Source organism: Hypanus sabinus, chromosome 18, assembly GCF_030144855.1.
Source record: "Hypanus sabinus isolate sHypSab1 chromosome 18, sHypSab1.hap1, whole genome shotgun sequence".
Classification (NCBI taxonomy): domain Eukaryota; kingdom Metazoa; phylum Chordata; class Chondrichthyes; order Myliobatiformes; family Dasyatidae; genus Hypanus; species Hypanus sabinus.
Genome location: NC_082723.1, coordinates 63147473 through 63203036, shown reverse-complemented (window position 1 = coordinate 63203036; position 55564 = coordinate 63147473). Strand labels below are relative to the sequence as shown.

Sequence of the window (55564 nt, the reverse complement as noted above, 5' to 3'; positions counted from 1 at the left end):
GAAAGAAAATCATGGACCATAGACCATAGATATAACATGCAAAAAATATCAAGTGAGCGACAACACGGAATATAAAACACCAAACCTCAAATCATCGAACCAGTCCAGACTTTTCCACTCAGTTCAGTTCAATCTAGCTCTGTGTCGGTCATTCGCTTCAGGCCACAGGGCTAGTCCTCCCCGATCAAAATCGCACAAAATAGCCACAAAAAGGAGTGACCAGAAACCAGAAACACATCAAAACATGAACTGCAGAGTCCAATCCACAAACTGTGTCAATTAGACCAATTAGACAAGACCCAGGACTTGTGCAGGATGCAGAAGAGGTTTACCAGGACACTGTGAGGTGTAAGACGAAGTTGGACAAACTTGATTTGTTTTCTCTGGATCGGCAGAGGGCGAATGGAAACTTGACGGCGATTTATCCCAGGGTGGAAACTTCAAATACTGGGAGAGATAGTTTTAATACTGAGAGGGGGAAGTTTAAAGGAGATATTTGAAGTAAAGTTTTCTTTATTGAAAAGGGCTGCCAGAGTAATGGTGGGAACATATTGCTGTTCAAGAGTCATTTAGACAGGTATTATACAGACTGTATACAGGTAGGGAATGGATGGATACGGATCATGTGCAGGCTGATGGGATTAGTTTAATTTGGCATCAATATTAATGTTCCAGCATGTTTTACGTTGCACACATACAGTGCCTATAAAAAGTATTCATTCTCCTGCCCCCCCCCCCACTTAGAAGTTTTCATGTTTTATTGTTTTACAACATTGCATCACAGTGGATTTAATTTGGCTTTTTTGACCCTGATCAACAGAAAGAGACTCTTTTGTGTCAGAGTGAAAACAGATCTCGATAAAGTGATATAAATTACTTACAGTATAAAACACAAAATAATTGATTGCGTAAGTATTCACTCCCTTTAATGTGACACACCAAACCATCGCTGGTGCAGCCAATTGATTTTAGAAGTCACATAATAGTTAAATGCCACATAATAGGCCTCAGAGCTGTGGCCTCCATCACACCACTCCCACAGAACAATGACTGAAACTGTGAGCACACACAAGGACTCAAATACTTGCACCAACGGCACTTTGTGCATTACTGTGATATTCTGGTGCTGCTGTAACTTATTTTCTACTTATCTATTTAATACCGGTTTTCTATTACCGTCTTGTTTTTATCTACCGCTTTGTCTGATTGCCTGAGAGGAAGACAGAGTTTCATTGTAATGACAATAAAGATCATCCCATTCCAAATGGAGATCACCGTGTGCAGTCCAGGTGTTTCCATTGATTGTAGTAAAAATATACCTGTATCTGGAAGGTCTGACTGCTGGCGAGTCAGTATCCTGGCAAAAGCTACACCATGAAGACAAAAGAACACTCCAAACAACTCTGCGAAAAGGTTATTGGAAAGCACAAGTCAAGAAATGGACACAAGACAATTTCCAAGTCACTGACTATCCCTTGGCATATGGAGTTAAGTCAATCATCAAGAAATGGAAAGAATATGGCACAGTTGTAAATCTGCCTAGGGCAGGCCATCCTCAAAAACTGAGTGACTGTGCAAGAAGGGGACTAGTGAGGGAGGCCACCAAGAGACCTATGACAACTCTGGAGGAGCTACAAGCTTTAGTGGCCAATCTGGGAGAGCCTGTGCATACAATTGCTGCCTGGGTGCTTCACCAGTCACAGCTTTGTGGGAGAGTGGCAAAGAGGAAGTCAGTGTTGAAAATATCTCACATGAAATCTCGGCTAGAGTTTGCCAGAAGGCCCGGGGAGACTCTGAAGTCAGCTGGAAGAAGGTTCTATGGTCTAATGAAAACAAATTAAGATTTTTGGCCATCAGGCTCAACGCTATGTTTGGCATGAGCCAAACACTGCACATCATCAAAAACATATTATTCCTATCATGAAGTATGGTAGTGGCTGCATCATGCTGTGGGGATGATGCAGCAGGCCCTGGAAGGCTTGTAAAATAAATGCAGCAAATCCTGGAAGAATACCTGATGCAGTCTGCAAGAGGATTGTGACTCAGGAGAAGATTTGTTTTCCAGCAAGACGATGACCCCAAGCATAAAGCCAAAGCTACACAGGAATGCCTTTAAAAAATTGTAGTGTCCAGGTGTACAAAGTTGATAGAGACCTATCCACATAGGCTCAAGGCTGTAATTGCTGCCAAAGGTACATCTACTAAATACTGACTTAAAAGGAGTGAATACTTATGCAATCAATTATTTTGTTTTTTATATTTGTAAGTAATTTAGATCACTTTGTAGAGAACTGTTTTCACTTTGAAAGAGTCTGTTTCTGTTGATCAGTGTCAACAAGTCAAATTAAATCCACTGTGATTCAATGTTGTAAAACAATAAAACATGAAAACTACTTTTTATTTTTTATAGGCACTATATTTTTTATAGGCACTATACCTTCCTGGCCCCTGTGTTGACTGATGTTAGGAGGTTGTCTCACACAACGACATTAATCCCTGCTCACAGTTTGTGAGGTCTCTAACATTGAGAAACAGGAATACTTGATGTGGTAACAAATTAATTTATACATATAAAGTTAATCAAAATTGTTTTAAGACTATTTATTGTCACTTTTTGTACAAGAGTGTAAAGGAGAACAAAACAATTTTTATTCCAGATCTGACTTAGCACAAAAAACATAATAAATACAATAAAGAACACAATAAAAAACACAATAAACTTAAATAAATGAGATTGCTGATATACATAGGTTGATTGTATGTCCATAAAATGACGCAGAAACATTGCAACTTGAAGCCATGGATTTGAAGTCCATGTTTCACCTGGAGAGGCACAAGTCAAGTCAAGTCACTTTTATTGTCATTTCGACCATAACTGCTGGTACAGTACATAGTAAAAATGAGACAACGTTTTTCAGGACCGTGGTGTTACATGACACAGTACAAAAACTAGACTGAACGATGTAAAAAACAACACAGAGAGAAAAAAAACCAACTACACTAGACTACAGACCTACCCAGGACTGCATAAAGTGCACAAAGCAGAGCAGGCATTACAATAAATAATAAACAGGACAATAGGGCCTAAGAGTGGTTTGTGATGATGTTGGGATCTGTGGTGGATCTCAGAGGCGGAGACGAGGCAGAGAAGACCACCAGCATTCGGATGTTACTGGTGCAGGAAGGGTGACTTGTCAGATTTCTGCAAAGAATCCCAGGTCCCAACTGGTGGATGCACTGATGCTGGGGACCCCCTTCCTGAATGAACTCACTGCCCCACTCTCATCAGAATTAGCACCCCACGCTGTATCCCCAATACCTCTTTCCAGTCTGAAGCCTTTCCCTAAGCATAAATCTCTGCCTTCTCATCTTAATCCTGTGCCCTCTTGTTCTTGATTCCCCAATTTTGGATAAAGACTGTTCATTCACCCTATCTATGCCCCTCATGATCTTAATCACCTCTATAAGGTCACCCTGAGACTCCTGCTCACCAAGGAATAAGGTCTCAGCATGTTCAACCTCTCCTGATAACTCAGACATCTTTGCTCTCCTAGTTTAACGAGGCTGCCCTTGGTGTATTGTGTACACTCCAGGGTAACCACAACTGCATGTCCATCTGCACGTCCTGACTGCTGTTTCTGAATGGCCACCTGCTTGTCCGATGTCTGGAAAGGGTTGAGCTGAACACTCTCTCCAGGGACTGGGAACACTGATACCATTGTTACTGGACCACGTAATTGTCTCCATTCGTCAGACACCAGTTCCATTCCCTTTCAGGGTGGAGGAGGTGCTGATACTCCACACCCAGTTTATGCTTTGGACCTCACAGAAATCAGGGAGCTGCTTCCAGCATCTGCTCATGGAGTTACTGAGCAGTGAAACAGGACCAGACCTACTGGACCATCGAAACTGTGCCAACCCTCAACCACAATTTACATTCATCTACCCGAATCTCGCTTGATCATTATTTATTTATTTATTTATAACAGAGTAGTCCCTCCTGGCCCTTCGAGCTGTGACACCAAGAAATCGCCCTGTTTAATCCTCGCCTAATCACAGCACAAAATTACGTAACCAATCAACCTGCCAATCGGTACACTTTTGCACTGTGGGGGGGTGGGGAATCCAGAGCACCCAGACAAAACTCACGTGGTCACAGGGAGAACGTACTGGCAGCAGTGGGAATTGAACCCTGTACCTGCTGGTACGGTGAAGTGTTGTGCTGGCCACAACAGACGATGTCCAAGAGAAACGTCCCTTTATTCAAGAAGGAAGATAGGGAGAATCCAGGTAATTATAGGACAGCGAGTGGTAGGGAAGGTTTTGGAGAGGGTATTGTGGATTAGGATTCGCGCACATTTGAAAAGCTATGGCCTGCTTATAGACGGTCAGCATGCCATTATGCAGGATAAGTTATGCCTTACAAACTTGATCGAGTTCTTGAGGAGCTTGATGAGAGAAAGACTGCATGTTGTCTACATGAACTTTAATAAGATATTTGATAAGGTCCCTCATGGTAGGTTGATTCAACTACATGGGATCTAGGTTGAATTACACATTTGGATTCTGAACTAGCTTTCCTATAGAAGGCAGAGAGAGGCTGCTAGTCTGACCAGAGTTCTGTGGCCAGTGGTGTTTCCGTAACGGGTAGTGCTGGGACCTCTGCGGTTTGTGATATACGTCAATGATTTGGATGAAAATGTAGATGGTGGGTTCGGAAGTTTGTGGATGAGACCAAGATTATGGGAGTTGTGAACGGTATAAAGGTCCTTCAAAGAATACAGCAGGGGACAGATGAGTTACAGATGTGGGCAGAGAAGCGGCAGATGGAGTTTAATCTGGGCAAGTGTGAGATGCTACTCTTTAGGAGGTGCCCTTTGGAAGGAAATGAATGAAGTTAATTGTAGATTCTTAAAGTTCAAAGTAAAATTTATTATTGGAGTACATACATGTCACCACATACAACCCTGAGATTATTTTTCTGTGGGTATACTTAACAAATCTATGGAACGGTAACTGTAAACTGTTGAGTCTGCACTACCATTTAATCATGGCCAATCCATTTCCATCTCAAACCCATTTCTCTGCTTTGTCCTCATAACCTTTCGCACCCTGTCTTATCAAGAATATATCAACCTCCACCTTAAATACATACAACGACCTGACCTCCTCAGCCATCTGTGGCAACGAATTGTGCGGATTTGGACATGAAGAGAATGGAGGGATACGGATGATTCACAGGAGGAAGACATTTAGTACAAATTGGCATGAAGATTGACATGGTGCTGTGGGATGTACTGTTGTGAGTGGTACTGTTCTATGTACTTTGTTCTCACTTGCCTCCATCAACTCCTTTGTCAAACCTGAAGACTTTTAAGTTGAACTGTGACACTGTCAAACTCAGAGTAAAATTCTCTCATGTTCTATTAAACTAGAGTTGCAGGGGGATGGGAACCAGAACACCAGAACAGATAGTGAAGAGGTTGTAGAGACACATGTTCTTAAGACCTCAAAGTCAGGAACCAAAAGGTTGAGCATGATGTAACTACTCTCCTGAGATGCAGATACTTCAATGCAAGAAATATCGTAGGAAAGGCTTGGGATTATGATATTGTGGCCTTTAGTGAGACAGTTGCAAGACAGGCAGCTCAATATTATGGGGTTCCTTTGTTTTAGACGCGACAGAGCAAGAGGATTAAAGGAGCAGGGGTGTCGTTACTAGCCAGGGAGATGCCACGGCAGTGCTCAGTCAGGAGAACTCGCCTAGTGTGGCATTATGGGTGGAATTGAAGAATAAGAAAGGTAAGACCACATTAATATTACAGACCACCTAACAGTCCTAGGAATTTGGAGGAACATGTTTTTAGAGATCACAGATGGCTGCAATAAACATAAGGTTCTAGGTGATTTTTTCCCCCACATATTGACTGGGACTCCCATACTGAAAAAGGACTAGATAGATTAAAGTTTGTTAAATGTGTTCAGGAAAGTTTCCTTCATCAATAAATAGCTTCAAGTTCCTTGGCATCCACATCACCAAGGACCTCAGATGGTCTGTACACACCAGCTGTGTGGTGAAAAAGGCCCTGCAGCGCCTCTTTCACCTCAGACGGTTGAGGAGGTTTGGTATGGGCCTCCAAATCCTAATAACTTTCTGCAGGGGCACAGTTGAGAGCATCCTGACTGGCTGCATCACTGCCCGGTATGGGAACTGTACCTCCCTCAATCGCAGGACTCTGCAGAGAGTGGTGCGGACAGCCCAGCACATCTGTAGTTGTGAACTTCCCATGATTCAGGACATTTACAAGGACAAGTGTGTAAAAAGGGCCCGTAGGATAACTGGGGACCCGAGTCACCCCAACCACAATCTATTCCAGCTGCTACCATCTGGGAAACGGTACCGCAGCATAAAAGCCAGAACCAACAGGCTCCGGGACAGCTTCTTCCACCAGGACATCAGACTGATTATCTCACGCTGACTTTAGTGTACTCTATATTACACTGACTGTTCTATTTATTATAAATTACTATGATTGGATATTGCACATTTAGATGGAGATGTAACATAAAGAATTTTACTCCTCATGTATGTGAAGGATGTAAGAAATAAAGTTAATTCAATTCATAAAGTCCAAATGAGAGCATACATGATATTTGATCTGCTATTAGGGAATGAGACAGGGCCGGTGACAGAAGTTTGTGTAGGGGAACACGTAGCATCTAGTGATGCCAATAGTTTCAAAGTAAATGTGCAAAAAGATAGGTCTGGTCCACGGGTTGAGTTTCTAGATTGGAGAAAGGCCAATTTTGATTGTATCAGATAGGATCTGACAAGTGTGGATAGGGACAGGCTGTTTTTCCGGCAAAAGTGTACTTGGTAAGTGGGAGGCCTTCCAAAGTGAAATTTTGAGAGTATAAAGCTTGTATGTGCCTTTCAGAATAAAAAGGTAAAGATAATAGGTTTAGGGAACCTTGGTTTTCAAGAGATATTGAAGCCCTGGTTAAGAAAAAATAGGAGGTGCATAGCAGGTATAGGCAGGTAGGAACAAATGAGGTGCTTATGGAGTTTAAGAAATGCACGAGAATACTTAAGAAAGAAATCAAGAAGTCTAAAATAGGGGCATGAAGTTGCCTTAGCAAACAAGGTGAAGGAGAATCCTAAAGGATATGTTAAGAGCAAAAGGATTGCAAGGGACAAAACTGATCATCTGGAAGATCAAAATAGTAATCCATGTGTGGAGCCAAAAGAGATGGGGGAGATCTTAACGTTAATTTCTTGCATCTGTATTTACTTAGGAGATGGATGCAGAGCCTACAGAAGTGAGGCAAAGAAGCACTGACTTCATGGAACCTATACAAATTACAGAGGAGGAAGTGTTTGATATTTTGAGGCAAATTAGGGTGGATCAATCCCCACGGGCTGTTCCCTCAGACCCTGTGGGAGGCAAGTGCAGAAATTGCAGGGGCCCTAGCAGAGATATTTAAATCATCCTTAGTGTCAGGTGAGGTACTGGAGGATTCGAGCGCAGCCAATGTTGTTACACATTTTAAGAAAGGCTTGACAAATAAACCAGGATATCATAGGCCGGTGATCCTGTCATCAGTAATGGGAAAGTTATTGGAAGCTATTCTAAGGGCCTGTGTATGTGAGTATTTGGATAGACAGGGACTGACTAGGGATAGTGGCTTAATGCATAAGTCCTGTCTGACCAATCTTATAGCTTTTTTTGAGGAAATTACCAGGAAAGTTGACGAAGGTAAGGCAGTGGACGGTGTCTACATAGACTTCAGCAAGGCACTTGACAAAGTCCTGCACGGGAGGATGGTCAAGAAAGTCCAGCCACTTGGCATTCCAGATGAGGTGGTAAATTGGATTAGGCACTGGCTTTGCGGAGGAAGTGGAGAGCGGTAGTAGATGGTTGCCTCTCTGACTGGAGGCCTGTGGCTAGTGATCGGCGCTGGGTCATTGTCATCTATATATCAATGATCTGGATGATAACGCGGTTAATTGGATCAGCGAATTTGCAGATGACACCAAGATTGGGGGTATAGTGGACAGCGAGGAAGGCTATCAGATCTTGCAGTGGGATTAGGACCAGCTAGAAAAATGGCAGATGGAATTTAATGCAGACAAGTGTGAGGTTTTGTAGTTCAGTAGGACCAACCAGGGTTTTGTCTCACATAGTGAACAGTTGTGTTATGTAAAAAATGCATTTGAAAATATTTTTTTCAATAAGCCTTACATGTTACATGTCATTTCTGTTAAGTGATGGACATGAGTAGTGCGTGGGTGCACGTACGTTCTCAAAATAAAAAATGTGCTCCAGATCAAGTAACGCACTCCGCATACTGGCGCGCTGTCACTGTTCTGTCCTTGTGCTGGTCGTTGTTGAGTTTTGGCACAGGGGACAATTGAATAAGAAGGAGCAGGACAAGTAGACCTGCATCTCCTACCATTTTTGAAATAAAGACAGTCAGGAGGAGAGTGATGATGATAATATCTTGAAGGATAACAGAATTTTCAGTGCTTTAAAATAATAACTGTTACTATTGAAAAAATGCTGTATTTTATTCATTTAATTTTCAGTGTTTTAAAAGTCATTTCAATAAATAGCTAAATACCATGGGACTTCAAAGACAGATATTTTGTTGTAATGCATTTGTTCATTTTCAATTGAAATTAAAGCACATGTTTTCTACATATCCCATGATATTTTATTTTCTCTTATGAGGTGTATTACCAAAACACTCCGTCCATCTGCTCCTGGTCTGGCCCCCCTGTCAAATTTTAGAACCCTTTGTGGCCCACAAGTCAAAAAGTTTGCCCACCCCTGGGTTAGAACTTTATTCCTTGGAATGTAGAAGATTGAAGGGAGATTTGATAGAGGTATACAAAATTCTGACGGGCAGAGATAGGTTAAGTGCAAATAGGCTTTTTCACTGATGGATGGGACTACAACTGGAGGTCATGGGTTAAGGGTGAAAGGTGAAAAGTTTAAGGGAAACGTGAGGGGAAATTTCTTCACTCAGAGGGTTAGTTTGATTTCAATGTTTAAGAGAAGTTTGGATAGGTACATGGATGGGAGGGGTATGGAGGGTGCTGATCAAAGGGAGTTGGCAGTTTAAATGGTTTGACGATGGGCCAAAGGGCCTGTTTTTGTGCTGTACTTTTCTATGACTCTATGTGGTGTCAGCCTTCCTTAAGGACCAGGAGTTCATTAATTAATTAGACTACTGTGCGAAAGGATGTTAATGAACCCTTTCTCGCATCACAAAACACGTTTTGCATGGTTAGTTTGTCAACATGTTGATCAATGAAACCATTTCTTAGATGTTCTGTGAATTAATCTGTGATATTTTGCTGTTAATTAGACTCCACCAGACAGTATGGAAGATCCTCCCCACGGTGACTGCACCACCCCACTTCTAATCGCCACATTTGAATTGTGGCCAAAGTCACCATCACCGTTGATGATCCATAAACAACATGTACTGTTGATTTCTCTCTGCAGTTTCTTCTAGAAATAGAGCAGAAACGGGGAGGGGAAAATGTGCTGCTGGTTAGTATGAACGAAGGACTGAAGGAGGTCAGTGATATTGAAGGAAGATTGTGGAGCTGGAGGGCTAATAACCCTTCTGTATCTCAGATTTTTGGGAAGAGGCAGGGATAGAGATCATGGATTCAAGATTCAAGATTCAAGATTGTTTAATGTAATTTCCAGTACACAACTGTAAAGGAAAACAAAATACTTGTTACTCCAGCACAAAAAACACAATAAGATAAAGACCACAGTAATAATAAAAAACACAAAAATATATATACATAAGATAGCTTATATACATAGATTGATTGTATGTCCATAAAGTGACACTCAGCATAAGAATGTCTGTACATAAGGTGACTCTGACAAGGTGGTTGGGGGTGTGGAGTGGTGGGATAATGGGGGGAGATGTTGATCATCTTTATTGGTTTTGACTATGGCGGTCCTGTTGTGGATGGTACTGTCAGCCAGAATGGACTACCATCTACAGATCAATGGATTCGGGTGAATCAAGAACAAGGGGAGTAGACAAACCAACTGTCTTTGTTTCCCCCTTTTTATGAACACTGAGCTGATTCTTGCTCTGGGGTGCTCTAATCCGAGAAATTGAATGTGGACACGGGAGCTTTAGCTAATGATCTGCTAAACCTGAGATCGTTGCAGCCAAGTATCCACTTATTATCCGAAGTGGCAGATTTACCAGAGAAGTGATCTGTGATGTCATTAGATTCAATGTCTGCGTTAGCTAGTTTTGACAGGTTTGAACCAGTCAGAGTTGAAAGTCGAAAGGGCAGAAACTGTAGAACAACGTTGGATGTAGCTCTGAACTAGAGCCAGTAAGAAGGTGACCCAGGTAGATCAGGTGATCTTGAACCAATGGGATAGAGTCAGAGGCTCCAAATACGTAAGATCAATGACTCTTTAGCAACCAGAGAACCACCATCGCGGATGAGGACGACCTCAAGCACACGTGGAGACTGTGCCACGAGGAACACCAGGCCAGCAAAGCCGCTTTTCCTGGGTAATACCTTTTCTCTTTATTGACTGTTCATGAAGGGTCAGGAAATTCTAGTGGGTGTGCACACAGGGAGTTAGTTTGTGAAGCCACGTGCCTTTTAGTTGAGACAATAAAGGTTACTTGTTGGTTAATAGAGATAGTCTCTGTGTCTCTCTGACCATTGCAACAAAGGGGTAGATCCCTATAGCACCAAGTAGCCTTGTCCCTGGTGAGAGTGGGAGTGGGTGCCATGGTTATGTAGCAGCTAGTGCGATGCTATTACAGCTTGAGGTATTCTGGATTTTGGAGTTCAATTCCAGCACCATTCTGTAGGGACTCATTGTGCGCACTCCTCGGGGAACGCGTGGAGATTTCCACAGGTGCTTCGGTGGCTCTGTATCGGTAAAATAAAATAAACAACAGCCCACGAGCAGGTTCATCAAAGTCCAAAATAAGTTCATTGTTAAAGTACATACATATAGGTCACCAGATACAATCCTGAGATTCATTTTCTTGCAGGCATTCATAATAAAAACAGGAAACAAAATAGAATCAGTGAAAGACGTGCCTCAAGCAAACAACCAATGTGCAAAAAACAATGAACTATGGAAAAAAAAATAATAATAATACAATAACTGAAAAACACCAGAAATATGCTGAATTAAAAGAGGAAATTGAAAGACTTTGGAACATGAACAAGGTATCCATTGTCCCGATAGTAACATCTACAATTGCTGTCATCCTAAAGGCACTCCACAATAGAACATAGAACAACACAGCACAGTACAGGCCCTTTGGCCCACAATGTTGTGCCGACCCTTAAACCCTGCACCCCCATATAACCCCCACCTTAAATTTCTCCATATACCTGTCTAGAAGTCTCTTAAATATCACTAGTGTATCTGCCTCCACCACTGACTCAGGCAGTGCATTCCACACACCAACCATTCTCTGAGTATAAAACCTTCCTCTAATATCCCCCTTAAACTTTCCACCCCTTACCTTAAAGCCATGTCCTCTTGTACTGAGCAGTGGTGCCCTGGGGAAGAGGCCCTGGCTGTCCACTTTATCTATTCCTCTTAATATCTGGTACACCTCTATCATGTCTCCTCTCATCCTTCTTCTCTCCAAAGAGTAAAGCCCTAGCTCCCTTAATCTCTGATCATAATCCATACTCTCTAAACCAGGCAGCATCCTGGTAAATCTCCTCTGTACCCTTTCCAACGCTTCCACAATCTTCCTATAGTGAGGTGACCAGAACTGGACACAGTACTCCAAGTGTGGCCTAACTAGAGTTTTATAGAGCTGCATCATTACATCACAACTCTTAAACTCTATCCCTCAACTTATGAAAGCTAACACTCCATAAGCTTTCTTAACTACCCTATCTAGCTGTGAGGCAACTTTCAGGGATCTGTGGACATGTACCCCCAGATCCCTCTGCTCCTCCACACTTCCAAGTATCCTGCCAGTATTAAATAATTAGGGCTACATAGCAATATCGATGTAAATCTTCAGGAAGCCACAATACTAAACACCACTAGAGTAGTCCAAAGGTTCCTGGGAATGAACAAATGAGTTTGCTTAAGTTATGCCAGAGCCTCAGGTTTTACCAGCTTGAGATAAGAAAAATAAATAATAATATTAAATAAACAAGCAATAAATATCAAGAACATGGGATAAAGAGTCTTTAAAAGTGAGTCTTTAGGTTATGGGAATAGTGATGGGATGAATGAAGTTGTGTGAAGTTACCCCCTTTGGTTCAAGAGCCTGATAGAGATGGATAGATATGTTTCTGATCCCAAAGGAAATTACAGTGTCACCGTAGCATTACATGTGTATGGATATGAATATTAGCAGAGAAGTAGAAAGAATAAAAAGTAAGTTACCTCAAACAGTCTAACAGGAAGTGGTCATCACTTCCCTGGCTATAGGTTGACTCATTATAGAGCCTAATGGCCGAGGGTAAGAATGACCTCACATCGCGCTCTTTGAAGCAGTGCCTTAGTCTATTACTGAAAGTGCTCCTCTGTTCAGCTGAGGTGTCATGCAGAGGGTGAGAAACACTGTCCAGAATTGCCAGGATTTTCCACAGGGTCCTTTGTTCTACCACAGCCTCCAGTGTGTCCAGTTTGATTCCTATAACAGAGCCAGCCTTTCTGTTGGCACCACCCGAGTTGATGCCATTGCCCCAGCACACCACCGCATAGAAGCTTGTACTGGCGATAACAGACTGGTAGAACATGTGAAGGAGAGGCCTGTATACTCCAAAGGACCTCAGTCTCCTCAGGAAGTAGAAGAGACTCTGACCTTTCTTGTACACAGCCTCTGTGTTGGTGTTCCACTCAAGTCTGTCATCCAGGTACTTGTGGGTCCTCACCACATCTACGTCCTCACCATCAATAGTAACAGGGAGCAGTGCAGGCTTAGAATGATAGCTGAAAGGTAATAGCTGTACTTGAACCTGGTAGTGCAGGTCCTGAGGCTCCTGTACCTTCTTCCTGGTGGCAGCAGAGAGGAGAACTTGACCTGAATGGCCCAGATTGATGGCAATCACGTTACTGGCTCTTTTCCTGCACCTTTCATTTATACGTCCTTGATGGTAGATAGGCTGGTGCCAGTAATTCATTGAGCAGTTTTGACTGCTCGTTGTAGACCCTTCCTGCTGTCTGCAGTGCAGTTTCTGTGCCATGCTGTAAAGGAGCTTGTTTGGATGCTCGTATGTAGAATGATGTGATGTACTGATTACTGCCTTTTAAGAGGATACAAATGTTGGATAGTTCATCTTAGAAACATTGAAACATAGAAAATCTACAGCACAATACAAGCCCTTTGGCCCACAAAGTTGTGCCAAACATGTCCCTACCTTAGAAATTACTAGGCTTACCTATGGCCCTCTATTTTTCTAAGCTCCATGTACCTATCCAAAAGTCTCTTAAAAGACCCTATCGTATCCGCCTCCACCACCATCGTCAGCAGCCCAGTCCATGCACACACCACTCTCTGAGTAAAAAACTTACCCCTAACATCTCCTCTGTACCTACTCCCCTGCACCTTAAAACTGTGCCCTCTTGTAGCAACCATTTCAGCCCTGGGAAAAAGCCTCTGACTATCCACACGATGAATGCCTCTCATCATCTTGTACACCTCTATCAGGTCACCTCTCATCCTCAGTCACTCCAAGGAGAAAAAGCCGAGTTCACTGAACCTATTCTCATAAGGCATGCTCCCCAATCCAGGCAACATCTTTGCAAATCTCCTCTGCACCCTTTCTATGGCTTCCACATCCTTCCTGTAGTGAGGCAACCAGAACTGAGCACGGTACTCCAAGTGGGGTCTGACCAGGGTCCTATATAGCTGCAACATTACCTCTTGGCTTCTAATTCAATCCCACAATTGATTAAGGCCAAAGCACCATATGCTTTCTTAACCACAGAGTCAACCTGTGCAGCTCCTTTGAGTGTCCTATGGGCTCAGACCCCAAGATCCCTCTTGGTCCTCCACACTGCCAAGAGTCTTACCACTAATACTATGTTCTGCCTTCATATTTGACCTACCAAAATTAACCACTTCACACTTACCTGGGTTGAACTCCATCTGCCACTTCTCAGCCCTGTTTTGCATCCTATCAATCTCTCGCTGTAACCTCTGACACCTCCAACCTTTGTGTTATCAGCAAATTTACTAACCCATCCCTCCACCTCCTCATCCAGGTCATTTATAAAAGTCACGAAGAGTAAGGGTCCCAGAATAGATCCCTGAGGCACTCCACTGGTGACAGACCTCCTTGCAGAATACGACCCGTCTACAACCACTTTTTGCCTTCTATGGGCAAGCCATTTCTGGATCCACAAAGCAACGTCCCCTTGGCTCCTATATCTCTTTACTTTCTCAATAAGCCTTGCACGGGGTATCTTATCAAAAGTCTTGCTGAAATCCATATACAGTATACTATATCTACTGCTCTTCCATCATCAATGTGTTTATTTACATCCTCAAAAAATTCAATCAGGCTCGTAAGGCATGACCTGCCCTTGACAAAGCCATGCTGACTATTCCTAATCATATTATACCTCTCCAAATGTTCATAAAGCCTGCCTCTCAGGATCTTCTCTATCAAATTACCAACCACTGAGATAAGACTCACTGGTTGATAATTTCCTGGGCTATCACTACTCCCTTGAATAAAGGAACAACATCCGCAACCTTCCAGTCCCCTGGAACCTCTCCCATCCCCATTGATGATGCAAAGATCATTGCTAGAGGCTCAGCAATCTCCTCCCTCGCCTCCCACAGTAGCCTGGGGTACATCTCATCCAGTCCCGGCAACTTATCCAACTTGATGCTTTCTAAAAGCTCCAGCACATCCTCTTTCTTAATATCTACATGCTCAAGCTTTTCAGTCTGTTGCAAGTCATCCCTACAATCACCAAGAACCTTTTCCACAGTGAATACTGAAGTAAGGTATTCATTAAATACCTCTGCTATTTCCTCTGGTTCTAAACACACTTTTCCACTGTCACACTTGATAGGTCTTATTCTTTCACGTCTTATCCTCTTGCTCTTCACATACTTGTAGAATGCCTTGGGGTTTTCCTTAATCCTGCCTGCCAAGGCCTTCTCATGACCCCTTCTGGCTCTCCTAATTTCCTTCTTAAGCTCCTTCCTATTAGCCTTATAATCTTCTTGATCTCTAACATTACCTAGCTCTCTGGACCTTTTGTAAGCTTTTCTTTTCTTCTTGACTAGATTTATTACAGCCTTTGTACACCATGGTTCCTGTACCCTGCCATAACTTCCCTGTTTCATTGGATTATACCTGTGCAGAACTCCATACAAATATCCCCTAAACATTTGCCACATTTCTTTCATACTATTCCCTGAGAACATCTGTTTCCAATTTAAGACTCCAATTTCCTGCCTGATAGCATCATAATTCCCTTTACTCCACTTAAATGCTTTTCTAACTTGTCTGTTCCTCTCACTCTCCAATGCAATTGTAAAGGAGATAGAATTATGATCACTATCTCCAAAATGCACTTCCACTGAGAGATCTGACACCTGACCAGGTTCATTTCCCAATACCAGATCAAGAACAGCCTCTCATCTTGTAGGCTTGTCTACATATTCTGTCAAGAAACCTTCCTGAACACACCTAACAAACTCCACCCCATCTAAACCCCTCGCTCTAGGGAGATGCCAATCGATATTTGGGAAATTAAAATCTGCCATCACGACAACACACAGGAGATTAGTGTGCAAACTTAAAGCACACGGTATTGGGGGTATGGTATTGATGTGGATAGAGAATTGGTTCCAGACAGGAAGCAAAGAGTGGGAGTAAACGGGACCTTTTCAGAATGGCAGGCAGTGACTAGTGGGATACTGCAATGCTCAGTGCTGGGACCCCAGTTGTTTACAATATATATTAATGATTTAGACAAGGGAATTAAATGCAGCATCTCCAAGTTTGCGGATGACACGAAGCTGGGTGGCGGTGTTAGCTGTGAGGAGGATGCAGGGTGACTTGGATAGGTTAGGTGAGTGGGCAAATTCATGACAGATGCAATTTAATGTGGATAAATGTGAGGTTATCCACTTTGGTTGCAAGAACAGGAAAACAGATTATTATCTGAATGGTGGCCGATTAGGAAAAGGGGAGGTGCGACGAGACCTGGGTGCTTAGAATATTGTGTGCAGTTTTGGTCCCCTAATCTGAGGAAAGACATTCTTGCCATAGAGGGAGTACAGAGAAGGTTCACCAGATTGATTCCTGGGACGGCAGGACTTTCATATGAAGAAAGACTGGATCAACTAGGCTTATACTCACTGGAATTTAGAAGATTGAGGGGGGATCTTATTGAAACGTATAAAATTCTAAAGGGATTGGACAGGCTAGATGCAGGAAGATTGTTTCTGATGTTGGGGAAGTCCAGAACGAGAGGTCACAGTTTAAGGATAAAGGGGAAGCCTTTTAGGACCAAGATGAGGAAAAACTTCTTCACACAGACAGTGGTGAATCTGTGGAATTCTCTGCCACAGGAAACAGTTGAGGCCAGTTCATCGGCTATATTTAAGAGGAAGTTAGATATGGCCCTTGTGGCTAAAGGGATCGGGGGTATGGAGAGAAAGCAGGTACAGGGTTCTGAGTTGGATGATCAGCCAAGATCATACTGAATGGCGGTGCAGGCTTGAAAGGCCGAATGGCCTCCTCCTGCACCTATTTTCTATGTTTCTATGTTAACTCTGTTATTATTACACCTTTCCAAGATCTGTTCCCCTATCTGCTCCTCGATATCCCTGTTACTATTAGGTGGCCTATAAAAAACACCCAGTAATGTTATTGACCCCTTCCTGTTCCTAACCTCCACCCTCAGAGACTCCATAGACAATCCCTCCCTGGCGTCCATCTTTTCTGCAGCCATGACACTATCTCTGATCACTCCCCCACCTCTTTTGCCTCCCTCCCTGTCCTTTCTGAAACATCTAAAACCCGGCACTTGAAGTAACCATTCCTGTTCCTGAGCCATCCAAGTCTCTGTAATGGCCACCACATCATATCTCCAAGCACTGATCCATGCTCTAAGCTCATCTGCTTTGTTCACAACACTCCTTGCATTAAGATAGACACATCTCAAACCTTCAGTCTGAGCCCGCCCCTTCTCTATCACCTGCCTATCCTCCCTCTCGCACTGTCTCCAAGCTTTCTCTATTTGTAAGCTAAACTCCTCTTCCCCAGTCTCTTCAGTTCAGTTCCCAACCCCCAACAATTCTAGTTTAAACTCTCTCCAGTAGCCTTAGCAAACCTACCCGCCAGGATATTGGTCCCCCTGGGATTCAAGCGCAACCTGTCCGTTTTGTAGAGGAGAGTGATCTTGACTGCAGAGTGACAAACGTGACCCTGCAGAAAACCTCTGACTATTCCAAAATCCTGATTGCTCACCAACAGGCATTTTCCATGTTTCTTTCCAACTCACTGGGGCACATTCTCAGCTCCCACTCAAATCCCGATTTACCATGATTTATTTAAATTGATCAGGATCCCCTTTCCCACTCTCCCTGTAAATTTCCCTGGCTCAGTGAAAGATTTATTATAAAACTGCTAAAAGAAAATGCAATGGCTTCTTAACATAAATGAACATCAGAAAACCTGCTGGTCTTATATTACCAAAGAACTGAGTGAGACAGAAAACAGGGAGCTACTGATCTCTTGTTAACATCAACAAGATGAAAGAGCCTATGGAAGTGGGGAATAGAAATGGAGTAAACAGCACATATGGACAGTGAGAGGTTGCTACATTTGAAGGGGCTGCTCCTCAGGCTCTTGTCACACTTCAACCCCATGCTTCTGATCTCAGTCACCCAGTGCAGTGGTTTGTGAGTCATTTGGGGGATCTCCTTGTTGATTTGCACATGGGCCTGACCAAGGTGGCTTTTGTGAGTCCAGGTGGTGGGCAGTCCAATATTCTCCCTGAACTGATAGTCCCTTCCCCTCTTCTGAGGGTACATCCTTCCCTGGAAAAGGAGCACATGATGTCCACAAGACCATAAGACATAGGAGCAGAATTAGGCCATTTGGCCCATCGAGTCTGCTCTGACATTTCATCACAGCTGATCTAATTTTCTTCTCAGTCCTGCCTTTTCTTCATATCCCTTCATGCCCTGATCAGTCAAGAATCTGTCAACTTCTACCTTAAATATATATAAAGATGTGGCCTCCACAGCTGTCTGGGCAAAGAATTCCATAGCTTTTCCACTCTCTAGCTAAAGAAATTGCTCCTCATCTTTGTTCTAAAAGGACGCCCCTCTATTCTGAGGCTGTGTCCTCTGATCTTAAACTCTTCCATCATAGGACATCGTTTCCACATCCACTTTTTCAAGGCCTTTCACCATTAGATAGGTTTCAATGAGATCACCCTTCATTCTTCTGAATTCTAGTGAATAAAGATGCAGAGCTGTATTCATACGCTCTTCATATGACAAGCCATTCAATTATGGAATCATTTTCATGAGCCTCCTTCGAACCATCTCCAGTTTCAGCACATCCTTTCTAAGATAAGGGGCCCATAACTGCTCACAATACTCAATACAAGTGAGGCCTTACCAATTTCTCATAAAGTCTCAACATTACATCCTTGCTTTTATATTCTTGATCTCTTGAAATGAATTCTAACATTGCATTTGCTTTCCTCCCCACAGACTCAACCTGCAAACTAACCTTTAGAGAAGGACAAGTCCCTTTGTGCCTCAGAGTTTCGTATTTTCTCTCCATTTAGAAAACAGTCAATCCTTTCACATCTTCTACCAAAGTGCATGATCATACACTTTCCGACACTGTATTCCATCTACCATTTCTTTGCCCATTCTCCTAACCCATCTAAGTTCTACTGTCGCCTCTCTACTTCATCAAAACTACCTGCCCCTCTACCTACCTTCAAATCATCAGCAAACTTTGCCACAAAGCCATCAACACCATCATCCAAATCATTGATATATAATGAAAAAGACCTGGTCCCAACACAGAACCCTATGGCAGTCAACCAGAAAAGGCTTCTTTAATTCCCACTCTTTGCTTCCTGTCGACCAGACATTGCTTTATCAGTGCTAGAATATTTCCTGTAATACTATGGGCTTGCAGTTTATTAAGCAGCCTCATAAGTGGCACCTTGTTAAAGGCCTTCTGAAAATCCAAATACACAACATCAACCAGTTCTCCGTTCTCTATCCTGCTTGTTATTTCTTCAAAGAATTCCAAAAGATTTGTCAGGCAAGATTTTCCTTTGAGGAAACCATGCTGACTACGGCCAATTTTATCATGTGCCTCCAAGTACCCTGAGACTTCAGCCTTAATAATCGACTCCAACAGCTTCCCAATCACTGAGGTCAGACTAACTGGCTTATACTTTCCTTTCTTCTGCCTCTCTCCCTTCTTCAAGATTGGAGTAATATTTGCAATTTTCCAGTCTTCTGGAACCTTTCCAGAATTTAGTGATTCTCGAAAGATCATTACTAATGCCTCCACAATCTCTTCAGCCACCTCTTTCGGAACCCTGGTCCAGATGATATTTCTACCTTCAGATCTTACAGTTTCCCAACAACCTTCTCTCGAGTAACTTCACACACTTTGACATCTGTCTCCTGGAACTTCCACTAGTGTCTTCCACAGTGAACACTGATGCAAAATACTTCTTCAGTTCACCTGCCATTTCCTTGACCTCCATTAATACCTCTCCAGCAATGTTTTCCAGTGGTCCAATATCCACTCTCGTCTCTCTTTTACACTTTATGTGTCTGAAGTAACTTTTGGTTTCCTCTTTAATGTTATTAGCTAGCTTACGTTTGTATTCTATCTTTAATTTCTTAATGACTTTTTTTAGTTGCCTTCTGTTGGTTTTTAAAAGCTTTCCAATTCTCTAACTTCCCACTAATTTTTGCTCTATTATTTGCCCTCTCTTTGGCTTTTATGTTGACTTTGACTTCTCTTGATAACCTCATTGTGTCATTTTGCCTTTAGAATGCTTCTTCCTCTTCGGGATGTATATATCCTGTGCCTTCTGAATTGCTTCAAGAAATTCCAGCCATTGCTGCTCTGCCATCATCCCTGCCAGTGTTCTTTTCCAATCAATTCTGGCCAACTCCTCTCTCATGCCTCTCTAATTCTGTTTACTCCACTGTAATATTGATACATTTGACTTTATCTTCTCTTCTCAAATTTTGGGGCGAATTTGATTATATTATGATCACTTACCTTTAAGGGTTGTTTTACCTTAAGCTCTCTAATCAATTCTGGTTCATTGCACGACACCCAATCCAGAATAGTGGGCTCAACCATGATCTGCTCTAAAAAGTCACATCATAGGCAAACCAGAAATTCCGCCATCTGGAATTCAGCACCAACCTGATTTTCCCCAATCTACCTGCATATTGAAATGCCCCATGACTATTGTAACATTGTCCTTTTGGCATGCTTTTTCTATCTCCCATTGTAATTTGTAGACCACATCCTTACTACTGTTTGGGGGTCTGTATACAACTCCCATCAGGGTCTTTTTACCCTTGCTGTTCCTTAGCTCTACCCACAATGATTCACCACCTTCTGACCCTATGTCACCTCTGTCTAATGATATGATTTTCATTTTTTACCGACAGAGAAATGCTGCCCTCTCTGCCTTCCTGCCTGTCCTTTCGATCCAATATGTATCCTTAAGCTCCCAGCTATAATCTTCTTCCAGCCATGATTCAGCGATGCCTACAACATCATACCTGACAACCTGTAACTGTGCTGCAAGTTCATTAATCTTATTCTGTATACTGTGTGCATTCAAATATTACACCTTCAATCCTGTATTCACGCTTTTCGATTTTATCCACCTTTTATGTTGCAACTCTTCTTGTTGACTGTAATTTTTCCCGATCAACAGCCTCTCCTCACTACATATTGGTTTGTAAACCAGCCACCTCATCGTCAGCACTATTATCTGTCTTTCCTATGATACGTCTTGCATTGAAATATTTGCAGCTCAGGACACTCGTTGCACCATGTTCAGCCTTTTGATTCCTGACTTTGTCTGAGGTCTCAACAATATCTGTCTCCACAACCTCTCCACTAACCGTTCTGGCACTCTGATTCCCATTCCCCTGCAACTCTGGTTTAAACCCCACAGGTCAGTGGCATATTTCTGGGACTGCTGGGTGCCACAGGGCTTGAGTGCATTCAGGATAGCGATGAGCATGTTAGGTTTTAAAATTCTCAATAGCTTGAATCATGGACTAGTGTAATAATGCGATGCTGTGAACACTGTATAATCCTTCTTTAGAAGAGGAAGCAAGAGAGTAAACATAACTCTGTCTTGATGACCAACAACTTCAAGTCCCTAAGCATCAATCTCACTAGCAACTTCACCTGGTCCCTTCACCACTGACAGAAAGATCAAAGGAGCAGATCAGCATATTTATTGCTTTAGGAGTCGGAGAAGATTCAGCTTGCCCCCGAGGATTCTCTGAAACTTTACAACTGTGCTATAGAAAACGTTCTGATGGGCAACTGCTCTGCTGTAGAGAGACGGAAGCTGCAGAGTGTGGATAGCATATTCAGGGAACCTGAAAGCCCAAGTGTCCAGAATCAATAATAACTTCTTTGCAATGCTGTCAGACTCCTGAAAAAAGTCACCTCTTTCGCACTCCCTTCCTGGTGTGGCTACAAATTCTCAGACTCCTAACTCTCTCGTTATTTTCACTTCAGCATTTCCCCTTGCTCTGCCTCAGAGCGCACTACAATCTTTGCCCCATTCTGTTTATTTGTGACCAATGCCTAATTTATTGTTGTATTGCCATGTTTATGCTGTGAGCTTCATGCGAACAAAGAATGTGATTGCACCCTGGTGTTTATGATGATAAAATAATTTAAATCTGAATCAGAATCTTTTTGGGAAAAATGCCAAAATCTATAAGAACAAAGCAACTGAAAATAGCAATTTGATTGAGCAATGTTGTCTTACAAAGGGAATTCACTTTGGACTGTTCTTTTGGAGTTCTGAGAGCCCCCAGACTAGAAAGAGGCAGTAGCGAACATTAGGTTTTCAGATGCAAGAAGTTCCGCAGGTTAGATTGTCTGAATCTAATGTACCTGATTGTAACGTACCTCAATGGATTGGTTAACAGATTTAATACAAAGAGTGGGAATGACTGCCAATACTTGTAATCAGTATCCCAGCCAATGAAGGCGGGGGGGGGGGGGGGGCAAACATCTTCTTCATCACCCTGTCTACCTGCGTCATCACTTTTAGGCAGCTATATATATATCTCTGGATTGCTCTGTCTTACAGTAACACCCCCCACCCACCTCCCTCCAGGGCAGTCAAAGTTAGCCTTTCCCCATGTTAGGACTTTAACCCGCAGACCACTTAGCTTTCTCCACGGCTGTCTTGAAATCAATTGAGTAATAGTTAGGTCTTCCACTGCTGTATTAACCGCTTGGCCAGCCTCATTTCCTGAGAGGAGGTGGGCTGTAACCTTCCCTCCAGCTGGTCCATCGACATACTGTTTGAGAAAACTTTTCTGATCGTATTGAACATATTCTGCTTCACCTAAACCCTTTCCTCTATGGCAGTTTCAGTCAATATTAAGGAAGTTAAAATCACCAACTACTGTAAACCTACTGCTGCAAAGCCTGCCTCTGATTTCCCAACATATTTGCTCTATATTCCCTCTGGCTACTGGAGGGGCTATAGTAGAATCCCATCAAAGTGATCATCTTTTTTTTTATTTCTATGTTGTATGATATCACTGGGTATTCCCCCCAGGACTATCGTCTCTAAGAACTGCTGAAATGTTCTCCCTCAGCAACATCACAACCTTCGTTATCTTCACCTTGGTCAAACCCAATAAATGATCTGGATGTTAATGTACAAGCATGGTTAATAAATTTACAGATGATACTAAAAAAAGGCAGTGTTGTAGACACTGTAGAAGATTATGAAAAATTATAAGAGAATCTCGATCAGCATGGATCAGCTGAGGATTGGCAAATAGCTTTCGATCCAGATAACCGCGAAGCATTGCATGTTGGAATATTGAACCAGGGTAGGACGTGCAGTAAACAGTAGGGCCCTGGGGAGTGTTATGGTATAGTGGGAGCTAGGTGTGCAAGTGCATAGTTCATTGGAAGCAACATCAAAGATAGATAAGATAGTAGAGAAGGCATTTAGCATGCTGGCCTTCATCAATCAAGGCACTGGGAAGTCACGTTGCAGTTATATAAGATATTGTTGAGTTGCACTTTGTATCTAGTGCACAGTTTTTGTCACACTTTTATAGGAAAGATGTTAATGTACTGGGAAGAGTACAGAAAAAATTTACCAGAAATCTGTCTGGATTTGGGCATCTGAATTACAAGGAGATTTCATAGACTAGGAGTTTATTAGCTGAAAGGTAGGAGATTGAGGGGGTAACCTGATAGGTTGGAGATCAGAAGTGAGAGACTTAAAAGGGGCATCAGAACCAGTTTCTTCATACAAATGGCGCTGCATATTTGGAATGGGCTGGCAGAAATAGTGGTTGAGCTGGGCAGATTAGCAACATTTAAAAGCTGTCTAGAGAAGTATATAGGGAGGAGAAATCTAGAGAGCTATGGGCCAAATGCAGCCAGGTGAGATGAGCTGGTTGAGCAAGCACAGGCAGTGAGGGTGAGTTGGGCTGAAGCTGTTTCCACGATGATGATTCTCTAACTCTATGATCAGATGGAACCTAGAACACCGAGCCCAACCGTCAATCACGTTTCTATCACAGCCTCAATATCTCAGTTCCATGCGCCAATCCTTGTCTCAAGTTCATCTACCTCATCTGCCAGCCTTCTTGCAGTTCTTCACTCATTGTTCTGTCCCCACCTATCCTGTATCTTCTTTCCTCTATCTGTGTTTTATAGCCTTACAATCTTTTATGATGAACTGTAAGACTACTATAAAAGAGATTGCTTAACGATCTGAATTTTGAATTGATGCATTAGTGACCAATATAAATTTGGCCACCTGTTCCCTGCTACATTACTGTAATTCTCTGTCCTATTTCTATTCTGACCTATTTATCTTGGGTGGTTTTATACTATTTGTCTGAGAACAGTAATAGCCAGCATAAGTTAGAGAATCAGCTCCTCATCATCTCTGGGCCAATTGTAGCCCCTTGGTCTCAATGTCAAATTTCAAGTCACCTGTTTTCTGTTTGTGTGAGATTAATCTGTTCTGCTGTGGACTATCCTCTTGGAATGCTGACCTATTTACTCCCTCCCCACTTGTGGTGTTTCCGAGTTTATCCCTATGGTTTCAGGAACACCAGCATTAAACTTCATTGCCTTTTCTCAGCCCATCCTGTGACCTTAAGACCACTCTCTCCACTATGAACAACTTCACCATCTTTGTTTCACCAGCGAACTTGCTGCCATGTCTCCCACACCCTTATTCAAATCATTCAGTATTTTACAAATAGCAATGGTCCCTGTGGAACATCGCTAGTCATTGGCATCCAATCGCAAAGCTAACTCTCTGCCATCACGCTCTTTCTCCTATTGAGAAGCCAATAATCTAGCCAAATTACCTACCTACCATGGATCGCTTAGGCCTCTTTGGAGATTTCCCATGCGGAACCTTGTTGAAGACCATACTGAGGTCTGTGCATATCTACTGTACCGCCCTCATCAATGCACTTCTTAATATCTTCAAAAAATCTGTGCGGATTGGTCAGACAAAATCTGCCCCTGACAAATCCATGCTGGCTAGCTTTGATTAGATACCGCCTTCCCAAGTGTTCGATGACCCCGTTCCTCAGAATTTTTCCCAGTAATTTCCCTACCACTGACGTGAGGCTTGCATGTCAGTAGAACTAGAATATAACAGACTAAGAACAGGCCATTCATCCCACAATGTTGTGCTACAATAATTAAAATAGTAATCAAATGCCCAACTGAACTCATCTCTTCTCCTTTCATAAATACCTAAATCCTTCCATTCATGTGCTTATCTAAGAGCCTTCTGTATGTATTTGCCCCCACTACCACCCCCAGCTGCACATTCTGCACCCACCACTCTCTGTGTAAAAATCATGCCCTGCATATCTCCTTTGACCAGCACTTAACTCAAATACATGTTCTCTACCATTAGATATTTCAGCTCTGGGAAAGATACTGTACCTACACCTCTCATTATTTAATAAACCTTTATCAGATCTCCCCTCAGCCTCTGCTATTCCAGAGTAAACAACCCAATTTTGTCTACCCCCCCCCCTTACAGCACATGCCCTCTAGTCCAAATGGCATTCTTGCAAACCCTTCCCATTACAGAGCAACCTGAGCTGAATGCAGTCCAGATGCTGCCTAGTGGGAGCTTTATCAAGGTGTAACATCACTTCCTGGCTCTTGAACTTGGAGCTTTAACCACAAAGGCAAGCATGTCATATGCCTTTTTTTTCAAGCCATCTTATCAACTTATGCAGCCAATTTCAGGAAGATTTGGACTTGGACTCCAAGATCCCTTTGTACACCAGCACGGGTACTTCCATTAACCGCGTACTTCCCCTTTATATTTGCTCTTTCAAAGTGCAATACCTCACACTTGGCTGGGTTAAACATTTAAAGTACGTGGAGAGGCAGATGGAGCAAGGTAGCAAACGAGTGAGAGCTTCCCCACCTCATTCCGTTTGTGGATCCAAATATATTTTTTTCTCTCTCTGCCTCCTTCTATCACTTGGTCCCACTGTCTCCCAACTCCCCCCCCCCCCACCGCTTGTCACCTTTTACCCCTCCTCTGTCTGGCAATCAACTCCTGTGTCGCCATTCCTTCTTTATGCCGGCTGTCTCCTCTCTTCACTCTCAGTCCTGTTGCGGGGTTTCACCCGGAAACTTCGGCAATTCCCTCTGTGCCACGGACCCGGTGAGCTCCTGCCGCAGCCTGTGGGTCGTTCCACGTCGCCGGATGTGCTTCCTGCGAAGAAAATGGAGAAGATGAAACTTTCAGATGGTGTCGGGTTCACCACATCTGATGGTCTGACCCCGAGAAGTACGATAGCTCAGGTTTTAAACAATAAAACAGGGAGGCAGGTCGAGCAACGGGGAAAGTCTGTGCCAATCATAGAGGCCCTTCAGCCCAACTTGTCCATGCTAACCAAGATGCTCGCCTAAGTTAAACGCCAAGATAAACGCCATTGGCCTGCGTTTGGCCCATTTCTCTCTCAACCTTCCCCATTCATGCACTCTGTAACGTTCACTGTAATGTTCTCCAGGGGGTGGAGGGGCGCGCAGGTGGATGGAGAACAGAAACGGACGACAAGTAACAGAAGCCCTTCTCCCCCACCCTCAGGCATACCGCAATGCAACAATTGACAGCACCTACTCCTTTCCCAGCTTCACTGTGCAGTTCCACAAGCTCACCCCTCCCTCGGCACTCTCAAAGCACCTGCATGAGCTGCCACACCTGTCCTCTTGCCTCCCTGCTCCCCACCCAGTCCTGGTTGAAGCAGCGGTTCATCTGCCCCTTCCCTGTTTATTTATGTTTTATTTATTGATATACGGGGTTGAATAGACCCAGTTCGAGCTGCGCTGCCCAGCAATCGCCCGATTTAATTCCAGGCTAATCACAGGACAATTTACAATGACTGGTAAATTGTGGGAGGAAACCAGAACACCCGGAGGAAACATACGCGGTGGCGGGGAGAAAACTGCCTCCCAGGCAGGGCCAGGAAACAAACCCGGGTCTGTAATGCAACCCTGCGGGGCAGGACTTCACCTTCCGACCTGGGCCACGACCCACTTCAGTCTTCAATCGGAGAGTAAAAGCAGAAGGCGCTGGGCGAGACACACGAGGTTCTGTGGAATCCCAGAGAAACACACACACAATGCTGACCGAGCAGGTCGGGTAGCATCTAGAAAGGAATAGCGCCAAGACCGTCATCTATAAGTCTCAACAGTGACTGAGGAGAGAGAACCTGGCTGTGGGTGAGAGACATTCACTACAGATGCTCCCTGTCCCGCTGGGTATTTCCAAAGTTCATTTTATTTCTCTGTCGACTCTCAAAATTGGACAGAGATCGCCTCCTTTATTGTCATTTGATCGTTCCCAGTCGTTGTCTTCAACCTCCCCCCCCACATCCTCCTGTTGCCCCCTCCCCGCTCTCTGCCTTTCTGACACAACCCCTCCTTCCATTGCCTTCTCCCCGCCTCCTCGCTCTGCCATTTACAACTTGATGAATGTCTAATTTTTAGCAGAGCCGCCGAAAGGTCATTGCCGTGAAACCGACACTCCGAGCCTTGCCAAGCTGACAGCGCGTCGGCCAGCGACCAGTGAGTGATTCGTGAAGTCTGGCACCAGCTTTGCTCAATGTCCGCCGGGGACACGGTGAGCTTCTTGCTGGGCGTTGCGGGCTGGGTGCTAATCGCCGTGTGTCTGGGCAACGAGCAGTGGAAGGTGTCCACCCTGGATGGCAGCGTTATCACAACGTCCACCATCTACGAGAACCTGTGGAAGAGCTGCGCCAGTGACTCCACCGGGGTGTACAACTGCAGGGACTTCCTCTCGTTGTTCGGGCTATCAGGTACGGGGCAGAGAGAGAGAGAGAGAGAGAGAGAGAGAGAGAGAGAGAGAGAGGAGAGAGAGAGAGAGAGAGAGAGAGAGAGGAGAGGAGAGAGAGAGAGAGAGAGTGCAGCGCTGAGACGGAGCACGCAGAAACCCCCTGCGCTGGGGCGGGCGGCGGGTAACAGAGAGAGGGAGCAAAAGATGGAGAGAGAGGGAGCGCGAAAGACCAAGCTCACAGAGCGGGGGCGCAAAGGGAGGGTGCGCAAGGTGGGGCGCATCTGTGTGTGTGTGTGGGGGTGTGTGTGATGGGGAGTGCAAGCTAAGTGAGGCCGTTTGAGTGAAAATCATAACGCAAGGACCCCCCCCCCCCCCACAGGAAGAAACCACAGGCTAGGGCAGATGATGTGGAGGTCAGATCCCAGGGTAACAGAATCGGCACAGGCGGTATGTGATTCGCGCGGGGGTGGTGGTGTGGGGGATGGTTGGTGAAGGGGACCACAGTACAAGAGTCTCACTCAGGGCGAGAGCTGAGTGCGGCCAGATGAGACGTGTGTGTTTGTGTGTGTGAGAGAGAGAGAGAGAGAGAGAGAGAGAGAGAGACAGACAGACAGACAGAGAGTGAGAGAGAGAGAGAGACAGACAGACAGACAGACAGAGAGTGAGAGAGAGAGAGAGAGAGAGAGAGAGAGAGAGAGAGACAGACAGACAGACAGACAGACAGATAGACAGACTGACAGACAGACAGACTGACTGGCTGACTGCTGGCCACCGCAGTGATCAGGGTTAAAGATTGTTTTCCGAGATCGGAGACGACCGTTCGGACCTGACGCCGGGTTTGTGGACCCAAACACTGAAGTTCACGGTCGTGGTGCTGGACACGTGTGTTTGTACAGGACATGCCACTGCACCGCCCTGCTCTCCGAACATTTCACTAAACCTGAATTTCTGGACCGTTCCTTAACCCCAATGGACCTTCATTTGGGCATCTAATTAAACTGGTGCCCCTCCTAAATCTGGAAAAGCTCCGGGGCAGCACCGAAGTCAAATCCCCGGCGGAATCGGCCGGGTGTGTTTGGTTTGGTCCGGTCGTGCACCTCCCATCTCTTTCTGAACGGGAATGTTTGCGCTTTCGCAGTTCCCGAGCTGCCTTTGGGGTTTCTTCGACGGACACGTTGGAGATGCAGTTGCTTGCGGCGATCGGGGATGGGTTCGTTGTTCTGTCGGTAAAACTGAGATGTACATGCCTCGGATAGTATTAGTGCGGGTGACTCCGGCGTCGGACTCATTGGTTGGTACCCGGTGTGTTGTGGGCTGCGTGTGTTGAAAGGGACATCTGTTACCTGGCGGTGTCGACGAAACACGGAACGTCGGTGCACACACGGTCTGGAACAGTGCAAGGTATCCCGCCCCTGTCAGGATCTTAAAACAATATTTTCCATAGGCATCGATGTGTGTTTTTTAAAAGGTAGGAGCGATAGAGGACACAGCACCAGACAGCGACGGTGAAGGATTATTTTGCTTTGAAGTTAGAGCAAATGAAAATGACCCTGTGACTGAGAAATGTGCATTCAAGCAGAAGAAAGAGCTTATACCAATCAGACCGACATTGTAGGAAAACACTCCCGTTCCTTTTGTACCGTACCCATACACTGAAGATTTAATGGAAGAGAAAGAGAGAGAGAGAGAGAGAGATTGCAAGAAGTTGCACGAAAAAAGGTGACTTGCTTTAGGGATGGGTAGCTCTGCTCAAGTGAAGCTCAGAAGATCTCAGGCAAAGAAATCAAAAAGGGGGTATGAGGTTCCTTTGGCGGAGATGATTAAGGAGAATCCAAAGAGATTTTGTAAGTAGACAGCGTAGACTAGATAAGCCAAAGGACTTGTTTCTGTGCTACGTCTCTGTGAGTGTGTGGTGGGCGCCTGTGGAAAACCACCTGGGAAGCAGATGGCAGGAGTTCATGGACCTGAATGGGAGGACTTTGCGAAGGGAGATGCCAACAAGTCGAGTGAAGAGGACCCAATGCATGAGGAAAGTGGCATGAGTACAGTCTGTGTCCAGCTGGGGATGACCATTCAGAGAGGTTGTCCATTTGGTGTGTGACCAGCAGGGGAGGGCATCTCTGGAGATTCCCTGCCTCCACTTTTCCCTGTAGGATGGTGGGGGTCATCCTGGAAGACCCCCTGAGTCTCCTCTTATCCCCAGAGCCCAGACGTTTCCATAGTTGACAGTTGCTGGCTGGAGAAGGGAGAAGGGAGGTGCTGACAAGGCCATGTTCCCTGCTGGGTTACTGCAGGGCTGGAAGCTGGGCTCTTCCAGCAGCTGGGTGTTGGTGAAGGAATGAAAAATGGCCTCAGCCCATCTCAGCATCTATGGCTGCAGGTACTCTCTCCACAGAGTTAGCAAACTCACCATTGATGGGGGAGAGAAATGAGCGAGGCTCTCAGTGACGGGGTCTGGAGTTAAGGTCACCTGTGTCCTGGATGGACCTGACACAGCTGGCAGCTTTGGGAGCCATGGCCTTTTGCTGAGCATATGTTCCTACCTGGGTCATGTGTCTTTGCACTCTGTCAACTTGTGGCCCTTGAGCCTGGTAATTGCAAGTGGTGGGGGTGGGGGGGTGCTTGGGGGATGTATGTGGGAGGAAAGTGTGGAGAAAATGTCACAGGTAGACAGACGATGGCATTAGCATGCTGTCCTTCAATCAGGCCAATGAGTGGAGCGGTATTTTGCAGCTGCACAGTGCTGGTGAGGACAGACTTGGACTATTGTGTACCGTGTCCGGCATCTCAGATTCAGTTTATTTGTCATTTAAAAACCGCAACTGCAATGCAGTTAAAAAATGAGACAACGTTCCTCCAGAACGATATCACAAAAACGCATGACAAAACAGACTACACTAGAAAATCCACATAACGTTTGGCAATCCCCAATCCAGAGTCCGGAGAGGCTGCTGCATATTAATATCACGCTACCATCTTAGCATGTTTCCCGGAAAGGAGCTCCAAATCCACCAGACAAAACAAGACCAAAAACTAAAGCTACAAGACCTGCTCAAAACCACATAGTTACAACAGTGCAAACAATAGCATAATTGATAAAAAACCAGACCATGGGCACAGTAAAAATAGTCCAAAGATGTTGAAAGACCATAATTTTGAAAGAAACCACCACACAGTTTCCACAAGTCCTCAGGGTCCTGATTGACTCATCATCCCACGCAGGCGGCAGAAGGGAATACCCCCGCTATGGACTTCCACGGTGCCGCCGGACTCAGCCTTGCAGACACAGCACACACCGAAAGCAACCTGACCGCAGCGGACTATAAACTGGAAATTGTGCAAAGAGCCTCAAGTCTCCGAGGTTGGGTAGTACAGAATTTCATTCTTTGGAGCCCAGATGACTGAGGGGCAACATTACAGAATGAATTTCCTAGAGAAAGAGAATTAAAAGCTAGAGGGTATGGGTCTAAGGTAAAAGGAGAAAGATTTAAAAGGGACCCGAGAAGCAACTTCTTCAAGCAGAGAACTTCTTCATTCAGTATATGGAATGGGCTGTCTGAGGAAATGGTTGAGGATATAGTTCAATTGTGGATATAGAGCTTCCACTTAGCAAACCAGAAGCTAAGGGGGTGGTGGGTTTAAGAATTAGGGGGTTATTGCAGGACTTGTGGGATAATGGGCATAAGGGGAGACACTGCTACAGAATGCACAAAACTGTTGGACTGATGGGAGACGGGGGTAAAACAAAAAGGGAAGGAATTATATTGACTCAATTTAGAATTGGGCATATTATGCTTAATTATTCCTTATATCTTGTCGGAGTACATCACTCTGGGGTGTGTAGGTTTTGTCATTATGAAACAGTTGAACACATTCTATTACAATGTGAAGCATACAAGCTTGAAGGAAATCAAATGCAGGCTTCTCTACTATATTTGGGGTTGATAGTTTTCACTTAAGAACTTTACCAAGTTATGGAAGTGACTTTAATTTAATTCACAATATTGCAGTTCTGGTCTCCATACTTGAGGAAGGATATACTGGCTTTGGAGGCAGTGCAGAGGAGGTTCACCAGGTTTATTCCAGGGATGAAGGGGTTAACCTGTGAGGAGCGATTGAGTCGCCTGGGACTATACTCTCTGGAATTCAGAAGAATGAGAGGGGATCTTATAGAAACATATAAAATTTTGAAAGGGATAGATAAGATAGAAGTAGGAAAGTTGTTTCCATTGGTAGGTGAGACTAGAACTAGGGGACATTGCCTCAAGATTCAGGGGAGAAGATTTTCGACGGAGATGAGGAGAAACTGTTTTCCCCAGAGAGTGGTGAATCTGTGGAATTTTCTGCCCAGGGAAGCAGTTGAGCCTTCTTCTCTAAATATATTTAAGAAACAGTTAGATAGGTTTTTACATAGTAGGGGAATTAAGGGTTATGGGGAAAAGGCAGGTAGATGGAGCAAAGTTTAAGAACAGATCAGCTATGATCCTATTGAATGGCAGGGCAGGCTCGATGGGCCAGATGGCCTACTCCTGCTCCTATTTCTTATGATTTGCGATGTTAGGGCTTTTCAGTGTAATTTAGTTTTCATTTGATAAAGAGCTAGTATGGGTTTTATTTCCCAACTCTCTGCACCAGACTCCAGTTCAGTTGGTGGTGGTAATGCACCTTTAAGTTGGACTGCCCGTCACCATTAAAAGTCAGAAAAAGTGGCTGAGACAGGTTCGATTGGCAGATAAAAGTCACTTAGACAGGTACATGGATAGGAAAGATTTAGAGGGATATGGATCAAACACATGCAAATTGAACTAGCTTAGATGGGCATTTGATTGGTTTGGGACAGTTGAGCTGAAGGACTCTTTCTGTGTTGTATGTCTCTAAGATTCTATGACTGTAAACTTAGAGAAGGGGTTGCCAGTGACACTGCAAAGACACTGGGTGTGAGGGGAGTGGATCTCCCTGTGGAGGTGCTCTTGCCCTCTGCACTGGGCCCCAGGGCTGAGAGCACTGTATGTAGCTCACACAATTCACTGACTCTGAGGCTTCCTGCAATTCCTGCAGCTGAGGTGTTCTTGTTCCACTTGTACATGGGACATAGGAGCTGGTGGAGTTTGCTGGAATTGTACAGGGGCCGCTCCGCAGGTACTGGCTGCAGCACGGCCCCATGCCCCTAGGGTAGGCAAGGTATATTTGGGGAGCACCTTGTAAGTCTGTGCCTAGACTTGATTATCATGGCCATTCAGTTCCCCGCTTCCCAGAGGTTGGGACGTCTGCCCCTTGTCTGTGCCTGAGTAACTCTGGAGAAGGAGTTGGGTAGAATCTGTGGGCTTCTTCTTGTCTTTTGCGATAGGTGAACATCGTCGAGATTGGCGTGCGTCCCAGACACACAGTGAAACAGTTTAGAATTTCTTTTGGTTGCATTGTTTTAGATAAAGTTAAAACCCAGAAAGAAACAAAGGAATTACATGCAAGAAACGGGGTCATAGACAGAACAGTCCAACACTGGACACGCTATCTGGCTCACGCTGTTGCGTCAGTCTTAATCGGAGTCTCGCGGAAGGCCAAGAAACAAACCCAAGGTAAATAACAGTGTAGCAATGACAAGCATCTCCATGTCTCCCCCTGGAAGACACGTTCCCTCCTGTCTGGTGACTTAGTTACTTGAATTCCCTCTTTAGGATGAGGTTGCCCAGGTAATGTGAAAGTGTGTGATTTGTCCACCGTGAATCACTCAGCCACCCCTGGACGTGCGTCTTCTGCAAGTACCAGCCCTATCCCTCTTTGACCGTCGTCTAATGTCACCTGAGGTCTGTAGAATGACATCCCCTAATAATCTTAAGGAAATAGTAATCCACCGTAATAAAGTGATATTATATCATGCAATAAAGTTCTGACAACTGTGTTTATGGTTTTCCACATCTTTAATTTTCCATTGAGAGCAGCTCTGTTGCGATACCTTTCTTGCCATTGGTTATTTTTCCCTGCTCCAATGATTATACAAGGAGTGATTGATAAGTTCATGGCCTAAGGTAGAAGGCGTCAATTTTAGAAAACCTAGCACATTTATTTTTCAACACAGTCCCCTCCTACATTTACACACAGTCCAGCGGTCGTGGAGCATACGGATCTTGGACCTCCAGAAAGTGTCCACAGCATGGGTGGTTGATATGCTCGTGGCCTAAGGTAGAAGGAGATGAGTTATACAGGTCTCGTTACATGCACGTGCAGGTCAACTCTTTGAGTGATTATGCAGCAAGTTTGAAGTTAATAATTCATCTCCTTCTATCTTAGGCCACAAACTTATCAATCACCCCGATGAGTTATTAACTGATGAGTTATTAACTTCAAACTTTCTGAATAATCACTCAAAGAGTTGAACTGCACGCGCATGTAACGAGAGCTGTATAACTCATCTCCTACCTGAACCTTTGTCATTGTGTTGGTGTGGAGGACCAGGAAATACTGATGTTAACTGTGATCTCTCCACCTCCTTCTCTCCCACCTGGACATACTAATGCTAACCTTTGAGATTTTTGTTTTTGGGAAATAGCTGGAGCTGTGAGATTGTGGAGGTGGTGACTGATGCTGAAATTCTCAATGGTCAGAATGGTAGATGGCTGGGTCAGAAGTGGAGAGAGTGAGCAATTTCTAATTCTTGGGCGTCAAGATCTCAGAAGATCTAATCTGGTCCCAACATATTGATGCAGCTATACAGAAGGCAAGATAGTGACAATATTTCATTAGGAGATTTGGTTTGTCACCTATGACACTTGAAAACTTCTACAGATGTACCATAGAGTGCATTCTGACTGGCTGCATCACTCTCTGGTATCGGAGGGTGGGGGGTGGTGTGGGCTAACGCACAGGATTGAAAGAAGCTACAGAAAGTTTAAAAATTAGTCAGCTCCATCTTGGGTACTAGCCTCTGTAGTATCCAAAATATAAGGAGTGGTGCCTCAGAAAGGCTGCTCCCATTATTAGGGACCCCACCCCCACCAACCAGGTCAAGCCCTCTTCTCATTGTCACCATCAGAAAGGAGGTACAGAAGCCTGAAGGCACACACTCTGCAATTCAGGAACAGCTTCTTCCCCCTGCCATCTGATTCCTCAATGGACATTGAACCCATGAACGCTACCTCACTTTTATTATTTTTGTTTTTGTACTATTTTTAATTTAGCTATTTTATATACATATTTATTGTAATTTCTGTAATCCCTCGATGGCATTGTCCCTCCTCATGGACACTCACCCTGCTCCCACATTGCTCCTCCCTCTCTCAACACATTTGCAACCCCACACAGATCTCCTCCCACAGACACTTTCCCACTGACAACTCTCCGTCTTGACCTATACCTCCCCCCCACATGCCTTGGCCAATAAAGAAACAGCATCCTGTGTGTGTTTAACCACCTTACTCTCCTTTCCTGCTTTCTTCAGTGATCTGTGGGTGTATTCTCCAAGGTCTCTATGTTCTAGTACACCAATCGGTAGCCTCCTGACGAAGGGTCTCGGGCCAAAACGTCGACAGTGCTTCTTCCTATTGATGCTGCCTGGCCTGCTGCGTTCCACCAGCATTTTGTGTGTGTTGCCTGAGCCTCCTGTTTATTCCTCTTTTACTCTGTGCTCTCCCCTTCCACCTCACACCTTTAGGGGTCCACTTGCATTTGTCATTCTACTCCATAGCTGTCCAAGCTTTGCCTGCTTGTTGCAGTGAAAGCCCTCTTCCTCAAGTTTTCTATTCCCTGGTGTCCATAAAGTAAGTCCAAACCATTAATATTATACTACTCTGACTGAGGGTTTTATTGACTATTGGGTATTAAAGTTCATTGACTAATCTCATCTGGCCTGACGAGAGATTGTGGCAGCTTCTGAAGTGATATTTGAATTGATTTGCTTGAATGGTAAGCATTTGATCACATACAGGGTATCTCAGTGAAGATTGATTGGGTGTGGTTAACATGACTGGATTGGAAGCTATGCATCTTCCTTGTATCAGTAATCTAATAGGGTGATGGGTGTCTGTGGTGAAGCACAGATTTGACCCATTGATACAACAGACAGGCTGATGTTCTCATTTACTGCAAGCGCTCGAAGAGGTAGGGAATGGAGGAATGCAGATCATGTGCAAGCAGTGGGGATTCATTTCATTTGGAAGCGTGGTTGGGCATGTTTATGGGGGGCTGTGGGGTTCGACCCTGTGTTCTCTTCTATGCTGTACGTCCTATGACCTTCTGTGACGTGTCTCCTTGCCTGTCCCTTAGATTATGTGCGAGCCTCCCAGGCCCTGATGATCATCTCTATCATCCTGGGATTTTTTGCAGCCATCGTCAGTTTATTTGGTCTGCAATGTATCCAGTTTGGAACAACAGATCCAGTGGCAAAAGCAAGGATGGCAACAGCGGGAGGATCTCTGTACATCCTGGCCGGTGGGTGTTGTGGGGCAAATGGCGGTGTAGCAAAAAGGTGGTAGCCGGGAGTTGGATGTGGGAGTGGAGGTGATACAGGACAGAAACAGGCCATTCAGCCCATCCAGATCATACCAAGCAATTGGAATCCCTCCCTGCCCGTCCCGTCCAGGCTCGGGAGATTCCAGTGTTCTGAAAAGCCCTTGACACAGGATCACAGATGCTGGAATTGGGAGCAACACAGATCTTCTGGAAGGATTAAGAGGGTGGAGCAGCATCTGGGGGTGAAAAGGATGCGGTGTTTGGAGCATCGACCTTTCCTTTCAACCTGCTGAGCTCCCCCGAAGGCTGTTCATTGCCCAGTAACCCAGCTCTCACCACTTCCTCCAGCATTTCTCCCTAGGTAAAATACGTCACCCTGATCTCTTTGAAACCCCTTCCCTTTCCCCCACGTCTGTGTCCTCTTTGGATAAGGGGAGAAAGTTCATGAAGCTCACCCTTCATTAATTTATGGTCCTCAGCCATGTCCCCTTTTTGCTTCTTCCGCTCCATGGAGATATCCACCACTGAAACACTCCATCCTGGTGAATCTCCTCTATGCCCCAGGCAGTGTAATCACAGCTCCCCTGCAGAAAAGCAGGGGGCAGGAGGGGGGGCTGTTTGGGATGAGGGGCGGGGATGTGGTGAGAAAGGGCTGGGAGGTGCGACGTGTTACGAGTGCAGTGGTGGGCGGGGCTGCTGATAGAGGCAGGGAGAGCTCTGTGTGTGCGTGTGTGTGTGTGCCGAGACCGTCCTCTCACCGGGATCTGTCACTCTCCACAGCCCTGTGCGCCTTGGTCCCCGTCTCCTGGTACGCCTTTAACATCACGCAGCAGTTCTACGACCCCATCTACCCAGGAACAAAGTAAGTTTCTTACAAGCTGAAGCTGAGCAATGAGCAGCTTGTGAACACTGACAGAGTACGGAGCTCTGAAAGTTCTCCACAGTCAGGTTCAGGAGCTAGGCCGGGTACCCCAGGGAGGTCAGGCCCATAGACTGAGCCCAGGAGAGCCCAGCCGCTGATGCAGATATTCCTGCATCCCCATGGTTTGCCCACAGTGAAATCCAGTTCTATGGCCACTGTGGAACCTGATGTGGTCTTCTGCCACTGTAACCCATTTATTTCAAGGTCCAATGTGCTGAGGTGCTCTTCAGCACACTATTGTTGTATCACATGGCTATTTGAGTTACACTCACTTTCCAGTCAGCTTGAACCATGCTGGCCATTCTCCTCTGACCTCGCTCATTAAAAAATCATTTTTGACCTTAGAACTGCAGCTCACTGTATGTTTTTTTGTTTCCCGCTCCATTTTCTGCAAACTCTAGAGACTGTTGTGCGTGAAAATCCCAGGAGATCAGCAGTTTCTGAGATACTCAAACCACCCCATCTGGCACCAACAATCGTTCCATGGTCAAAGCCACTTAGCTCACATTCCTTTCCCATCCTGATGTCAGGTCTGAATAACAATTGAACCTTTTGACCACATCTGCATGCTCTTATGCATGGAGTTGCTGCCATGTGATTGGCTGATTAGATATTTGCATTAACGAGTAGGTGTACCTAATAAAGTGGCCACTGAATGTGTATCTCCGCCTCAATCCCCGGCTCTGGTTGGATTCCAAGTGCCCAGAATCCAGGTTTCCCTGGTCCTGCCTAGTGCCCTCCCAAGTGCTGGCACCCACAGACCCAGATTCCCGGACAATCCCAGAGTGATCGCCTGCCATTGTTGTGAGGTTGGAATCATGTTGTAGGTGGAATGAAGCTGGACTGCCCATCATTCCTATTCCCCTTCTGCAGTCTCTTGTTTCCTGCCCACTGGGGAAACCTGGGAACTTCACTGCAAAATGCAGGAGTGACTGCAGTCTTCCAGCCAACATCCATGAGCATTTGCACCTTGAATAATGCTGGGATGTCGTCACAGAGTGAGCAAAGGAATCAATTTTGTGAGGGAGGTGCTCAGATCAGTCCAGACTGGGCCCAGTTGCTGAGGATGCAGCTCCTAGGAAGAGGGAAAGGAGCTGGAGACATACTGGCCACGGGGCTCAGCTCTAGTGGTTCATGTCTGTTGTTGCATGGGGTGAACTGCTGGGGATCACTTCGGAGGTGTCAAACACCTGGAGAGACACCTTCAGGTTTCACATAAATGGACACTTTCCTTCACTGCCCTCCACCATCCACCATCGAGAGAAGCTGGTGGTAACATTTCTACCTCCTCTCCTGCCTCATCCCAGAGTGATTCCCATAGCCCTGGGAGGAGCATGTGGTCAGTATCCTGTTGTCCAAGACGGCATGCTGTGCTCTTTCAACAACAGAGGTGGTGGCTGGTGTCTCGTGGGAGGGGAGAGGTGGAGAGTGGGAATGATGTGAGAAGCTGGAGGTGATAGGTGGAAGAAGCAAAGGGCTGAAGAAGATGGACTCTGATTGGAGATGACAGTGGGCCATAGCAGAGGCCTTTGTTGTGCTGTTTGTCTTTGGGGATTTAATCAGAGTCTAGGTTACGTTCCCTTTTAGTCAGAGTGCTCCCCTAATTTTGGATGTAGGTCTGAGGTGGATGGGGAAACTGGACATGGGGATTTGGGTGACACCAAGAATAGCTCCTAATCAAAGCCTCGTGATATCCCAGCATTTGGGTGTTATAGGTTGTGAAGTAGCTCCATAGAGCCAGAATTACTTCTTGGAGCCAGTCTGTGGAACTTTTCCCACCACCCACCCCCAGGAGCTGCCCGTAGACATCTCTCAGAAACCCTCGACATGAGGGTTTCCTATCTGTGCTCTCTCAACTCACTCAGCATTGTCAGTGAGAGGTGTCTCAGTTGGGTATCTGTCCTCTCCTTGTAATCAGGAGACCAAAGGAGAGGGTGTTGTTCAGCGTTACCCCATCCGACTGTTGGTGGACACCCAGGCTGTCTGTAACTTGTACAGACTGGGGGGCCAACAAGCCATGACTGGACTTAACATGGGAGGTTGTGGTCCTTTGCTCCAGCATTTTGTGTGTGTGTTGGCTGAACATCTGCCCAGTGCTCTTGGTCTCTGAGTCTCTATGAGGTTGGTCTGCTGGTCATTCCCAGGCCCAGGTAGCGGGCCGTTACAAGGCTCCTTTCTTGGTATCTGCATACCCCTTCTCTCAGACTATACAGGTGCGAGGAAACATGGATTTCTCCTACAGAGATCTGCAGGTCAAATAACCTAACTGCATGGTGTTTGATTCCATAGGGTCTCCACCACTCCCACGCCTGTCACCATTACTGTATATCAGGCCATATAACAGAGGAATGGGCAGAGTAGGTCTGGAGTCCCCACATATCATCCCCTACTGACAGCACCAGGAAGCTGTCCTTTGTTTGTGTGAAGTAAGGGTAGAGAGAGAAGCCTTTGGGAGATTGATGTTGGTAACCATAGTAACTCTTGGTCTCCGATGAAGGTATGAACTTGGACCTGGACTCTATATTGGTTGGGCTGGGGCATCGTTGCAGCTGATTGGAGGGATCGTTCTCTGCCTTGCTTGTCGGAGAACCTCTGGTGGAACCAGGTAAGTTGCATCCTGGCAAAGTCCCCACCTATACCATTCTCAGCTTAGTGCTGCATTTATTACAGTAATAGAAAAGTACAGTACATAAACAGGCCACTTATCCCATCTAATCCATGTCAAGCCATTTAAACTGCCTACTCCCATCAGCCTGCACCGGGACCATAGCCCTCCATACCCCATTCATCTATATACCTATTCAAATTTCTCTTAAATGTTGAACTTGAGCTTGTGAACACCACTAATGCTGCCAGCTTGGTCCACCCTCTGAGTGAAGGAGTTTCCCTTAACCTTTTCACCTTTCACCCTTAATCCAGTAGTCTCCCCCAACCTCAGTGGAAAAAGTCTGCTTGCATTTACCCCATCTGTACCCCTCATAATTTTGTTCAGCTCTATTAAATCTCCTCTCTATCTTCAACATTCCAAGGAATACAGTCCTAACCTATTCAATCTTTCCTTATAAATCAGGTCCTCCAGATCAGCAAGATCCTGGTAAATTTTCTCTGTACTCTTTCAGCCTTATTTACATCTTTCCAAAACTGCACACAGTATTCCAAATTAGGCCTCAATTATCTTATACAACATCAACATATCACCCCATCTCCTGTATTCAATACTTTGACTTATGAAGGCCAATGTGCCAAAAGCTTTCTTTATGACCAGTATACCTGTTGTGACACCACTTTCAATAGATTATTGACCTGTATCCCCAGATCCCTTTGTTCTACTGCACTCCTCTGTGTCCTACCGGTCACAGTGTAAGATCTACCCTGGTTGGTCATACTGAAGTGCAACACCTCACACTTGTCCGCATTAAATTCCATCTGCTATTTTTCAACCCATTTTTCCAGCTGGTCCAGATCTTGCTGCAAGCCATGATAGTCTTCCTTGCTGACCACTAAATCCCCAATCTTGGTGTCATATGCAGATTTGCTGATTCTGTTAACCATATTATCATCCAGATCGTTGCTATAGATGACAAACAACACCAATCCCTGTGGCACATCACTAGTGACAGACCTCCAGTCAGAGACACCACCATCTACTGCCACTCACTGGCTCCTCTCACAAAGCCAAAGTCTAATCCAATTTACTACCTCATCTAGAATGCCAAATGACTGAACCTTCTTGACCAACCTTGTCAAAGGCCTTGCTAAAGTCCATGTAGACAACATCCACTGCTTTCCCTTCATCAACTTTTTTGATAACTTCCTCAAAAAACTGTATGAGATTGGTTAGACATGATTTGTTATGCACAGCCATGATGACTATCCTTATTTAGTCCATGTCTATCTAAATATTCATATATCTGGTCCCTTCCAATAACCTTCCCACTACTGATGTCAGGCTCACCAGCCTATGCTTTTTTGATTTACTTTTATAACTTTTCTTAAACAACATTGGCTATCCTCCAATCCTCTGGTACCTTACCTGTTGTTAAGAATGATTTAAATATCTCTGGTACGGCCCAGGCAATTTCTGCACTTGCCTCCTGCAGGGCCCGAGGGAGCACCTTGTCAGGCCCTGGGGATTTATCCACCCTAATTTGCCTCAAGACAATAAACACTTCCTCCTTTGTAATCTGTCTAGGGTCCATGAAGTTGATGCCATTTTGCCTCATTTCTATAGACTCTGTGTCCATCTCCTGAGTGAATACAGATGCAAAAAGTGCATTTCAGATCTCCCCCATCTCTTTTGTCTCCACTCATGGATTACCATTCTGACCTTCCACAGGACCAATTTTGTCTCTTGCAGTTCTTTTGCTCTTAAAATATCAGTAGAATCCCTTGGGATTCTCCTTCACCTTGTCTGCTAGGGAACCTCATGTCTTTTTTTAGCCCTCCTGATTTCTTTAAGTGTTCTCTTACATTTCTTATACTTCCTAAGTACCTCATTTGTTCCTACCTGCTTATACCTGGTATACATCTCCTTTTTATTCTTAACCAGGGCCTCAATATCTCTTGAAAACCAAGGTTCCCTGCACCTGTTATCTTTACCCTTTATTCTGACAGGCACATACGAGCTTTGTATTCTCAGAATTTCACTATTGAGGGCCTCCCCCTTGCCGAGTATACCTTTGCCAGAAACAGTCTGTCCCAATCCACACTTGCCAGATCTTATCTGTTATCATCACAATTGGCCTTTTTCCAGTTTAGAATCTCAACCCATGGGCCAGACCTATCATTGTTTATATTTACTTTGAAACTACTGGCTTTGTGATCAGTGGATGCAAAGTGTTTCCCTACACAAACTTCTGTCACCTGCTTTGTCTCACTCCCTAACAAACTTTATCCCATCTAGTCCTTTTACAGTATGAGAGTTCCAGTTAATATGTGGAAAGTTAAGATCACCTACTATGACAACCTTAATTTTCTTGCAACAGTCTGCGATCTCTAAATTTGTTCCTCTAAATCCCTCAGACTGTTGGGTGGTCTGTAATATAGCCCATTAGCATGGTCATACCTTTCATATTACTGAGTTCCACCCATATCGCCTCCCTAGATGAGTTCTCCAGTCTGTCCTGACTGAGCTCTGCCGTGACATTTTCCCTGACTAGTAACACCACCCCTCCTCCTTTAATCCTCTCTGTCCGTCACGTCTAAAGCAATGGAACCCCAGAGCATTGAGCTGCCAGTCCTGCCCCTCCTGCAACCAAGTCTCACTAATAGCTACAATGTCAAAATCCCACGTGCTGATCCATGCCCTGAGCTCACCCGCCTTTCCCGCGATACTTCTTGCATTGAGATATTGGCAGTTCAGGACACTAGTCACACCATGCTCAACCTTTTGATTTCTGACTTTATCTGAGATCTTAAGAACATCTGTCTCCACAACCTCTCCACTATCTATTCTGGCTCGCTGGTTCCCATCCCCCTGCAACTCTAGTTTAAACCCTCCTCTCCATGCAGCACTAACTCAGCTTCCTGCTAGGATATTAGTCCTCTTCCGGTTCAGGTGAAAACTGTCTCTTCTGTATAGGTCCCACCTTCCCTGGAAGAGAATCGAATGATCCAAAAATCTGATGCCTTCCCTCCTACACCAACTCCTTAGCCTCTTGTTCAATTGTAAAATCTTCCTGTTTCTGGCCTCACTAGCACGTGGCACAGGTAGCAATCTTGAGATCACAATCCTGGAGGTCCTGTCCTTTAACTTAGCACCTAGCTCCCTGAACTCACTTTGCAGAGTTTTGTCATTCCTCCTACCTATGTCATTGGTACCTACGTGGACCACGACCTCTGGCTATTTACCCTCCCACTTAAGAATGCTGAGGACTCGATCAGAGACGTTCCAGTCCCTAGCACCTCGAAGGCAACAAACTATCTAGGAATCTCATTCTCACCCACAGAACCTCCTTCCTGTTTCCCTACCTAGTGACTCCCCTATCACCATAGCTCACCTCTTCTCCCCCTCACCTTCTGAGTCAGAGCCAAACTCAGATGCCTGGCATCTCTACTGCTCTAACTGAGAAAATATAAACTGTGGGGAAGAAGGTAATCTCTACCGACAGCTTTTTTGCCTTCACTCGTCTCAAGACTCTCTGCACTGAAGCCTTGGACAGCTAAAGCCTCAAAAAGCCCCTAACTGGCTCCACTCCAAGAATGGCTTTTCCACTTGCTGCTTTCTTACTTTAACTTGCTCTTGCCAATCAATCCCCATTGCTGATTGGCCGCTGCCCAAAGCATCAAACTGCTGCCAGTCGCTGCCTCTTCTACTCAATCCGTGGACCACAGCTGCGTCTCCTTAGGCTTCCCATTTGCCATGTTTACTCCGTGAGCTCCATGCCAACCAGGAATTTCATTCCATCCTGGTGCAAGTGACAAACAGCTCATCTAATCTGAACGGGAAGCTCAACCCCAGGCACCGATATAAATAGTCCACCCCTCACAACAACTCCCAAAGCTGGCCTGACCCTTCTCACACTAGCTGGTAAGAGTGGTACCAACCACCCCTCCCCCCCGATACTGCTTCGCCACACTCACTCCCCCCCACCCCACTCCTGCCCCAGCACACAGTGCGTCTGTTGTTCAACACGATGTACCCGGCTCCTTCCCCAGACACACCTGCCCACTGCTGGCTTAGCCAGTTCTGAGCCCTGAACTACTTTTTCTGCTCCCATCACCCCACCTACCCCAGCGATGAACACCCACCTCCACCCTGGCACCACACTGAGAGTGCCACCGTCCAGGCGTGGGAGCTGCCGGCGGGGTCAATGCGTGCTGCTCTTGGCACTGCTGGACACAGGGCCATCGGACCTGACCCTGCCAGGGCCCCGACACTGGGCACTGGTATCCCTTACTGTGGGCAAAAGCCCCTCCATGGGCACTCGCACCCTGACCCCTGGACAATCATAGCGTACCACCCCCCTCACTGAAGCACTGACTCTCTTCAGGGCCTGCCTCCTCCATTGCCGATGGCTCTGCTTCATGGGACCTCCCCCCTCAATGGGTGCTGCTCCTCCCAGGACACTCCCTTCCTCCCACATACCCCTTCCCCCTCTGAACACATTTTCAACCCCACAGACTCTCCGCCAACAGATTCCCTCCCACAGACATTTCCCCCTTCTGCACACTTGCAACCCACGCTCAGAAACACAGAAAACCCACGGCACAATACAGGCCCTTCGGCCCACAATGTTGTGCTGAACAAGTACTTACTTTAGAAGGGTTACCCATAGCCCTCTATTTTTTTAAGCTCCATGTACCTATCCAAGGGTCTCTTAAAAGACCCTAATGTATCCGCCTCCACCACCGTCGCTGGCAGCTCATTCCGCGCACTCACCACTTCCCTCCCACCGTGCTCCCTCCCACTTTCACTCCCCCCTACAGAATCCCAGACAGACCTCTCTCCCACAGGCGCAGCCCCACCCACACTCCCCTCCTACAGACTCTCCCCACAAGCAGGCCCACCCCCACATCCTCCTCTTCAGAGCCTCCCCTCTCGATGGCGACCTGTCGCTTACTCTCTCCTCCTGCCGCAGGGAGTACTCATACAATTACCGAGCGCCCCGCTCGATGGTGGGAAGGGTGTCGAAGAACTACGCGTCAGAAGTGGACAACTCCAGTAACTATGGGAAGAACGCTTACGTCTGAGAGCTGGGGCTGCGTCTGGATCCTTCTCGGTTTGCACTTTGGACTGTTGGTCGGGCAGCGTGTGAAGTCCTGTTTGTGGGGATCACACTGGGGAAATGTGCTTTCTAGACACTGCAATTGCTCGATTGTTGCACTGCCTTGTGTTAAATCTGATTGTGCCCATGCTGTAGAGATGCCGATGAACACTCCCCTTGGAGTGAATGGGAAGGTGTGGGTGGGAAGATGGTCGTGGTTGAAGGAAGAATAAAACCATTACTGAACACCAGGTGTGCCACTGTGAATGTTCAACTCCATTGGTGTGAGGACCAGCGGCAGAGTCAGCACAAAGTCGCGGTCGCAGCCACTACGGGTTGGGACTACCCAGTACTTATGTCCTTACAACAATCAACAGCTTATTAATACACCAGTTATGGAAGTATGCTTAACTGGAGGCTGACTTCAAAAGGGAATGGAGGGGGAAGTGTGGAGATGTACCCGTATGGGAAGTTGTAACTGAGAGTGTTCAACGGCAGCTGGTGGAGCTATATAACTACTGGTTGGGCAAGGGGGTAGCGTGTGATTCAAGAAGCACAATAGAATCAATGAAAGACTGCACCAACAGGACAACAAACAGTCGATGTTTAGAAAACAACCAACTGTGCAAAGGTTGTTGGCAGAATTTCAGATGGCAGGAGTGAGATCTATCAGCTAGTGGAGTGGTGTCGCAGCAACGACCTTGCATGGAATATCAGTAAGACCAAAGAGCCAAATGTAGACTTCAGAGAGGGTGAGTCAAGTCTTCATAGAGGGATCGGAAGTGGAAAGAGTGAGCAATTTCAAGTTCCGGGGTGTCACTATCTCTGAGGATCTATCCTGTGGACAATACTGGCTCATCCCTTCAAAGCAAAGGAAAAGGAAATGATATGCTAGGAACCTGGATGTGGTTCCAAGCACGATATGGAGACTTACCAGAGATGGGTCTCCATCAACAGCAGCAGTTGAAATTAGTTGACTCATGGATTCTTTTTCACTCCAACAAGCTGGAATATTTTCCATTTCAAGGCAAGAGAGTTAAATTACAACTCAGGTGAGGCCTGAAGCCCTGCCTCCTGACTGAGTTAGCGAAACGCTCTGGTTTCCTCCCCTGCGTAATTCTAGTGCAGACAATCTCCAGCTCCACCAAATGTGGGAGATTGAGGCACAGGCCCACCGCAAGACCCCCTGTTTGTGAGGATGCTGTGTAATTTGTTATCCTGTCACAAATGAGTGCCATGAAATAACAGACAGTACGTTGCATACAATTAAAAGATTTAGCTTTAATAATTCTTAATTTGACTAAAGGGTTAGTAAAGAAAGAAAAAAAGGAAAAGGGCCCATTTTAATGAAACAGTCCAATGTGCACAAATTGCAACTCACGGTTTCCCCGTTGCCGATCCTCCACCGACCTCACCCTGGGCTTCGTCGAATCGTGGCCCTGCTCCAGTTTGAATCCTACGCCCTCTTCTCTCTGGCGTCCTCTCTTCTCACCTCTCTCACAAAAGCCCCAAGCCCAACCTTAGTGTCCCTCACCAGAGAAATCTCCCACTAATCTGACCATCCTAATTGGTTGGCCCGCAATTCTCCCACCTCTTATCTTCAACAGTAACCCAAACATAGGATGCAAACAAGCTGTTTGCACAGAACTGCACAAAATGAAACACAGAATAGCATAACAGTAAAACTATGAACCAGGGCATTGCATTAGTATCATTGAGTTTAGTTCCAGTTGCCTCATAATGGGAAGGATGTGGAGGCTTTAGAGAGGGTGCCGAGGAGGTTTGACAGGATGTTGCCCGGATTAAAGAGCATGTCTTATAAGGAAAGGTGGAGTAGGCTGGAGCTTTTCTCGTTGAAGTGGAGGAGGATGAGAAGTAACTTGATAGAAGTGTATAAAATGATAGGAGGCAGAGATAGAGTGGATGACAGAAGCTCATTTCCCAGGGCAGCAGTGGCAAATACAAGAAGACTTTTTGCCTACTTTTAACGATATTGGAGGCAAGTTTGGGGGGGGGGGAATGTTAGAAGTAGGTTTTATTTAGACTTTTAGTGCATGGAACACTAGTGGTGCTAGAGACATATTCATTAGACTCTCTTAGATAGGTACATGGATGAAAGGAAAGTGGAAGGCTATGTGGGAGGGAAGGGTTAGTTTGATATCAGATTAGCTTAAAAGGTTTGCACAACTTTATGGGCCGAAGGGCCTGTACTGTGCTGAGCTGTTCTGTGCTCTATGTTCATGGAGTTATAAAGCCTTCAGCTCAACATCTCAATGCCAACAGAGCTGCCTTCCTGAGCCAGTCCCACTTGCTCACATCCCTCTAAATCTTTCGTACCCATGTACCTGTCCAAGTATCTTTTAAACACTATATATCCACCTTTATCATTTCCTCATTCCATATACCCGCAACAACAAACTGTGCAAATATGGTTGGCAGAATTTCAGGTGGCGATGAGAGGGCGTGCAGGAGTGAGATAGATCAGCTGGTTGAGTGGTGTCACAGCAACGACTTTCCACCCAATGTTAGTAAGACCAAAGGGCCCATTGTGGACTCCAGAAAGGGTGAGACAAGGGAACGCACACCAGTCCTCATAGAGATCAGGGGTGGAAGGAGTGAGCAATTTCCAGTCTCCTGGGTGTCAATATCTCTGAGGATCTATCCTGACCCCAGCATATCGACGCAGCTACAAAGGAGGCACACCAACGGCTATATTTCATTAGGAGTTTGAGGAGATTTCTACAGAGGTACCCTGGACAGCATTCTAACTGGCTGCATCACTGTCTAGTATGTGTGGGGGTGGGGGGGTGTCACTGCACAGGATCGAAATAAGCTGCAGGGACTTGTAAACTTAGTCCACTCCATCATGGGCACTAGCTCTGTAATTCCAGGACATCTTCAAGGACAGATGTCACAAGAAGGCAGCATCCATCATTAAGGACCCCCAGCACCCAGGACGTGCCCTCTTCTCATTGCTACCATCAGGAAGGAGGTACAGGAGCCTGAAGGCACACACTCAATGACTCAGGAACAACTTCTTCCCCTCTGCCTTCAGATTTCTGAATGGACTTCGAACCCATGAACACTACTTCACTACTTTTTAATTTCTATTTCTGCATTACTTACTTAATCTATTTTATATATACATATAATTACTGTAATTCATGTTTTTTCCACTGTTATGTTTTGCATTATACTGCTACCACAAAGACAACAAATTTCATGACATATGCTGGTGATATTAAACCTGATTCTGATTCTGAAATAGGAAAGAATAGTAATTTTACAAAGTAATCAATCACTGGATGGCATCCGTTAGTCATGTGAGATCATGGATTTGTGCCTGGAAAGTCTTGCTTCAGTCCTCTCCAGGGCGCAGGCCTGGGCAGGGTTCTGTTTAATGGAAGTCCGACAGTTGCCCAAGCTGCAAGTCTCCCCTCTCCACGCCACCGATGTTGTCCAAGGGAAGGGCAAGGGCCGATTCAGCTTGTCACCAGTGACGTTGCAGGAGTTGCCAGAATGAGGTTGAAGGCAATGTCGGACTGCCTGAGGGACTGCAGCTCCAGATTTGTCCTCAGGGTTTACTCCTGAAGCCTTTCCCATAAGCGGGTGTGGCCACAAGGCAGATGAGGTTTGAAATCAGTGTTTTTTCTCTCTCATTTGGACTGCCTTCCCAGGCTGACAAGCTTCATCTACCTGAAGCACTGGTTTTAAGGCACCAGGACCTGCCTTTGGCCCTTCTCCTGTCAGTAGAAACGGTTCCACCGGGCTCAGAGGCTCAGCCACACGAGAAGGCCAGGAGTTGGACTTGGTTGTCAGAATAATTAATAAATAAGCAATAAATATCGAGAACATGACAGTAAGAGTCCTTGAAAGTGAGTCCGTAGGCTGTGGGAACAGTTCAGTGATGGTGTGAGTAAAATTGAGTGAAGTTATCCCCTCTGGTTCAGGAGCCTGATGGTTGAGGGGTAATAACTGTTCCTGAATCTGGTGGGGCTCCTGAGGCTCCTTCCTGATGGCAGCAGAGAAAAGAGAAATTGACCTGGGTGGTGGCTTTCCCGTGATAGCATAGTAGATGTGCTCAATAGTGCAGAGGGTTTTACCCATGATAGACACCCATGTGCATCCTCTCTAACTAATCACATCTTTTCCACAGCATGACAATTAGAACTGCAAGCAACCCTCCAAGCATGGTCCCCTTGATGTGTTGTACAGCTGTAATGTGACATCCCAACTCTTTTACTCAATTCCCCAGCCAATGAAGGCATGCAGCTTCCCTACCTTGTCTACCTGTGTTGTCATTCCCAGCTAACTAGATACTGGCACACTCCTTGGGGCCCTGCCATTTACTCCGTATGTCCTGCTCTGGTTTAACTTCACAAGGTGCAACACTTCACACTTGGCTGAATTTGCCGTTCCTTTGTCCATTTTGGTTCAGGTTCCGTTGTAACATTCTCCACTGTCCATTACACCACCAGTTTTCCTGTCATCTACATTCTTATCCAAATCAATTATATGTATGGTGAACACCAGCACCAATCCAAGCAGCACATCACTGGCTCCAGGCCTCCAGACTGAGGAAACAACCCATCACTACCACCCCATGACCCCCTCCACCAAACCAATTCCATATTGAATTGCCTGGTGCACCTTGGACCACATGTGATCTCACTTTCCGGACCAGGCTACTTTGCCAAAGGTTTGCTAAAATCCATGTACACAATGCCTACTGTCTTTTGCTCATCAGTCCTCTTAGTCACCCCTTCAAAAACCTCACTTCATTTCATTTTTAATCTTTTTTATTGATTTAAAAATATATAAAGACAAATACAAATGAGGAGAAGTTGTATCAAATACGTATTCCAATAGAAGTACAAACAACAAAAAAGGAATGTACACTGTCAAAATCTTATATAGTATATTATTGAGCTAATATATTAAAGGAGCCACAACTCCTCTTAACAATTAAAAAAAAGATCAAAAATTGCCATTATTAAGAAAAAAACCCCACTAGACTAACCTAAAACACACACGAAAAAAAAGACTGGGCATTCCATTTGAGGATATAATTACAAAAAGAGGAAAAATCCTTCCGGTCAAATCTGAAAAGTCGTGGAGAAGAAGAAAAAAGATTACCTAAAAAAGTGAAAAAAAGTAAAAAAAGAAGAAAATTTAAATCATATGAAAATATTGGATGAAAGGTCACCAGGTTTGCTCAAATTCAAAAGATATATCAAACATTTGACTTCTAATTTTCTCTAAGCTTAAACATGACATAATGGAGGAGAGCCAAAAAGACAGTAGGCAGATTAGGATCTTTCCAATACAACAAAATAGCTCTCCTAGCCAATAGAGTTCAAAAAGCTATAATACGTTGAGCGGAAGAGAAACATTTCCTGCTTCCTTTGGAGTGATCCCAAAGATTGCGGTAAGTGAATTAGTTTGTAGGTCCAAATCTATGACTTTAGATAACGTTCTAAAAACATCTCTCCAAAAATTATTTAATTTTATACAAGACCAAAACATATGATTTAAAAGCATTACATCTCTCACAGGTGGGATTTAAGTTAGAAAAAATATGCACTAGTTTATCTTTTGACATATGCACCCTGTGCACTACCTTGAACTGAATCAAGGAGTGACGGGCGCAGATGAACGAATTGTTGACTAAATAATGAATTTTATTCCATTGATCATCTGAAAGTGACTCCCAAAGTTCCAGTTCCCAAGCACGTTTAACCTTATCGTTAGACATTATTCGTAAATTCATAAGCCGTTTATATACAATGGCTATCAATCCTTTTTGAGATGGTTTAAGCTGAAAAATAGCATCAATCATATTTGGTAAATGAGCAAATGGATAGTTTGGTAATGAATCTCGTAAAAAATTCCTAACTTGTAAATATCTAAAAGATTGTGCGTTAGATATATAATATGTATCCACTAGCTGCGAAAAAGACATTAAACAATTCTCTAAAAACAAATCTAAAAATGTTTTTGTTCCCTTTTATTCCCTTAGTTTTCCATATTAAAAAGGCCTTATCCAGAATTGATGGTTTAAAAAAATAGTTAAGATGGATATTACTAGAGAGAACAAAGTTATTCAAATTAAAAAATCTGCAAAATTGAAACCAAATTTTTAATGTATGTCTAACAATGGGACTAAAATCTCATCTACCAATCCTAGAAAACAAAAAGGGAAGAGAAGCTCCCAGTAAGGAAGCCAAAGAAACCCCCCTCACCGAGTTCTCCTCCAAGTCCAACCATGAAGGACAATCCTGATTATCTATATCATAAATCCAAAAAGTAATATAACGAATATTAATTGCCCAATAGTAAAATCTAAAGTTTGGTAATGCCAATCCTCTGTCTTTTTTTGATTTTTGCAATAAAAGTTTACTCAATCTAGAACTCTTATTATTCCAGATATATGACAGGATCATAAAATCTATTCTATCAAAGAACGTTTTTGGGACAAAGGATGGAACAGCTTGAAACGTATATAGAAATTACAGTAAAATTACCATTTTTATAGCATTTATTCTGCCAATTAACAACATCATCATAGGCGACCATTTAGAAAGCATTTGTTTTGTATATTCAGTTTTCAGGAAGAAAATTATACTTATATAATTCTTTAAAATTTTTAGTAATTTTAATACCAAAATAACTTCAATCAAATTTGCAGACATTTGCTCAAAGCCATGCTGCCTATCTCTAAACAGCCTTTGCCTTTCTCAATGCCTGTAGATTCTCCAGTAACTTACCCACCAGGATGTTAAGCTCACTAACTGTAGTTCCCTGTCTGGCCATCAGAACTTTTCTTAAATAAAGGCACATTAGTCAGTGTGGCTAAAGATGATACCAATATTTCCACCAGAGTCCTAGCATTTTCTTTCCCTGCTTTCCACACTTTCTTCAGTTACATTTATTCAGACCCTGAGGATTTACCCATCTTTATGTGCCCCAACATTGCCAACACCTCTCTTCTTTTAAAATATAACCAGCTGCTTCACTGAATTTTGTAGCTTCCATTATTTTCTCTTTGATAAATACAGATATGGAGTAATTGTTTAAGTCCTTGCCGGTCTTACTGTGACTTCACGAATAGATGACCCCACTGGTCTTCAATGGGACCTAGTTATCCATTTGTTCTTAATAGGGAGGTAAGAGATAAGAGTTCTTAGGATTCTCCTTGATCTTGTCTGCCAAGGGTATCTCATGTCCTTGTTTTGCCTCTGGATTTCCTTAAGTTGTACTCCTATATCCTTCCATTCCTCAAAGAATTTTATTAATCTCAGCTACCTATACTGGAAATATGCCTCCTTTTTCCTATTCACAACTTCAATATCCCTCATCAACCAGGGTTCAGTAATCCTGCCAGCATCGTCCTTCACCGTAACAGGAATGTGTTGACCCTGTACTTAATCTACAACACTTTTCAAAGCTTCCCATTTGCCTAGAACATCCTCACTCAATCAGCCCTTGTCAGTTCCTCTCTAATGATATGAAAGTTTGCCTTCTCCAGTTATGGACATAATCTCTTCCAATGATTATTATACAGAATTTTCAATGGGATTGAGTTTGTAGAGACAGATGCTTGTGAATTTTGAATGCCAGATTAAAAAAGCGAGCATAGTCTGTCAGGACTTTATGTGGAGATTGAGATTGCCTGACGAGGGTCAATAAAAAGAAATTTGGTTTAAGTGGAGTGACCATTGTCGGAGTGGGACAGGATTAAAATGGGGGAGCTTTAGATTTTGGCTCAAGAGGCTTCAGTGAAAGAGACAGAGGCTAGTTTGGGGTTTCTATCAGTTTCCTCTGTTTCTTAACGCTTAGCTATAGGAGTGAGAATCAATCCTAGGTTATTGGTGTATTCATCATGCAAAATGTGGGAGATTTAGGGAATCGTCCAGTCTACCTGATTGCTATATCTTCAAGAAATACATCTGCGTGCAGACTGTTTTAGAGAATTGAAGCTGCAGCTGGATAACTGTCCAGTACCACCGTGTATTCTACGTGTTGTTTGATAAAAGGTTCTTGGACACATTTAACAGAGAATCTAATCTTTTAGCACCATGGCAGTTCCGGTTGCCATTAGTTAAATCCCTATTATTCCTACTGCTGTCTGAGATCTCCCTAGTTATTTGCTTCCCCAATTCCCACTGACCGTTTGGGGGCATACATACAATCCCACCAAAGTGATCACCTGTCTTTTTTTCAAGATTGTATGCATAAAGCTTCACTGGACTTCCTTAGGAATACTTGTCCCATTACTGCTGTGAGGTGGCAAGACTGAGGTATGTGAAATGTTTGCAGGATTTCAAGTTGTGGCTGGCAAGTTACTTGGGTTGGGAGGTCAGAATAAGTTTTCTAATATCTGCATTCCTGTTCCCCTGGAATAAAACAATTCTCGCTGGTTTAACTGGTGATGTCATGACCGAGGCTTTATCAGTTTGGGGTTATGGAATGAAGTTGGTGGATGGAAGCAAGGTCCCGACTGACATGATCAGTCCTGAGCCCACTGTACATTGTTGACAGTAGTGCTGATACCAGAGCCTACTGATGGAGATCATGCAGAGGCTCGTCAGAGCATTGGTGAATAAGGAAGGATCAGACAGCCCAGACAATTAGATTTGGTGCGGCATTTGGACAGTACATATTGAGACTGTGGGATAAGACTAGAGCAGGATTTGACATGTACTAGAACATGGGGAGGGATTGGGGGTGGTCACTGAAAGGTTGCAGCTTGTGAGGAAGGAATATCATGACTAGGAAATGAAGGGAAAGTTTATGTAACTTTATGTTGAGAAATTTGAGTGACAGTGGATTAACTTGGGATGTCTAGATTGGGGTAAAAACTTGAGAAATAGGTTGATGTGGGACAGAATTTACAAAGAAACCAGTGGTAGCAGATTCAGGAGGCAATATTTCAATGAGAAAGTCACAGTTCTGTGCCAGATATGGGAGGCACGGTCAGTATTTAGTTCAATTGCAAACAAGAGAAAATCTGCAGATGCTTGAAATCCAAGCAACATAAACAAAATGCTGGAGGAACTCAGCAGGCCAGGCAGTGTCTATGGAAAAGAGTAAACAGTCGACATTTCGGGCCGAGACCTTTCATCAGGACTGAGAAAACAAGAGTTGGAGGAGGAGAGGCGAGAAGAAACACAAGGTGATAGGTGAAATCAGGGGGCGGGGGGAGGGAGGGGGATGGGTGAAGTAAAGAACTGGGAAGTTGATTGGTGTAAGAGATACAGGGCTGGAGAAGGGGGAATCTGATTGGAGAGGACAAAAGGCCGTGGAACGAAGAAAAGGGGGAAGAACAGATAAGGAGATAAGGTGAGAGAGGGAAATGGGAATGGGGAATGGTGAAGGGGGCATTACTGGAAGTTTGAGAAATTGGTGTTCATGCCAACAAGCTGGAGGCTACCTAGACCCGAGTGTGGCCTCATTGAGACGGTAGTGGAGGCCATGGACTGACATGTTGGAATGGGAATGGGAAGTGAAATTAAGATGGATGCCCACTGGGAGATTCAGCTTTCTCTGGCAGTTAGAGCATAGGTGCCTGGCAAAGTGGTCTCCCAATCTATATCGGGTCTCACCAATATACAGGAGGCCACACCGGGAGTGCCGGATACAGAAGACAGACTCACAGGTGAATTGTCGCCTCACCTGGAAGGACTGTTTGGGGCCCTGAAAGGTAGTGAGGGAGGAGGTGCAGCGCTTGTTCCTCTTCCAAGGATAAGTGCCAGGAGGAGATCAGTGGGGAGAGGTGAATAGACAAGGAGTCGCGCAGGGAGTGATCCCTGTGGAAAACAGAAAGTTGGGGGGGGGGGGGGTGGAGGGAAAGATGCGCTTGGTGGTGGGATCTCATTGGAGATGGCGGAAGTTATGGAGAATTATGTGCTGGACACGGAGGCTGGTGGGATGGTAGGTGATATCTCCTGATTAGATTGCGAGACCGCTTATAAATCCCTGAAAACACAATGGAAGTTAGAGGAGCAAATATGCAGGGAAATTGTATATAGCTATAGGACTGATAGAGCTATACTAGCCAGAGATTTGAACTTCCCTGTTATTGACTGAGACTGCCATAGTTCTAAAGGGTTGAATGGCGCATAATTTGTTAAGTGTGCTCAAGGCAGTTTTCTGAATGAACATGCAGATGTCCCTAATGTTTGATGTGTCAGTGGAGAAGCACTTTGGGACTCATTTGAAACTAGCCATGGAAGAGGATGGATCTGGGAGGACAGTAATTTCGATGACGTCAGAGAGAAACTCTCAATAATTGAGTGGAAGAAGCAGTCTGCAAGAAGATGGACAACTGACAAGGACTGAGATTTCACGGCCTCTGAGGTAAAGGATTCCGAAGTTTCATTATCAACTGAGTACAGACATATCTCCTCATCTTGGTCGTTATCAGCCCCTGCCAATCAACAACTGAAGTATCAGTTCTTAAAGTGAGCCCTGGTCCAGGATTTGGTCATCAAAGTCCTTGAACAATTTTGTAATTTCAGAGAGATCTCTCACTTCCCTAAACTCTGGAGAATATAATCCCTCTGAAAAACTGGCCACCCCTCTACCACACCCCAAGCGATCGACTTACAGTGCCTATAAGAAAAAATCTTATTACGTTTAACCGGGTTATTTAGACCTTTCACATTAAAACTGAGTATATTAATAAAATAATCCATCAAGTATCCTTTAGTAATGTATAAAAGGTAATCACAGACATGTAGATAGTGAATAAGTAAAACAGTAAAAACATCCAATCAGCTTTATAGAAGAACCCATTTCCCCCCTCCCTCCCCCCAAAGAGAGAAATCAGCCAAGGGAGGCTGAAGATTTAAAACTCGTATAATCTTTCTCCAAGAAACCTATATTCGTAAAGATGA

The 55564-nt window shown here is 44.7% G+C and overlaps 1 protein-coding gene and 1 long non-coding RNA gene across 5 annotated transcripts; one reads left to right on the top strand and one right to left on the bottom strand.

The window, feature by feature from the left end:
- Window positions 1–10406: 10406 nt before the first annotated feature.
- cldn15a (claudin 15a) lies at window positions 10407–44914 on the top strand. 4 transcript variants are annotated; one of them, XM_059994507.1, is made up of 6 exons: window positions 10407–10563; window positions 27287–27615; window positions 35853–36017; window positions 36819–36900; window positions 39458–39565; window positions 44541–44898. In XM_059994507.1, the coding sequence occupies exons 2-6, from the start codon at window positions 27402–27404 to the stop codon at window positions 44650–44652; spliced, it is 681 nt and encodes a 226-aa protein (XP_059850490.1). In that variant the 5' UTR covers window positions 10407–10563; window positions 27287–27401; the 3' UTR covers window positions 44653–44898. The 4 variants fall into 4 exon arrangements, with proteins under 4 accessions (XP_059850490.1, XP_059850491.1, XP_059850489.1 ...); XM_059994508.1 differs by lacking the exon at window positions 10407–10563 and adding an exon at window positions 26878–27019; XM_059994506.1 differs by lacking the exons at window positions 10407–10563; window positions 27287–27615 and adding exons at window positions 29353–29626; window positions 33020–33169 and having other exon boundaries at window positions 44541–44913.
- Window positions 10570–26839, bottom strand: LOC132407671 (uncharacterized). The gene is made up of 3 exons (XR_009516557.1): window positions 26725–26839; window positions 25819–26009; window positions 10570–13291 (listed from the first exon to the last, which is right to left on the bottom strand). It is a non-coding gene; the product is annotated as an uncharacterized LOC132407671 (long non-coding RNA).
- Window positions 44915–55564: the final 10650 nt, after the last annotated feature.

Excerpts from the sequence above, each read along its gene's own strand:
- cldn15a (XM_059994505.1), top strand. The coding sequence starts at position 30,840 with ATGGACTTCCACGGTGCCGCCGGACTCAGCCTTGCAGACACAGCACAC. Across the intron at positions 33,170-35,852 it reads GGCCAAGAAACAAACCCAAG|ATTATGTGCGAGCCTCCCAG; the intron begins GTAAATAACAGT and ends CCTGTCCCTTAG. Across the intron at positions 36,018-36,818 it reads ATCTCTGTACATCCTGGCCG|CCCTGTGCGCCTTGGTCCCC; the intron begins GTGGGTGTTGTG and ends CACTCTCCACAG.